At 52.9% G+C, this 66,640-nt stretch overlaps 2 protein-coding genes across 5 annotated transcripts; both read left to right on the top strand.

Moving 5' to 3' along the window:
• The first annotated feature begins 39,898 nt into the window (after nucleotides 1–39,898).
• On the top strand, nucleotides 39,899–54,651 carry CB3H15orf39 (chromosome B3 C15orf39 homolog). 4 transcript variants are annotated; one of them, XM_027067801.2, is made up of 3 exons: nucleotides 39,899–40,034; nucleotides 48,637–51,366; nucleotides 53,318–54,651. In XM_027067801.2, the coding sequence occupies exons 2-3, from the start codon at nucleotides 48,687–48,689 to the stop codon at nucleotides 53,683–53,685; spliced, it is 3,048 nt and encodes a 1,015-aa protein (XP_026923602.1). In that variant the 5' UTR covers nucleotides 39,899–40,034; nucleotides 48,637–48,686; the 3' UTR covers nucleotides 53,686–54,651. The 4 variants fall into 4 exon arrangements, with proteins under 4 accessions (XP_026923602.1, XP_026923601.1, XP_026923603.1 ...); XM_027067800.2 differs by lacking the exon at nucleotides 39,899–40,034 and adding an exon at nucleotides 45,199–45,337; XM_027067802.2 differs by lacking the exon at nucleotides 39,899–40,034 and adding an exon at nucleotides 45,199–45,337 and having other exon boundaries at nucleotides 48,637–51,418; nucleotides 53,318–53,456.
• Nucleotides 54,652–54,787: 136 nt separating this feature from the next.
• LOC113602039 (uncharacterized) lies at nucleotides 54,788–64,948 on the top strand. Its single transcript, XM_053223712.1, has 3 exons — nucleotides 54,788–59,439; nucleotides 61,432–61,640; nucleotides 62,777–64,948. The coding sequence occupies exon 1, from the start codon at nucleotides 57,290–57,292 to the stop codon at nucleotides 58,436–58,438; it is 1,149 nt and encodes a 382-aa protein (XP_053079687.1). The 5' UTR covers nucleotides 54,788–57,289; the 3' UTR covers nucleotides 58,439–59,439; nucleotides 61,432–61,640; nucleotides 62,777–64,948.
• Nucleotides 64,949–66,640: the final 1,692 nt, after the last annotated feature.

Below are 66,640 nucleotides of genomic sequence, written 5' to 3'. Positions count from 1 at the left end.
AGATTCTCTGCTGTCCTCTATACTGTTTTCAAGCCCAGAGATTAATTTTATGACTATTATTCTAAATTCACTTTCTGTTATATTATTTAAATCCTTTTTGATCAGCTCATTAGCTGTTGTTATTTCCTGGAGATTCTTCTGAGGGGAATTCTTCCGCTTGGTCATTTTGGATAGTCCCTGGCGTGGCGAGGACCTGCAGGGCACTTCCCCTGTGCTGTGGTGTATAACTGGAGTTGGTGGGCGGGGCCGCAGTCCGACCTGATGTCTGCCCCCAGCCCACCGCTGGGGCCACAGTCAGACTGGTGTGTGCCTTCTCTTCCCCTCTCCTAGGGGCGGGATTCACTGTGGGGTGGCATGGCCCGTCTGGGCTACTTGCACACTGCCAGGCTTGTGATGCTGGGGATCTGGCGTATTAGCTGGGGTGGGTCGGCAAGGTGCACGGGGGCAGGAGGGGCAGGCTTAGCTCGCTTCTCCTTAGGTGGTCCACTTCAGGAGGGGCCCTGTGGCAGCGGGAGGGAGTCAGATCCGCTGCCGGAGGTTTGGCTCCGCAGAAGCGCAAAGTTGGGTGTTTGCGTGGAGCGAGCAAGTTCCCTGGCAGGAACTGGTTCTCTTTGGGATTTTGGCTGGGGGATGGGCGGGGGAGATGGCGCTGGCGAGCGCCTTTGTTCCCCACCAAACTGAGCTCTGTCGTCCGGGGGCTCAGCAGCTCTCCCTCCCTTTGTCCTCCAGCCTTCCTGCTTTCCGAGCAGAGCTGTTAACTTATGACCTCCCAGACGCTAAGTCGCGCTTGCTGTCGGAACACAGTCCGTCAGGCCCCTCCGCTTTTGCCAGCCAGACTCGGGGGTTCTGCTTGGCCGGCGAGCCGCCCCTCCCTCCCAGCTCCCTCCCGCCAGTCCGTGGAGCGCGCACCGCCTTGCCGCCCTTCCTACCCTCTTCCGTGGGCCTCTCGTCTGCGCTTGGCTCCTGCGACTCCGTTCTGCTAATCCTCTGGCGGTTTTCTGGGTTATTTAGGCAGGTGTAGGTGGAATCTAAGTGATCAGCAGGACGCGCGGTGAGCCCTGCGTCCTCCTACGCCGCCATCTTCCGGAATCTCCAACAAATAAATTTTAAAGCACTGCTCTATGGATCCCAGCACCAAGGGTAAAGTATAAATGCCTTGGCATAAGATCCAAAGCCTGCATGATCTTGCCTTGAGAGCCCCCGGTGGATCCTTACCCAGTGTCAGAACAGCAGCCCCGCTAAGGGGGTTTCCATTCTCAGAATTCCCAGGCTGTACTGGCAGGTGCTGCTTTCCTCCCGTCCGTCTCTATTTTCTCTCAAACCTTCTTTAAGCCCTAGTGCCACCTTCATATCCCCTGACTCTCGCAATAAGGCTGGTGCCACAGTGCTTGGTGAATGGCTGATGCCCAAGTCAGGTAGGATGTGGTGCAAACAACCAAACGTCTTCCTGGGGCCTAGTCTGCCAAAGGACCTCTGGTGTCAGATCTGAAAATCTAGGCAGGGCAGTAGGGGCAGGTGCTGGGGAGGGGGAGGCCTGCCAGGAATTCAGGAGTGCACCACGTAGGAAGTCTACTCCTTTCTATTGCCAGGGTCCTGGCTCTCTCCATGCTTTAGTAGGGGGTGGTCCTCATGAGTGGTTCCTGGGGACCCTGGTGGGACAGGCCTAGGGCTGCCAGATAAATATAGACTGCCCAGTTAAAATGGAATTTCAGATAAAAATACATTCTTTTAGTATAAGGATATCCCAAATATTGCATGGGACATACTTATGCTAAAAAAAATTATTCAGGCTCCGTAGTTCAGGGGTTAGAGCACTGGTCCTGTAAAAAAAAAAAAAAATTCAATGTTTATTATAATTCAAAATTCAGTGGCAGTCCTGTATTTTTATTTGCTAAATTTGGCAACCCTAGGCAGACCATTACTATTTGGTGCCCCAAACAAGGTGAGCCCCTTTTCACACACCAAGTTACTTTGGTCTTTCCTGAACCTAGTCCTTGCTGGCCCAATAGGAAGCTTATACATCTTACTGAAATGAATTTTTCAGTCCCAAAGCTTCCTGGAACCAGGGGGGAGCAGAGACAAACTGGGGGCTTGGATAGATCCTAGGAGTAAGGCCATGGCTTTGGAGAACTCTCTCTTCCTGCAGAAGAGAGTTCTCCCTTACAGCCTGGGCCTTCTTGGGGTACCTATGGGGACACGACCATCTTCCTTAAGCCACATCTTCTCCCCAGTCCTCTCTCTAACCGCCCAGGCCTGGTGGCTGCAAACTGTCCCCCCACGGGACTGGCCACCACTCCCCACAGAGCACAGAAACCAGCTCTGCCCTCCCAGAAGCACCCCTAGGTGTCTGGGAGTCCCCAGGCGGGGCGTGGGGGGGGGGGCTCTGGTCTAAGGTTGGGGACGACAATGGGTCCTCCCTCCCTGCCAGTCGCTCTCAACCAGCCACAGCTGCCTCCAGCTTTCTCCTTTTAAGGACTCGAGGGCAAACTCTCCTCCCTGCTGGGAGGACTTTTTCCTTCCTAAGATCCCAGAATGGGAGTGTAGCCTCCAGCTTGCTTAAGGCCCTGATTTTCCTCAGATTAACATGACCTTGACCCTCATCCCTGTAGAGAGAACAGCCCCCACAAGGCACCCTCCCTCCTTCCAGGCTGGTCCCACGTCCCCACAGCAACTGAAACTGCCTCCTGCCAGCCTCTGATTGGATGGCGTGTACCGCCCTCTCCGGCGGCCCAGGGCTCCCTCTGAGAATGAGGCCACAGGCAGAGAGGTGTGGGAGAGGCAGCCCCAGTCCCTAGGAGAACCCTTGTGGATAGGTCTGAGACCTACAGAACTGCCCCAGGCTGTGACATCTGGATCGAGAGTCTCCCATTGTGGGCACTTGTTCGGGGGAATGGTGGCCATCAAACCAGCACAGGTTGCTTTCATGGAGACAAGGGTGATGTGTTCTCCTAGGGAAGGTGACAGGAATGCTAAGGCCTGTGTGAGCTCATGTGGTCACTGTGGCTGGGTATGGAGCAGTGGGGAGAGGTTTTAGGGCCAGCCTTCCAGCCCTGCCCGCCTGGTTCACGGAGTAAGAGTGAGTGAGGCCCAGAAGAGAGGCAAGTTGCCCAAGATTGCACAGTGGCTGAATCGGGTCTAGAACCCAGCGCTCCGGGCCCTCTGCAGGATAGGAGGCTGCATGGCCATATGGCAGATTCTCCCTTGGCTCCTGGAGGGGAAAGGACAGGGCTTACTGGTGAGTCTTATGTCAGAAAGAACTCTTGGGACTAATTCAAACATCCCTCCCCTCCAAGGCCCAAAAACTAGCTGATGCTGTGGGATTCCCTAGGTCATTGCTCGGAGACTGGTGCCTGACTAGGTGCCTTCTGGTTTAAGCAGAACGGTTTTGCACAGGTGTAGATGCCAAGATCCGAGGGAACTGGCTGGCACCAGACTTCCACCAGCCTTATAATTTGCAGGCCTGTGGGAGGAGTACCTACAGAGGCTCCCACCCGGGGCTGGCTCCCTTGGTCTTCTGTGGCACATTGCAAATTCCAACGTGGTCCCCACAATATACCCCAGTCCTTATACTCTTATTTTGTTGTTGTTGTTTATTTATTTTGAGAGAGGAAGAGAGCGCGTGCAAGTGGAAGAGGGCCAGAAAGAGAGGGAGAGAGAGAATCCCACATAGGCTCCACACTGTCAGTGAGGAGCCCAACACGGGGCTCAATCCCACGAACTGCGAGATCATGACCTGAGCCGAAATCAAGAGTCAGACACTCAACTGAGTGACCCAGGCGCCCCTTTATACCCTTCTTACAATGTACTTCAACACTTGTCCCATTGAGAGGTGGAGCCTATACGCCCTGCCCCCTCACTTGGGCAGCCTTATGACAACAGCAGAAACATTGCTATGACTTTGGCTCCTGGGTCACAAAAGGCAATACAGCTTCTGCCTGATTCTTTTTGAGACTCTTGCTTTTGGGCCCCAGCTGCCATGCTGTGAGGAAGCCCTGGCCTGTGCCTGCACAGGTGAACTTCTCTGACCATCCATCACGAGCATATGAGTGAGCCTTTCACCCAGCCACCACCTCAATGCCACCATGTGAACCTCCAAAATATCAAGTCCTCTGCCCATTTTTAAATCAGGTTGTTTGGTTTCTTGCCATTACACTGTGTATGTTTTTCATGTTTTTCATCACTCCTTATCAGATATATGATTTGCGAATATCTTCTCCCATTCAGTAGATTGCCTTTTCATTTGGTCAATGGTTTCCTTTACTGTGCAAAAGCTTTTTAGTTTGATATACTTCCGTTTGCTTATTTTAGCTCTTGTTGCCCTTGCCATCTGGAGACTGATCCAAAAAATATTGTTAAAATTGATGTCAGAGAGGGGCGCCTGGGTGGCTCAGTTGGCTGAGCGTCTGACCTCGGCTCAGGTCATGATCTCATGGTTTGTGGGTTCAAACCCCACATCGGGCATGCTGCTGTCAGCACAGAGCGCCAGTGAGCCCGCTTTGGATCTTCTGTTCCCTCCTCTCTCTGCCCCTTCCCCACTCAAGCTCTCTCTCAAAAATAAATCGAACATTAAAAAAACAAAACAAAACTGATGTCAGAGTGCTCACTGCCTATGGTTTCTTCTAGGAATGTTATGGTTTCCAGTCTTACAATCTAGTCTTTAATCTATTTTGAGTTATTTTTATGTATGGTGTAAGAAAGTCGTCCAGTTTCATTTTTTTTTTGCATGTAGCTGTCCAGTTTTCCCAACACCATTTTTTTGAAGAGACTGTCTTTTCCCCATAGTATATTCTTGCCTCCTTTGTCATAGATAAATTGACCGTGTATGGGTTTATCTCTAGGCTCTCTATTCTATTCCATTGATCTATATGTTTGTTTTCATGTCAATACCATATTGTTTTGATTTATATAGCTTTATAATATAGTTTGAAATCAGGGAACATGATACATCCAGATTTGTTCTCCTTTCTCAATATTGCTTTGGCTATTTGGGGTCTTTTATGGTTCCATACAAATTTTAGGATTCTTTGTTCTAGTTCTGTGAAATTCCATTAGTATTTTGATGGAAATTGCACTGAATCTGTAGATTGCTTTGCATGGACATCTCAACTATACTGATTCTTCTAATTTGTGAGCATGGTATGTCTTTCCATTTATTTGTGTTGTCATCAATTTCTTTCATCAATGTCTTCTAATTTTCAGAATACACTTTTCCAGAGAAGACATCCAGATGACCAAGAAGCACATGAAACGATGCTCAACATCATTAATCATAAGGAAAATGCAAATCAAAATCACAATGAGATTATCGTCTCGTACCTGTCAGGATGGCTAAAATCAAAAAGGCGAAAAATAGCGAGTGTTGGTGAGGATATGGAGAAAAGGGAACCCTTGTGCACTGTTGGTGGGGCAGTAAATTGGTGCAGCCACTGTGAACAACAGTTACAGAAGTTCTTCAAAAAATTATAAATAGAATTACCATATGATCCAGCAGTTCAACTCCTGGATATTTATCTGAAGAACATGAAAACACTAATTTGAAGAGCTAAGTGCACTCTATGTTCGCTGCATCATTATTTACAACAGCAAAGATATGGAAGCAACCTGAGGATCCACTGATAGATAAATGGATAAGAAGATGTGATAGATATAAATATTACTCAGCCATAAAAAAAGAATGAGATCTTGCCACTTATGACAAACTGGATGGATCTAGAGGGGATTATGCCAAGTAAAATAAGTCAGACAAAGACAAATACCATAGGATTTCACCTATCTATGGTATCTTAAAAAAAAATGAACAACAAAAAAAAAACAAAACAGAAAGAGACTCACAGATACAGGAAACAGTCTGGCGGCTGCTAGAGGGGAGTGGTTGCGGAGGGTGGACAAAATAGGTGAAGGACATCAAGAGGGACAAACTTCCAGGTATGAAATAAACAAGTCACGAGGGGGGTGCCTGGGTGGCTCAGCTGGTTAAGCGTTGGACTTCCGCTCAGGTCATGATCTCACAGTCCGTGAGTTTGAGCCCCGCATCAGGCTCTGTGCTGACAGCTCAGCACTTGGAGCCTGCTTCGGATTCTGTGTCTCCCTCTCTCTCTGGCCCTCCCCTGCTCATGCTCTGTCTCTCTCTGTCTCAAAAATAAATAAAAACATTAAAAAAACTATAAACAAGTCATGAGGATGTAATGTACAGCATAGGAAATATAATCAATGATATTGTAATAACTTTATATGACAGATGGTAATTACACTTATTGTGGGGATCATTTCATAATATATAAAAATATCAAGTCACTGTGATGTACACTCAAAGCTAATAAGATATTGTGTGTCAATTACACGTCAATTAAAAAAAAGAGAGAGCCCTAGGGTGCCAGGCTGGCTCTGTTGGAAGAGCATGCGACTCTTGACCTCAGGGTCGTGAGTTTGAGCCCCATGTTGGGTATAGAGATTACTTAAAAATAAATAAATAAACTTAGAGGGAAAGAGAGAGAGACCCCAAAACAGAACAGTCTAGCGGAGCTCAAACTCCAAAACCATGAGAGATGATAGTAAAATGATTGTTCTTGTTCTATGCCACTAAGTTTAGGGTGTTTTTTTTACACACTAGTGATTGGAACATATTCCCTCCAGGCTCCATCCTGCACGATGATGGAAGAGGGGTTCAAGTGTGCGGGCACCCCCAGAACTTCTGTCCACACTCTCCCTGTGTCCTCCTGTACAAACAGCCATGATTGGGCGCCTCCCGGGCTGATCTTTCTGCCCTCAGGAAGACAAGGTGGGGCAGAGGCCAGCTCAGGTCCAGAAAGCGGGTTTGGGCAGGAGACCCAGAGTATAGTCTAGAAGGGGGGTGTGGGCTCCAGCTGGGTTCTACCCTTGGTCCCAGTGGGGTGGGGAGCAGGCAGGGAAGGACCTCCGAAGTGCAGGGTCCAGGCAGAGGCCTGCTGCCATGGTTAGGACAGTACTGACCGAGTACTTTGTACACATCATCTCTTAATCTCCCCCTAGCCTTGCCCTTCTGGCTTCATTGTGTACATGAGAACACAGAGGCTTGCAGAGAGTAAGTCACAAGACAGGCACATCAACTGCAGCCAAGGTCAAGCCCTCTCCATTATACCACACTGCTTCCAAGGTCCTCTCTGGCTCAAAGACATTTGATTGAGCATTTCTTAGAAATATAGTTCTACTTATCTTTGCTTTAAAACAAAACAAAGCTGTAAAAGTTTTAGACTAAAGGGGGAGGCCCAGGGAACCTGAAAAAGGAGGACCCAGCCTTGACCCTAGAGGATGATGCCAGAACTCAGAGGGCTGGAGGCGTCCAGCTGCCATCCAGCTGGGAGCCCAGTCCGGTTGGAGGTCATCAATGCAGCTGGCACAGACTGATTTATCTCTTTAGCTCCCCACCAAGGGATCTCTTTATCGGCTACCCAGCCTTTAAACCTAACGTCCACCCCCAAAGAGTGTCTTTTTAAACTGTTTGGCCTTGAGAAAGGCGGTCTACTCCTTATCTCTCTGTTTTGTTCTGTGTTGGCTTCCTGGAGGGTTATCAGGGGAGGCTTTGGTTTCTGTCTCCTGTTATCTCCCTGCTGGGTTTCAAAGCTGCCCTCACAGCAGCCCTTGGCCTGAGCTGGAGCCTTACCCTGCAGAGAGGCCAGAGAGCCTCCTGAGATTCCAGCTCCTGGAACTGGCCTGTCCCTTGCCCACCTGAGCTCTCACCAAGGCTGGCTGGGTGTCATTTGTGGCTTCTCCAGGGAAATATGACACCAGGTGGACACTAGATTTGGGGAGTTCACAGAGCACCCACTTTTTTTTTAAGTAGAGAAACCCATGCAGGCTTTTCACTTCACTTTTGTATGTATGTCTATTTATTTGCCAAATACATTACAAAAAGCAACTTCTTTTATTTCTTAAGAAAAAAGGGACGTTTCAACTCCCATTGAGTGGGAAGGCTATAATGTCAGATTAAAATGATTGTGCTCCCCCCCCCACCCCCAACTTCCAGCCCCACTCCCTGCCGAGAAAGGACAGCTGGCATCCTCACTTGACCCCTGAGGCCTGGGAAAACTTTGTCCAGCTGCATCAGCCCCTGGGCGGGTATTAAGGCCCAGATCTGAGGACACAGGCTCTGGGAATTTCACAGAGCTGCCAGGGCCTCGCACACATTGCGCTGTTTCGTGGCCTCCACTATTGCTCAGGATGCTTCCCCTCACACGCTCACACTCATCCTTCAGACTCAGCTCAGGCGTGTCTTCTTTTAGGCAAGGCCAGCTTTGGGGAGTGTGAGATCTGTGCGGTCTACGCAGGGCCCAGGGCTGCGAAGGGCCCTGTGCTGGGTCGAGTGCTCTGCTATTGCCATCTTGAAATCTGAACAAGAGACCCTTCATTTTCATTTTGCACCGGGCCGTCCAAATTATGTAGCTGGTCCTGCCTCCTACAACATCTTTCTGATGTCACCTCCCACCCTAATTTGAGTCTGGTGCCTCCCCTGGGCTCACACCACCCCCATGCTCACTTCCTCCCTACCAACCCACCAAGAGCCCTTAGTCACTTATTTGTCTCCCCACTAGACTCTGAACCCCTTGAGGGATGGGGCAGAGTTTATATGTGTCCTACACTGTATTTAGCGCGTAGCAGGTGCTCAGTAAATGTGTGTTGAAGTGAATGATCCAGATGGTTGAAGGCCTGGCCCAGTTCCCTATATGATTCTGGCCAAAGCTGGGTTTCAACTCATTTCTCTTGCTTTGGGGCCAAGACAATTCTCCCTGTCCTCTTGCTCTCCTGACCAGTGGCCAAAAGCCAAAACCAACCCAGACCAAAGCCAAATATGAATTTGTTTTTCTGCCCTAGGACCCAAATTAATGTACTTCCTTCCCCCCCCCCCCCCCCCGAGCTACTCTACCATTTTCTAAAGCAGTTAAGTCCAACTAATCCAGAACATCAGAATATCCTCAACTATCCAGGATTGGGTGGGGTGGAGTTGGGGTGAGGACCAAAGTCCCACCCAAGGAGGACTAGGACCCCTGCTGGGTCATGAGGGATTCAAACTAGATCCCAGACATGAGGAACTGGGGAGCTCTGGGCAGTCCGCACTCTTAAATGTGGCCGGGAGGGGTGGCCTATGTTGAGGCTGGAATTTATAGCAGCAAGGAAAGGAGAAGTATGGCTCATACGTGGTCTGCCAAATTCACCACACAATCCCCTTACAGCCATTCATTCATTCATTCATACATCCATTCATCCATTCATCCACTCATGCAGTGGATGTGCTAGTAAGGGAGACTGACAGGTTCCAACTTTTTTGATGCTTAGGTTCCAATCTTCTTTGGAATAAGCCAGAGTCTATAAACAATAGGCGGGGTGGGGGGTGGGGGAAAACAAGTCATTGGTGCCCATCTGGCTGCCTGCACTGAACAGAGGCTCCACAGAAGCACCCTCTGGGCTTTTGTTATCTTCAATGGCAGCTCTCTCCTTGCTCTGGCACCCAGGCCCAAGTACAAAAGCTAGGTCAGGGCCAGTGGTTATCTAAGTGTGCAACAGGCAACACTGTGCTGTGCTCTGAACTTCCCCAGGAGGGCCCCAGGGTCCTTTTCTCTCCCTCAGCTGTGTTCTCAGCCAGCAGGCTCTGGGTCCCATCTGACCCAGACTAGTGAACAGACCCACAGCTACCACCAGGTCTCCTTTGCCCATCCTGGAGGCCTGAGAGGTAAAATGGGCCATGGCCACCAACAAATACTCGAACATCGTCTGGGTACCCAGCTCTGGCTGGGCTCAGTTACCCTGAAACGGGTATATGCAGCCCCAGAAGGGAAGGGCCCCTGGCCTGCCTTCTAGAGCTCTGGTCTCCATTGTGGGCACCTGAGAAAGAGTTATTAGAGGAATGAATGACCAGGCTGGGCAGACTTAACTTCTGGACAGTTTAAGCACAGATGATCAGTGCGTGGCTGGTCCATGGGGAGAAGTCAGAGCGAGCATGGGTGGGGAGGTGAAAATGAAAGGTTTTTATTTTCTAAATTCAAAAAAAGAAAAGATTTCTGGGCCCAAGTCCCCAACTGCGAACAAGTCACTACAGATCCCCGGTAAATCTAGCCCAACTAATCACAGACTGCCTTACCTGCGTGCCCCGAGAGCCAGCCAATCAGTGGCAGGCTCATTCCAGTGTCCACGTTTCTGAGGGTCAGCCAATGAGCAAGAGCCAGCGATAACCCTTCTGAAAGTCAGCCAATCCCTAAACTCCAAGGCTGAAAGTCAACCAATCTGCAAACAGACCAGCTTCTGAAAGTCAGCCAATTGCTGAGCAGCATGCTTTCCGTACTCTATATAAAGTCAACTCGGAGGGCTGTAATTCTGTGCTTTCTTGGTAATTAGGATGTTTGTTTGTTGGTTCTGCGAGTAATGAACTCAGAGCCAGTGTTTCACATATGTATGTGCCCGCGGCCCCTGAGGTGCTACTGCCCCCTCCGCCCCACCCCACACGCCCCAAGGCTGGGGCAGGCTCCCTGGGCTCCTGGCCATAGGTGACTGGCAGCTTCAGAGCCTCCCGGCCACTCTCTAAACTCCTGTCCTCTTCTTTCCTCAGCTGTGTCCTGAGAAGGAGGGTGAGGGAGGCTGTGGTTGACGAGGATGCAAGTAGGAGGGAGGTAAATCCACAAGGCATTCTGTGGGTTCCGGCAGGCAAAAGGAGGGGTTCAGCCTAAGGGGGAATCCACTGACAGGAGAGAAAGGCCTGCTCTCCCAGGGATGATCCGAGAGGGATACCGAGGGATGAGAGGACGTCCCGCACATCACATCTGATTGGCGTGACATGGTCTGAGAGGGGAGGCAGGAAACCTAAGAGCGCTCAGCAAAACCTCTCTAGAGCTCCCAGGCCACATCCAGTTAGGCTCCTCTTCCCTGTGCATACAATGAGGAGGGAAGGGGAGGCTAAGTCAAGAAAGGCTTCCTCTGGGAAGTGAGGTTGAGGGGGAGGTGGGGCGGACCCTAGCTGGCACTTCCGGCCAGGGAAAGGAAGAGGACGACATAGCTCACCCCTTTCTGCCTTCTCCCAACCCTGCCCCCCAGTATCCTGCAGGCTAAGTCTCTGGCGGTGTGAGCCCAGAGCAGGAGGTCCTTTCAGAAGAGAACTTCTGTGGGCTTCATGGAAGAGGAAGAAGGAGAGCCGGGTGGGGCGTTTGGAGTGGCCAGTGCAATAAGCAGAATGAGCCTGCTGTGAAGTTTCTGTATCCCTTTATCTGCTTGCCCGTCTCTCCTCCTCCCCACAGACACCTGTCTCCGTAGCTCCCCTTCACATCAGAGCATCAGTCTTCCTTCGTGCAGTGAGTGTAGCACCCACCCACCTCCCCTTCCTGCAGTCTGCTTAGTGGTGCGCTGCCTCTTGGCATCCCAGTCCCCACCCCATGCAAACCTCCAAGAGACTGATTTGCATAGCATTTTGCCTCTGTTTGCCTGGTGGCTTCCCTCTCTTTAAAAAAAAAAAAAAAGTTAATGTTTACTTATTTATTTTTGAGAGAGCGGGAGAGCACGAGCAGGGGAGGGGCAGAGTGAAAAAGGGAGACACAGAATCCAAAGCAGGCTCCAGGCTCTGAGCTGTCAGCCCAGAGCCTGACGTGGGCTTTGAGCCCATGATCCATGAGATCATGACCTGAGCCGAAGTCAGACACTTAACCAACTGAGCCACCCAGGCACTCCACTTCTCTCTCTTTCTGAAGCCAGCCAGGAACTCTGAGTTCTGGCCTCAAGGAGCTCTCCTCTGTGCCTGTCTGCCTCAGGAGGACAAGGTTCCTCAATCCTCCCTGGAGTCCAGGCTGGGACCAGAGTAAAGCCAGCAAGGTGCCTACAGTGCAAAAAAAAAAAAAAAAAAAAAAAAAAAAGGGGGGGGGGCACTCACTCCTTAGGTGCCAGTCTGCACTTGCAAGACCCTGAGGGTGAGTGCTTCGTCAAATTTTGCACCCTAGCTTCCTCGCTTGCCTTTCCCCAGCCGCTGTTGGAGGTGTTCTGGCCTCTGGAGTCTGAAATCAAATTTCATCAAATATGCCCTAAAAGCTGTTAGGTCCAGAGTCTGTCCTTGAGCTGGCCTAGGCACCCCCTTCCCTGGCCCCTGAATCCTCTTAGAGGGGCAGCTAAAAGATGTAGGAAGAAGGTTTGAAGTGTGTAGGACTCTATATGAGAAACAAGGATGAGGGGCCCCTGGGTGGCTCAGTCGGTTAAGCATCTGACTTCGGCTCAGGTCACAATCTCATGGTCCATGAGTTCGAGCTCCGCGTCGGGCTCTGTGCTGACAGCTCAGAGCCTGGAGCCTGCTTCGGATTCTGTGTCTCCTTCTCTCTCTCTGCTCCTCCCCCGTTCATGCTCTGTCTCTCTCTGTCTCGAAAATAAATGAACATTAAAAAAAAAAAAAAAGAAGGAGAAACAAGGATGGGAGGGGAGCCCCCACACCCCAGGAACTGAAAACCATGTGGAAGGAATGTCAGAGTGACCTGCCCACAGAAGGAACCAGGCTGGCCAGACTGTGATTGGGACCAAGTGCTGATGTGAAACCCAGACGTCTGAGTTGAATTTGACCCCAGAGGGATCTGAAGGACTCCGGGAAAGGCCAGGCTGATGCGGGGATGATTTAGATCCCAGATCTCTGATAGGAATTAGCTGTGAAAGGGGCTACTGTGGACCAGGAGAAACAAGGCAGTAAAGGACCCTGCCTATGTGCCTGTGGGCATGGAGGTTGGGGGGTGTCCCCCATTTGCATGCCTAGGCCTCAGTACCTGCACTGGGGCGACCTTCCCCCCTCTTGGTCCTGCCCGTTCTTCACTCTGCAGGTAGCTTTATCGTGCCTGATCCCTTGGGTGTCCCTCCTACTTTCCTGGGTGGCTCATTCGGTTGAGTGTCCAACTCTTGATTTCGGCTGAGGTCATGATCCCAGGGTCACAGGATTGAGCCCTGTGTTGGGCTCCACGCTGAGCATAGAGGCTGCTTAAGATTCTCTCTGCCCCTCTCCCTTCTCTCTCTCTCTCTCTCTCTCTCTCTCAAGTAAAAGCTAGGGGTGCCTGGGCGGTTCAGTCAGTTGAGTGTCAGACTTCAGCTCAGGTTATGATGTCATGGTTCATCAGTTTGAGCTTCACATTGGGCTCTCTGCTGTCAGTGCAGGGCCCACTTTGGATCCTCTGTTCTCCCCTGTCTCCTCCCTTCCCCATTTGTGTTCTCTCTCTGTGTCTCGAAATAAATAAAAAATTAAATTAAAATTAAATGGAATAAAATAAAATCTAAAAACTAAAAACAAAAACAAAGTGCATCTAGAGCCTGAAACCCATTCTGTGCCTGAGTTGCTATTTATGGTCTCAGGGAATGTTTTCTTTCTTTATTTCTCTTTTTTTGTGTTTGTTTTCTTTTAGAGAGAGAGAGCGGGCGAGTGAGAGAGAGAGGGGCAGAGGGAGGGAGAGAGAGAATATTAAATAGGCTCCACTCTCAGTGTGGACCCCAACACAGGGCTTGGTCCCAGCACCCTGGGATCATGACCTGAGCCGAAATCAGGAGTCGGATGTTCAACCGACTGAGCCACCCAGGTGCTCCACAGGAAGTGTTCTCTTGAGTCTAGTTGAAGGAGCGCGTGCCCTTGTTCACTGGCTTCTTCTAGTGATTGGGTGGCAGTGGTCTGTATGTCTGTGTGGTTGAAATGGAGTGGGCGGGTGAACCAAGAGAAGGGTGGGCTCCTTCCCTATCTGGGGAGGTGCTGAGCCAGTGCGCGCGCATATTGAGGTGCTCCTGGATTATTCCAGGGTGGGCCTTCTGCATTCTCTGCGTGTCTGGGAGGCCTGAGCTCACTAGACAAACACCACCCTGGCAGCTGGCCTGCAGGGTATTGTTTTCAGGAGGTGTTTCCTCACTTTGTTTGGGAAAGGTAAAAACAAAGAAAAAATGGCTGATGATTCTGAGCCTCGCCAACCAGGGTGTGAAGTGATCTCAAGTTCCCTGCCTCCCATATTTCTCCTCCGTGCTCCCTTAGGGCTGGGAAACTCCCAGGAGGATCTGGACCCAAGCTTCCACCTGACACTTACGAGACCTCTGGTTGGCAGGCTTGTGCCTAGTGTTGGCTTGTGTCCCTCCAGTGATGCAGAGTTCATTGTGCCCCAGAGAGTATGAGCTGCTAAAAACACAACAGACTTCGGAAAGAGGCTGAGAGGTGGTGGCCTGGAGGGGCTGGAGGGACGTGCTCATAAACCAGAACTGGTGGGGTAGACCCCACAGCACTGGCCCCGCAGCTTTGGCAGTAAAGGGGAACAGAATACGCCACCGTAGAATGTGCCACTTTGGTGTGTGGATTATTTGAAGCTGAAGACATTTTGGGCCCAGCAGACTCAGGAAGGGCTTTTTACCTCCTCCTTAACTGCCTAAAAGAATTAGATAGGGGGCCTGTACCAAGAAGAGAGCTATTACCAGAGATGACTTTTTACAACAAAAAGAATTATCTGCATGGCATGGAAAACATTTGTTTACCAAACATTTGCTCTTCCCATCTTCCTGTGAATTCTCTTCCTCCACTTTGAAGTCCCAGACCCCCTACCCCCTTCTTCTTAGCTCAGGATAGCAGATAAGCCTCAATTACCTGACTATCATTGGGGGTCTTCTATTTTTATGGGTTCCCTGTACACATGGAATGTGTTTTTCTCATGTCAATCTTTTTTTTTTCATGTTTATTGATTTATTTTTGAGAGAGAGAGAGAGAACAAGGGAGAAGCGGGGGGGGGGGGGTGGTGGTGCAGAGAGAATTCCAAGCAGGCTCTGTGCCATCAGTGCAGAGCCCGATTTGGGGCTTGAACCCACGAACCGCAAGATCATGACCTGAGCCGAAATCAAGAGTTGGCTACTGAACCAACTGAGCCACCCAGGCACCCCTCTTGTTAATCTGTTGTATGTCAAGTTAATTATTAGACCAGCCAAAGAACCTAGAAGGAAAGAAGGACAGTTTTCGGCCCCTGTAACAGTGTCTGGGGTCCACTGGCCAATGAGGTAAGTCCCAGGGAGAGGGATTCCAGCTCAAAAAGAAGAAAGACTTTCAGCAGAACTGGAGGCCAGTGATTTGGTTTTGGGGGAACTAATGAGTTTTCTGTCACCGAGGAGTACATAGAGAGTAGCCCGTAGGTGGGACTGCGAGAGCTTCCAGAAGGGCCCCCAGAGGGGCCCCTCCTGATGGGACAGGACCCTACCGACCCTACCGAGGCAGGCTAGGTCCAAGGACCCAGAGGGGGCCCTGCAGGATGAGCCAAGAAAGTTGGTTTCACACAGGATAGAAATCAAATGCGAACCAGGCGGAAGTGAGAGCAGAGTTTAACTGAATAGCGTAAGTGATGGCACACAGCTGAGGGAGTATCTGGGGGACTCAGAAAAGGAGGGAGTCTCTCCGCCACTTGGGGTTAGGGGTTTCTACTGGAAGGGGGTCCAGGATACACATTCCTTCAGGAATCCAGGGTAGGGTCTGATCAAAGGCGAGTGTCAGGTGAACAGTAGGTGTTTTTCCATAAACCACCAAAGGTAGGGGGGATTGATGCCAGTGTCGACCAAGGTTTGTTCAAAGCTACCGTCCTGGAACATGTTTGGGATCCAATTCTTCTTACATAGTATCAGGTGTTTGGGGGCCTGGGAAGAAACTTAGAGAATGATTAAGTTTCTTGTCTCCCCGTGGGGTGGGAACATAGCTTCTTTGGTTTACTCAGATGCAAAATATAGAGCATGAGCAAACAGGAGAGAAACAACCGAAATGGAGCCTTTCTAAAATGGAGTCCCTTCACTTTCTCTATCTCATTCCTTTGGGAAGATGGCCAGGAAGGGTATCTCCTCCCCAAATCTCCGCTGGCCCATCTGAGAGAGGGCTGGCAGGCTGGAGGGCTGGGGCGGTGGAGCCTGGGCATTGCCCAAATACCCTGCTCTCAGGACATGCCTCTCCTCTGGGCATCAGCAGTTGGACTTTGGCTTCCTCCCCAGTCCGGTTTCTATCCCAGCTCCTGTCACAACTCCACACATTCTCACAGCCAGGTGAAGGCAAGACTGCTAAGGAAAACCCCACTGCCCAGCATAGACCAGAGCACCGAAGTGCCCTCAGACTCCTCAGGGCTGGGCCTCACCTCCCTCTATGCCTCCTGGACCCAGGTGAGTGAGGGGCCTCCCCTCTCAAGGCCCAGACCTGCTGCTCCAGTGAAGCCTCTGGGGTCTGACCAATACACCTTGCCCCTCCTGTGCTGTGAGCCTCACCTCTCTCTGGGAGAACTCCTTCACAGCCAGATTCTGGAAGGGCAAGCCTGCTTCAGGGACAGGCACTGATAGGGAAGGGGGTTCTGGGACACTGCACAGGGGAGGTAGTGGGGGCCAGAGGGACCCTCCTTCAGCTGAGGGTCTTGCAGGTGGGCCTGCTCTGGGTGTGAGGCAGGGGGAACCCATTCAAATGAGATGTAAATTACCTACAGTGCCCCAGCCTGTCCCACAGCCATCCCTTCCTCTTCCTCCTGCCCCAGGGAGACCACGCTGGGTCTGAGCAGCCACCAAGGAGGCTCAGAGCTGGGTCAGCCTCTTCCCCTCAGCCCCTTTACCCTTAAGAGAGTTTTCTTTCCTCTGACAGCCTCAGTTTCCCCACACGAGCTATCTCCAAGAGCTTGTCTCAAGTGAACTGAGGCTGTCTGGCCAGACCTTAGGGTGAGGTGGCCTAGGGGGTGGGGGGACCTTGGAGGCCAGAGAAAGCAGGAGGCAGTCTCAGTCCTAGGGCCTGACATCCCAACAATGTGGCCAGCCAGCCTCTGGGTCCAAGGTGAAAGGTGATGGGCCTGGGGGTAGGGGTGGGCAAGAGGTGGGGACAGCTTGTGCTCTAGGTATTCAAAGATCAGGATGGTGGGGGCTGTGCACCCCAAGTGCAGGCAGTAAGAGGGTATCATACGCAGAGAATTTAAAAACAATAATAAAGTCTGTCTGCCTTTTATTTTCACCCTGTGCCGGCACTTTTAAACCAGGTCAGTGATAAAAGACTCCTCTCTGAAAGTCTTACTGATCAAAGTTCTAAACAATTGCTACAATTACTATTGAATTTTTATAATAAACAAAATAAGCTTCAGATTAGCACCTTTACTGCTTATTGAGGAATATTGTGTTCTACATAAACGTTCACTCAGAGAATTCCCTGTTACACACGCACGGACAAGCTGTAGGGTTCCCACTGCCCATTCCGGGCCATTCCTGTCTCCAGGACAGTCCTGGACAGGACATGGTCCTATGTGTAAACAGTGGATTCCAAATACACCAGGATAGTCCAATGATTGTAAAGATGAAGAAACAGAACTTGAGTGCCTTCAATTCTGCCACTCTGTGACAGCTTGGAGGTTTTATTTCTGTTTAAATTTAAGCTAGTTAGGGGTGCCTGAGTGGCTTAGTCCATTGAGCGTCCAACTTCAGCTCAGGTCATGACCTCAAGTTCTGGGAGTTCGAGCCCCACATCAGGCTCTGTGCTGACAGCTGAGCCTGCAGCCTGCTTCAGATTCTGTGTCTCCTTCTCTCTCTGCCTACTCCCTTGCTCATGTTCTGTCTCTCTCTGTCTCAAAAATAAATAAATGTTTAAAAAAATAATTAAAAAATAAAATTTAAACTAGTTAAATGGTGCAAAGTAAGAGAGGTAATAATTTTTGTCTGATAAATGCAAACTCTAGTTCATTATGAAATATATTCATTTCATTTCCTTATCATGTAGAGGAGAGAAGTATTAAAGAATGGTTCACTATGAGAGTCAGATATGCTTGATAGAGTCAAATTTCTTGAGCAGCTCTGCAGAAGGGAACCCAGCCACTTCTCCACCCTGGGGGACCTTGACCCCATGGGAGGGCAGGGAAGGTGTTCGGCCTCCCCAGACAGACAAACTGCCCTCGCTGACATTCCCAGTCCAGCAGTGGGCACCATCCCCCATTCCAGCTTCACCTGTGGGTGAGAATCCTCAGTGTAGCCTGAAGCCACCTCGTTGCACCAGGTCAGAGGGGCAGGGAATGGAATGACCCCAGCTTAGCTGTGAGGGAGCTCTGATGAGAAGCAGAGGCCCCAAGTGTTCCAACCTCAGCCAGGGAGGACAGCCTGGAAGACGTTTAGGAAACTGACAGGTGCTCTCCAGCTTCAGCCTGCAATCTCCCATCCTACCCCACTGTCTCCCCTGCATGATTGGAGGTGCATAAAATATGCCAGTGTGTCTTAAGCATTATTTTGAGCTGAAGACATTTGAGAATCAGCACATGCAGGAAGAGGTGCTTTTTTCTTAACTTCCCCTTATCTGCCTAAAATCAGAGCCTCCCAAAAGAATTCTAGCGTCATAGGGGGCGCCTGGGTGGCTCAGTAGGTTAAGAATTCCAGCGTCATAAACCCTCTCCCCAGGAGTTTTGCAACCAGAGAAGATTGACTCCTGTCACCTGTGACCAGGATAAGAAATCACCTAAACAGACATATCACAAAACGATCTTATCTCCCATCTATTGTAGAGGCCCATGTATCTTTCCTAAAAGTCATTTGTTTTCCCATAAAGTGTCATTTCTCCCCTCCCCCTTCCCTTATTGAGACGGGATCTAACATCTGACAAGGGGAAAATATATAGAGAACTCATGCAACTAAAGAGCAAAACAAAAAACAAACAATCCAACTAAAAATGGGCAAAAGAACCGAATAGAAATTTCTCCAAAGAAAACATCCAGATGGCCAACGGATACATCAAAAGATGCTCAACATCACTCATCATCAGGGAAATACAAATCAAAACCACAATGAGATATCACCTCACACCTGTTAGCATGACTGTCATCAAAAAAGACAAGAAATAATGAGTGTCGGCAAGGATGTGGAGGAAAGGGAACCCTGGTGCACCATTGGTAGAAATGCAAACTGGTGTAGCCACCGTGGAAAACAGTATGGAGGTTCCTCGAGAAATTAAAAAGAGCTGCCCTATGATTCAACAACCCCACTTCTAGGCATATATGTAAAGGAAAGGAAAACAGGATCTCAAGGACATGACTGTACTCCCGTGTTCATTGCAACATAATTCAGCACAGCCAAGACATGGAAAAGGGTAAGTGTCCATCGAGGGATAAATGGTACATATATGCAGTGGAATATTATTCAGCCACGAGGAAGAAGAAAATCTGCCATTTGCAACATGGATGGACCTTGACGGCATTATGCTGAGTGTCAGGCAGAGAAAGACAAATACTGTAATGTATCACTGGTATGTGATATGTGCAGAACTCATAGAAACAGAGAATACGGTGTTGGTTGCCAGGGGCTAGGAGGATGGGGGCAAGGGAGAGTTGTCAGTCCAACAGTACAAACTTTGAGTTATAAGATGAATAAGTTTTGGGGATCTAGTGTGTAGCATGGTAATTATAGTCGATAATACCACATTATATAGTTGAAAGTTGCCAAGAGAGTACATCTTGACTGTTATCACCATGAAAAATAAATACTCATTCTATGACATGATGGAGGTGTTAGCTAACCTATGATGGTAATCATTTTGCAATACATAACTGTATTAAATCAACACGTACTACTTAAACTTACACAATGTTGTATGTCAATTAAATCTCAAGAAAACTGGAAGACAAAATTGGGTGTAGGAGCCCCAAATTCTAACTGCTTCTTTGAGCACATTTTCCATGAGCTCCTGCATTAGTGCATGAATAAACTTTATCTTTTCTCCTATTAATTTTTTAATCTGTCAGTTTAATTCACAGGTCCTCAATCACTGGATCTAAGTAGGTAGAGGAAAAGTTTGTCCTCCCCAACATGATTAAAATCAAAATAGTACTAGGTAACATTCATTGATCATGTACTATATGCCAGGCCCTGTCCTAAACCTTTATATGTGTTATCTAATTTAATCCACCTAATATCCCTTTGAGGTGGATGCTGTTGTTAGCCCCATTTAATAAAAACAAAAATTGGGTACCTAGCTGACTCAGTCGGTGGAGCATGTGACTCTTGATCTTGGGGTCATGAGTTCAGGACCCACACTGGGCGTAGAGCTCACTAAGGAAAGAAAGAGGAAGGAAGGAAAGAAGCAAGGAAGGAAGGAGAGGGGGAAAGAGGGAGGGAGAAAGAAATATAAAAATAAAAACAAAACTTAAGGCATAAAGAGGTTAACTTGCCCAAGGCACAGAGAATAAGCAGTGGAGCTGGGATTTGAACCAGTCACACCCAGAGCTCAAGCCTAAGGAGCTGGGGCCAGGCCACAGGTGCTGTGGGTCCTGCTTCTGGCTCTGCCACCACTGGCTCTGTAACTTGGGACCTCAGTTTCCCTGTCTTCACAGTGGGGTAGTAATGTCCCTCCTAGCTCTGATAGTTCTCAGTCCGAAGACAGTGGGGCCAGCAAGGATGCCAGCTGGAGTGTGACCCATCTACATGGCCAGCAGAGATAATGTCGTACTACAGGAAGAAGCCATTGGCTGCAGAGGGAGGGGCTGGGCTGAAGCCCTAAGACTTGGGTGTTCTACCCACTTCTGCCACTGCCTTACCGTGGACCTTTAGACCAATTGCTTGTCCTTCTGAGTCTCAGTGCCTTCATATCTCATCTACTTGGTCTTTAGTCTTGAAGATCTGAAGACAGAGTGTAAACTATATAGAATATACTCAAAATGTAGAGTATCAGTGCATGAATTGTGAGTCCCAGTGATATGGTGACCGCACCTCAGCATCAACATATGAGGGTTGCCTAATTTGCATATTTATCAGACCTGCAGCCAGGTTTGAGGGGGTGGTGGAACCTGCATATGTGCCAGTCCAATCAAGAGCAACACCTCATTTAACTAATTTGCATGTAGCCAATCATAGTGAAGACATGAATGGCAACTCCCTTAGAGGAACTGTAGTATGATAAAAAAAATATTATATATGTAATTGGGGCTCCTGAGTGGCTCCTTTGGTTAAGTGTCTGACTCTTGATTCAGCTCTGGTCATGATCTCTCGGTTGGTAAGTTCAAGCCCTGCATCAGGCTCTGCACTGAGAGTGCGGAGCCTGCTTGGAATTCTCTCTCTCTCTCTCTCTCTCTCTCTCTCTCCCTGCCCCTGCCCCACTCTTGCTCTCTCTCTCTCTCTCTCTCTAAATAAATAAATAAATAAGTAAACTTTAGAATTTATGCTAATGAGGTGACTTAGGGTGGGTGGCCCCCAAGATAGTTTCAGGATGGGGGCTGATCACCAGAAACGCCAAATATGTGATTTCAGCTCTACACCCACCCTGACCTGGGAGGAGGGAGAGAGGGCTGACTATTGGATTATAAAAACTCTTTTACAACGAGATTCAGAGAGCCTCTGAGTTGGTAAATACATGAAGGAGCAGGGTGGGCAGGTACTGTAGCTGCAGAGGGAATGGAAGCTCCGTGCCTTATCCCCATGCCTTGCCCCATGCGTGTCTTCCATTTGACTGTTTGTTTGTATCTTTTATAATAAGCTGGTAAGTGTAAGTAAAGTGTTTTCCTGAGTTCATTCTAGCAAATGACTGAAACCGGGGGGTGGGGCGATTGTGGGAACCCCTGAGTTTATAGTCAGCCCAGCAGAAGTGTGCGTAGCCTAGGCACCCCATTTGCAGCTGGCGTCTGAAGTGGGGCTAGTCTTGTGGGACTGAGCCCTTTAAGTTGTAAGATCTGAGGCTAACTCCAGGTAGACAGTGTCAGAATTAAGTTGACTTGCTGGACACCCAGTTAGAGAATTGGCTGTTGGCGTGGAAAAAACTACACACAGGAAACACTTACAAAAACGGAGTTCTCCGCTACAGAGTGTAAGAGCCACACAGGGTGCATGCTGTCTCTCAGCAACATGCACAGAAAAGTTTGAAATAAAGGGCAAGTGTCCATCAGGAGGCTCTGCGTGCTGCCATGAAGAGCTTCAAACCAGAGCTGCTGCAGAATAACATTCGGGGAGCCAGCACTGTTGGCGAGAGAGCGCGTCTATACCAGTAAAGCAGACCATGACGGGCATCGCCTAGAGCCGTGGCCCGTTTACTTCTGCCCCAAAGCAATGCATATGATTCTATATTAGGATCTTTTGTAATATCTTTCTTTTCTTTTTTTAGTTTATTTTGAGAGACAGAGAGTGCTCGTGCGCATGAGCAAGCAGGGGAGAAGCAGAGAGAGAGAGAGAATCCCAACCAGGCTCCCCTTGTCAGCTCGGAGCCCCATGCGGGGCTGGAACTCACAAACTGAAACTGGGATTGTGACCTGAGCTGAAATCAAGAGCCGGTCGCCCAGGCGTCCCTGTTTTAGGATTTTTTATGTTGAATAATCATATAATAAGTGTGAATAATTTGGAAATGCTACCCATCTTATCCTGGGTCCTCTGAAAAACCGAGTTGGATGCAAGGACTAAGGACTAAGGTGCTAACACTTTATTTAGGAGAAGAAGGAAAGGGAGGGAGGCCAGGGGATGTGGAATGCACTGTGTGATGTGTGACCGAGCTGACGGTATCCTCACAGCAAGCAAGCATGTCCCTCTGCATGGGGATGTGGCCAGAGGGTTACAAGGAGGAATGGCACCTTGGAGCAGTCCCAGGGGAGACAAACGAGGCAGAATTTACCTGCCCAGCTGCTCCCCATCTCCTATTTCTTGTTGGCCAAGTTTCACCTCAGTTGGAGTGAAATCACCCATTCTTAGGGGTTCATCACCAAGTTCCTCGGTGGTGCGATCCGTGCCTTGTGATGTGGCATTTTCTCCTATTCTAAAAGCGGAGCGTCGCCCAGTGCTGGTGGTGTGCCAGACAAGAGGACTAAAGCCGATTGCTGAGTGAATCTGAGCAAATACTCAAGGTCTGCACCTGCAGATGCTCTTCTGTTTGGGATCCAAAGTTGCTTTGAAGCCTGGAGAATCAGTACAATGTGTTCACTGCATTGACACACTTTCTCCCTCTGTAAAATGAGGGAGCTGAGGATGACCTTCATGTCTCCCTACTCCAATTCTGGGGCGGGGGGGGGGGGTAGGAAGGCCACCGGGGGCCCAGCACAGCTCACTCACACCTCCGCCTTCGGCTGCCTGTGACCACACCCCCACAAGCCATCTCCCAGCACAGCCCAATAACAGAACTCACATTCCCCAGTAACCACTTACTGTACGCCAGGGACCCGTAAGTGAATCAGACCCCGTCTCTACGGTTTGATTGCTAATAATAGCCGCCCCTAATATCATCTTTTATTGTAGCAACAGCTTTGTGTCTGGCGTATAAGCATGAACATACACACATGCATCTTGTTTAATCCTGCCCACAACCTTGAAGTTATGCATCATTTCCCCATGTTACAGATGGAAAAACTAAGGCTTGCACTTGATCTTAGCCAAAAGGCCGAGAAGCGATGGAAAAACTAAGGCTTGGATAATGCTCTGGGATTTGCCCAAGACCATGAAGGAGTAGGAGGAGCCCGATGTAGACTTAACACATACTATAGTTTGAATATTATGGGGAAGTCAACTGAAGAACATACTAGAGGGATGCCCATTTTTCCTTAATCAGGCAGCTTTTCTCAATATACTATAAAGTTCTTTGTGGCCAATGCCCCTGCACACACTTCAGGCTAAGGGTCCTGGGTGGCCTCCTGTCTGGGTATGAGTGCGTGAGTGCTTACCCTCTTCCTCTCCTCAGTGCAGCACAGCCTGATAGCTAGAGGGCTGAGCTTCGGCCCCCATTATGGGTCATCATCCAAGCAGAGCTCAGGAGCACCCAACTCTTAGGCTGAACTTGTGTCATCAGGCTTTGGGGTCCTCTTGTCCTTTGCCCACACTTTGCAGCCCTCCTCCCTGGTGAGACGCTCCCTCCAGCAACTGGTCTGGAGCATCTGGCCACACCTGAGAAACAGAATCCAAATCACCCTGGTCTTGGGCTGGTGTTGTATGAAGAGTGCCTCTTCCAAACGCTATCAGGAAGTAGACACCTGGGGCACCACGGTCATTCCCCTCAAGGGAACAAACCGCCATGCTTAATAAGTGGAAATATTTTTTAAGCCAGGAAGCCTGCTGCTCTAAATTTGCTAAAACTGGGTCAATATTTGGCTTCAATCCCGAGGACAAATATCAGTATGGAGAAAAGTTTTATAGTTGTCAGTGTTCTACAGACCAATGAATGTGGCCAATTACACGTTGTACAGATGGGCAGTGAACTGGGTGTTTGAAAATGTTACCTTTCATTTGTGTAGAAGCAAAAGACACATTTTTAGAAAGTATTTTCAAAAAGAGAAAAGTGGCACACTATAAAAATAAAATGGAAGAGATGAGCCTGATAGTTGGCGATCAACGTTCCATAACAAAACCGCGTCTTGTTTGTTGAACAAGTTTTTGCCCACTTGCAATGCTCTGTGAGTGCTTTCCCCAAGTGGGGGTTCTCACTGAGGAGGGAGGGAGGGTTTGGGAATCTCTTTGGTCTCTCCTCTCCTTCCCCCCCAGGATCCCCCACCAATGTGAGGTCTGGTGCACTGGCCCACCTGGCCTCCTGTTCCTCCCCACCCACCCCACTGGCCATCCTTCCCGGGACAGGCAGTGATATGATGCATTCAGCACAGTGACTTGCCCAGGGCAAGCCTCTCTCCCACTTCCATTTCTTTTTGGTTTTTTAAGCTTTTCAATGTTTGTTTATTTTTGAGAGAGAGAGAGAGACAGAGACAGAGTGCAAGTGGGGTAGGGGCAGGGAGAGAGGGAGACATAGAATTCGAAGCAGGCCCCAGGCTCTGAGCTGTCAGTACAGAGCCCGACGCGGGCCTCGAACCCAAGGACTGCAAGATCATGACCTGAGCTGAAGTCGGATGCTTAACCGACTGAGCCACCCAGTCACCCCTCTCCCAACCCCATTTGGGTGCCTAGTGTATCCTGGCTTGAAGGTTGGGACCCGGGTCTAGACTGAAGGCCTCTGGGAAGGGAAGATGCTTGACTTGACTTTGTGGGTCATCTCTCTGGATCGGAAGAGGATCCATCTGGCCGGAGGAGCAACCTGGTAGTTGGTGGGTCCCATAAATAGGTGCCAAGTCTTGGGGCTCATCCACCTCCACCTCCCCATTGGCAGTTCTGCACTTGCCCTGTGAGTATCCCCATACTGGAAGGAGGGGATTTATTTATTAAATAAATAAAAAGAACATTATAATGGTTGAGATGGTTGAGAGAGAAATCGCGGAGAAAAGGAAAAAGCCTTCCTTTCTGCTTTTTGAACAGGAACGCTATAATTTCCCTTTGCACTTGGCCTGGCAAATTATGTAACCAATCGTGGATGCAGGTTGTGCTGGAGCCAGCTCTCACTGGCTCCCAACTCCATGTTCAGTGACATCATGTTAGAAGCTTAAAAGGGCCATGGTGGTAATAGTACAGAAATCAGGCAAATGCTGCAAAACAGGACTTTTTTTTTTTTTTTTTTTTTTTTTTTTTTTTTAAGAGCTGATTGTTAAACATTTACCAGCACACCATTACAGAGCATTAAATAACACTGGAAACTTCCTACTCTTGTACTGACTAAACCCAAAGGCCCAAACTTCTATGGAGACAGTGTGGAGCCCTGGAAGGAAGGCCAGGGAAGAAAGCCAGGGACTGACCCAAACCACTTCACCACTGTTATCAGGATGAGGAAACAAGCTCAGAGAGGTAATGGGACTCACCCACGACCACACAGCAGGACAACTGCTGAGCTTACATTTGGATCCAAAGTCCTGGCTCTTCGGAGAGGCTCTTTAGAGCTGCATGTCTCCTGTCCCTGCACAGCACCTAGCGCAGGGTCTGAACTTCAGGAATAACTAGGACCAAAGTGCTCGGGAGGAGCAGGCAGGAGGGGAGCTGGGGGAAGGACCCAGAAGTCCCAACCCTGCAGTTTTGTCCTCTTCCAGGACCTTCACAGCCTGAGGCAGAGGCCTGTACAAATGAGCAGCAGGACAGAACGTTCCAGCAGCCAGTGACTACATCAGAGGCACAAATATTTGCTAAGCCCAGGGGCCTCCCAGACATTCTGGCAGGATTGGGGAAAGCAAGTGTATGGAGCCTCTCCCTGTGGGGCCAGGAAATCCAGAGAAGGTAAGAGCCCCTTGAAGAGGTGTCCCCTGACCCCATTCTCTGTGTCACATTTGTATACTAGGCTCTCACACCCGTAAGTATGTAAAGTCCTATCACAAAGCACCTTCTCAGCCGTGAGCAGAACAGAGAGCTGACCCCCCTTTTACAGATGAGGAAAGCCAGGCCCACACAGGGAACAGACTGTGTGAAAGGGCTGGGAAATGGGAGAGCCTGAAGTGGAGACAGGACCAGAAAGCTAACACCCAGCACCAACAGTCTCCCATCCTGCACTGGGTCTGCTGCTCCCTTCCTCAAGAACTTCCCTTAAGCCTTGGACTAGTCGGATCCTTAAGCTTGGACTAGTTGGTAGTCCCTGACCGACTGCCAGACCATCTTCTCTGGTCAGACCTCCCGTACCCTTGTTTCTTCTTCTCTCTTCTTACCTCCCAGCTCAGGGAGCCTTTGCAGCCCCACACTCTCCCCCAGTCTTGCCCTTCCTGCCTTGCCTAGCTCAGACCTCCAGTCCGGGAAGCTGTCCGGGACTGTTCCTGCCCACAGGGCTCTTGCCCTCACAGGAGTGGGAGCATGAAGGACTGGAAGCAAGGGTCTGGATCCTAGGTGCAGCTCTGTCACCAACTTGCGGGGTGACCTGGGGCTACCTTGCGAGTCTCAGATTGCTCATCTGGACTCAGCTCTCCTGCCTCACCAGGGAACGGAGAGTCTGGGTGGGAAAATCCTGGCAGTGGACACAGGCCACAGCTGCTGGGGTTCTTGTTGGCATCAGCATTGTCCAAACTTTAGGCTCCATTCAGATCCATTGTCATCCAGCCACACCTTGTATTGTCCTCTGCCTCTGGGGAGGGCAAGGGGCTAGGGGAGGCCAGCGTGTGGCCTGAGAGCTCAGCTGGGCTGGGTGCTGTGGGCCCAGCAGCCCCTGCTCCTCTCCACTGGCTCCAGTAAGCCAGACCTGGGTGTGGGGCTTGGGGGGCCTGCAGCAAGAGGTTTGGAGGCCACCCTGAGTCCCAGCCCCTAGGCAGCTGGGTCCTTCAAACCCCCAGGGTGTTAACAACTTTTCCCAGTTAAGAGCAAATTCCCTCTCCATGCCAACAAGATTAGAAAAGGCCCCTGGGAAGTGCTGGAGTCTTCCCTCCCCCCACCCCACCACCAACCCTCACAGACTCTTGAAGGGCCACAATGCATAGAATCAGAGACTGTCACAGCAATGCACCGTAATTGTACAGATGAGAAAACTAAGACCTAAAGAGAGACGGGGACTCGCCACCACCGCGTGGAGACGCTAGTGTGTTCAGAGGGAGGGCCCTTGTCTTGAGGCTTCGTGGGCCTTCCAAGCGCCAGCTTTTTATTCAGTTGTAATGTTATTTTGAGTTGCTTTGGGGGATTAGGCCCTTTCGGAGTCACCCATTGGCGCCGCCACTGCTCCGGGTCTTGGACGTCTGAGGTTTTTGGAAACGAGACCAATTCCCACGGGCGCCGAGCGACCTCCTGGAGCGGGTTCCGAGGTCCTGGACTTTCGGATGTCCCAGGACTCGGCTGGGCTCGAGGGAGCGGGGCGGACTCTGGGGGCGGGGCTCCGGGGGCGGGGCCAGTGACTGTGACCCCGCCCCCCCGGCCTGAACCCACTCCGTAAACAGGCGGCCGCGGCGCCTGGGGGCTTCTGCTGCAAGCCGGGCGCCGAGTTACATCACGGTTCCCGGGAGCTTCCTGCCCCGACGGCCAGGTCCCCGTGGCCCTCGCCTGCCCGCCTGACGCCGGTGTCCGAGGAGCAGAGGGTGGCGAGGCGCCCGCCTGCCCTGGCCTGCTGGCCTGCGCTCTCCCCGCAGGCCCGTGGGGCTTTCGTGGAGATCTGGCTCGGCTGGAGGGTGGGGCCTCTGCCTCAGCCGCGCAGAATCTGCGTCTCAGTTTCCCCATCTCTGAAACCAGGGGCTGCGTTAGGAGTGGGTGTCTCCCAGTTGGGGGACGAGGAGATGCTCCTTGAGCCTCGGGCGAAGGGCGGCCCTAGGAGGGGCAGTGACTCTGACTTGGCTTTCGACTTTAGCCAAGTGGTGGCTGCTCACAAAGCCACCTGACTCAGAAGGCAGTCGCGGCCCCCGAGGGCCTTAGGGACCACTCAGCCTCGCAGAAGAAGGATGACTTTGTAGTATCCTAGCCTACCCCTCTCCCCACTTGTTGCGGACACAGACCCTCTGGGTAAAATGAAAAACTTGGTCTCAGGCTACCACTCTCCCAGAGCTTTGGAAAAGATACTCGGTTGCACAACCTGGAGGGAGATTTCTGCGCAACAACAGCTTCCCCCTTGGGGCCTGAGAGAAACAGGCTGCCTGAGGAGGCAGGGGGCACCTTGCGCTTGGGAGACACCCAAGCAAATGTGGGCCAGAGCTGGTGAGGGAGGCAGTAGAAAGGATGCTTGCTGAGATCTCCGGGGGCTGCCCAGTCCTGGGACTTGACTATTTGGTGATTCTGCACCTACGCTGTCCAAAAAGAAAAGCATTAGCCACATGTAGCTGTTGAGCACTTGAAATATGGTGTGGGGACCCACTCAGAACCCCAGAGCTGGCATGAAGATTATCTTAAGACATTTGAGATTCAACCAATGCAGGAAAAAGGCTTCCTCAGAGCTTCCCTTATCTGACTAAGAGCATCAACTTCTGGGAAGTGAGGCTACCATAAATCCTGTCTTCAAAAGAGCTTTATGGCCCAGAAGAAGATGAGAGACCATCCATACCCGTATAGATAAATATTATCACAAACTCTCTTATCTTATGTTCTCCTAAAAGTCCATTTGTCTTTGCTAAAGAAATCTATTTGTTTTTCCCATTGAACCACTTCCCTCCACTCACTTTTCCCTACTAAGGTCTGTAAACCTTTACCTGTAATAGTTTAAGGAGACTCCTACTTCCTTTGTTCCTTTGTTGGCTCCTGTATGCCTACCAATACCCCTTTTCTCCTGTTAATTTGCCTTTTGTCAATGGAGTCCCAGCAACTGCACCTAGGAGGGTAGGGGAAACTTTGTTTCCCTCCCCTACAGTCACTAGTCCACATTGATAAGTGCAAGAAGTGTAAAATACACACAGGATTTCAAAGATAGCATGAGATAAAAGAATGCAAAATAGGGGCGCCGGGTTGGCTCAGTCGTTTGAGCTTCCGACTTAAGCTCAGGTCATGATCTCGCGGTTCGTGGGTACGAGCCCCACATTGGATTCTGTGCTGACAGCTCAGAGCCTGGAGCCTGCTTTAGATTCTGTGTCTCCCTCTCTCTCTGCCCTTCCCCCACTCACGTGCTGTCTCTGTCTCAAAAATAAATAAACATTAAAAAAAAGAATGTAAAATGTATCACTAATAACTCCAAGTATTGATTACATGTGAAATCATACTTTGGATAAGTTGGGTTAAATAAAATATATTATTAAAATTAATTTCACCTGGTTTTTTTTTTTACTCTTTTCATGTCTACTAGAGAAACTTTAAAAAAAACATATGCGGCTGGCATTATGTCCCTATTGGACAGAACTACTAAATGTCAGGTAACCTTGTATCTTTGGGTTTGCTTTTACCAGACAACATCACCGGGCTTTATTAACTGAATGCTCTGCATCAGGTCCTGAACAGCTTCGGCGGGGGGCGGGTGGAGACGGGGGAGATACTGCGCCAGCCTTCAGGGAAGCTGCCAAGCCCCTCTTGGCTCTCAGCTCAGCCTGGCTGAGTCCTCCTGCAGTTCTGCCTCCACAGGACACTCAGGCCAGCAGAAGGCTGGGCAGAGGGCTCTGAGGACTGCCAAGGCTCTGGGAACTTAGGGAAGGAGCTTCATGCAGGGCAAGGGTTCAGAAGACAGTGTAGCCCATGGCCAGGAACCATGGTTGGCCCTTGAGAGCTGTTCCCATGGCCAGGACCACAGACAGGCCTTTCAGCTGCCCCAGTCCCAGGCCTCACTGCCCAGCACCTCCTGGCCGTCTCTTAGTGGCAACAGAGCCTTCCACCAGCCTTGCCAGCACCACCTGGCTGTGATGGAACAGGCTTCTCTGCTCTCTCATTCTCTTTGCCACCTCCCGGCCCCCAGGCTCTGCTTGATTAAAAGATATTTCTGATAGTCATTCAGGGGTACAGGTGGCAGTTTGGGGGAAAAAATATCCCAGGCTCAAAAAAGACAACTACAGCTGGTGTTTCTGATTAACAGCCCACACCTAGCAATTTGGAGGGATGGTCCTGCTTGGTATGACCCAGGTTTAACCCATGCAGCTGATACAAATGTGACAGCTTTACAGCCATGTAAAGCTAACCAGACCTGTACATAGTTAAACAACCTTATCTAACGTTCCTGTTTCTTCTCCTCTGTAAACGTGCTCATAATAATAATAGCCGACGCTCTTATCGTGCTTATTGTGTGTCAGGCACTGTGCTAGTAGCTTACATTGATGAATTCATTTAATTTGAATCCAACTAGATTTTAGGCACAAACAACAACCCTATGAGATAAGCACTATTATTTATTTTTATTTTTTACTTATTTTTATTTTATTTTATTTTTTTGATTTACATCCAAATTAGTTAGCGTATAGTACAACGATGATTTCAGGAGTAGATTCCTTAGTGCCCCTTACCCATTTAGCCCATCCCCCCTCCCACAACCCCTCCAGCAACCCTCTGTTCTCCATATTTACGAGTCTCTTGTGCTTTGTCCCCCTCCTTGTTTTTAGATTCTTTTTGTTCCCCTTCCCTTATGTTCATCTGTTTTGCCTCTTAAAGTCCTCGTATGAGTGAAGTCATATGATATTTGTCTTTCTCTGACTAATTTCACTGAGCAAAACACCCTCCAGTTCCATCCATGTAGTTGCAAATGGCAAGATTTCATTCTTTTTGACTGCTGAGTAATACTCCATTGTGTATATATATATATATATATATATATATATATATACACATACCACATCTTCTGTATCCATTCATCCATCGAGGGACATTTGGGCTCTTTCCATACGTTGGCTATTGTCAATAGTGCTGCTATAAACATGGGGGTGCATGTGTCCCTTCGAAAGAGCACACCTGTGTCCCTTGGATAAATACCTAGTAGTGCAATTGCTGGGTCGTAGGATAGTTCTATTTTTACTTTTTTGAGGAACCTCCATACTGTTTTCCCGAGTGGCTGCACCGGCTTGCATTCCCAGAGATAAGTACTATTATTATCCATTGTCCATGGGTGAAGAAACTGAGGCACAGAGAAGATTTTTTGTTTGTTTGTTTGTTTGTTTGAGAGGGACAATGACAGTGTGAGTGGGAGAGGGGCAGGGAGAGAGGGAGACAGAATCCCAAGCAGGCTCCACGCTGCCAGTTCAGAGCCCGATGTGGGGCTTGAACCCACGAAACCGTGAGGTCATAACCTGAGCTAAAACCAAGAGTCGGACGCTTACCTGATTGAACTGCCCAGGCACCCTGAGGCACAGAGAAGTTAAATAAACTTGCTCAAGGTCACACAGTTAGAAAGGTGCAAAAGTGGTACTGAAACCCGGCAGTCTGGCTTTAGTGTTTGTACTCCAAACCACTGCATTACACAGCTTCTCCCAGGATGCTGGAGGAATCTAGTGTGTTTTGTTTTCCTTGACTGGTTCATTTGCTAAGCAGTTTATGATAAACCTGTGGCATGTGCTCACAATCTAAAAACTGTCTGCGATTGGCTTTAACAGATTAAAAATGATGAGATGTGACTGGGACCAAACTTGTGGGGAAGAAGAAATTCCTGAAAGAAAAAGATCGTTCTATCCTTCTTTGTCTGTTTCTCTACATGAGTGGGCAAGGGCACCCCGACTGAGAATGAGTGCAGCTTGTGAGAAGACAGACCCGCAGCCAAAGGTTGTTGTGGCCCGGGGTTGAAAGGTACCCCCAACTTAGCAAACGGCCTGGGCGGGCTTAGAAACGTGGAGCCATAGCTGGTCTGCACGTATGGGGGGGGGGGGGGTTGGAGGGCTAAATCGCTTTGAATGAGGACAGGAGAACAAGGGGGGAAAGGGGGAAGGGGGACCTGAAAAGAAGATGCCAGCTGTGACCTGAGTGGGGTGTGGCAGAACAGGAAATAGCTGATGGGTTTGAAAACAAGATGGCCACTGCTTGTCTACCTTGCTTGTTCTGAGTTGGGATGTTCATCTTCCTCATCCTCCTGACCTTTGGTCAAAGTCTAATACCAACGCTGCTTTGTGCCAGTGGGTGCTGAGGGGCTGGAGGGAGAGGGTCCGGCTTGGGGAGCAGTGGGCCTAGAGGCCACGGGCACACGGGGAGCTGCTGGGTGGGAAGTCTGCCTGGAGAAATCTAAGTTGCTGCTATCCTCAGAGTTACTGGGGGGTCACAGGGTTCCTGCCAGTTGCAGGTTGGGCAGTACACAAGGGTGTCCAGCCGAAATGGTGTCTAGCCCCTGAAATCCATGCTCTTGCCCCCAGTCAGGTATCCTGGCACAGGGCTCCATCTGCCCAGAGGGGTTCCTTTTCCGGGTCCATGTGGGCTTGGCAGCTGCCCTGTGGGGAGCCTCTGCTGATGGCCGAGGAATGGAGGAGGCCCCTCAGGTAGCAGCCTCTTGGGTCCCACACATAGTGTGGGTCCTGGGCTGCTGTTCTAGACCCTCCAAAGTAAGAGAAAGCCTCATTGGGCCTCCCAGGCCTTCCTTATCCTGACTCCTGACTCAGCCTCCCACTTTTTTCTGAGGCCTCCCTAGGCCAGTCTCCCCTGAGCAGTCTGTCTCTACAAGGGTATCCTGTCAGCGGCACCTCAAAGACACAGAGATGGGGCCCACGATGGGAATCCCTAGCAATATACTAGTATCAGAATTTGCTAACTAGAGTTTTGGCATTGTTTTAAGAAGTTAGGGGCGCCTGGGTGGCTCGGTTGGTTAAGCATCTGATTCATGATCTCAGCTCAGGTCACGATCTCACAGTTTCATGGGTTCGTGCCCTGCGTTGGGCTCTGTGCTGACAGCATGAAGGAGTCTGCTTGGGATGCTCTCTCTCCCTCTCTCTGCCCCTCCCCTGCTCAAGCACGTGCGCGCGCTCTCTCTCAAAATAAATAAACATTTTAAAAAAATTTTTTTAAGTTAGAGCAGACTCACGATTATGTTCCTTTATCTATCCATTTATTCCTATCATTTATATTAACCTATATACATTGCTTTTCTAATTTAGTGTCACAACATATCTTTAGGTATTTTTATTCCCAGATTACCAATGAGGAAACTGAGCTGGTAGTCAATGCCTGTCTGGATTGTACCAGTCTTCCAGCTCAGTAGGGGTGGGCCTGGGGCAGCCTGGGCTTTGGACCTTGAACTGAAGAAGGGGATGAGGGGAGCTGGGTGTGCCTGTGGGCCACAGACCCACATAAGAGCCACACTGAGCAAAGAGGGGCTTGTGAAAGGAATGCAGGTGGACCCCGCACAAAGATAGAAAATAGGGAGGGAGGGAGGGTGCTCCCAGGGCCTTGTGGAAGCAGGTGGAGGCTAGAGGGATGGGAAGCTGGTGGGTGCCCAGTGGAACTCGCCCTGCAGAGGTCTCCTGGCATAAAGTGATGGGGACTACCTTGAGGGTGGGGTGGGTTGCCCATGCCTGCTCCTCTGAGGTGAGCAGGAGGGAGGATTCCAGCTGGGTGAGCTGGGCCTTCACCCACCCCCAGGTGCTGTCTAGGGCAGCTGTCTGGAGGGGAACCAGCTCCATCCCTGGCAGGTGGGAGAGGATGAGCTACCGATCACAGCCCATGGTGCTTTTCATTCAAGACTTCCTACCTCCCTCCCCTCCACAATAAGAACATAAGAAAGGTTGGGGTGCCTGGGTGGTGCAGTCAGTTAAGCATCCAACTCTTGGTTTCGTCTCCGGTCATGATCTCACATTCGTGAGTTCCACGTCGGGCTCTGCGCTTGACAGCTCAGAGCCTGTGAGAGATTCTCTCTCCCTCTCTCTCTGCTCCTCCCCTGCTCTCTCTCCCTGTATCTCAAAATAAATAAATAAACTTAAAGAAAAATCTTAAAAAAAAAAAAAACATAAGAAAGGCATAAGCCTCATTTTAGAGATGAGAAAGCAGGCCAACCATGTCCAGTGATGTGCCTGAGGTCACAGAGTTAGGCTGGGGTGCAGCCAGGATGCAAACTTGCCTTTGCTGTTCTGGTGGAGGAACTTGATGCAAACCCCAGAGCAGTGCGTGCCAGGAATGGGGTGCTGGGAGCAAAGCTGGAGAGGGGGGAGTGGGTGATTGAATACCCCCACCCCAAAACCCACCTTCCCAGCCCCTCCTTATTCGGAGCCAGGAAGGAGAGGTTAGTGGCCCTTTAGGGCTGTGACTAGTGGCTCCTGTGACCACACACAGAGGTCATACACACCCTGACCTAACAGGCCTGGCAGGGTGCAGCACACTGAGAAAGAAAGCAGATGAATGAATGAATGAATGCAGGAAAGAATGCATGAAAAGCCACGTCTGGAGGTCTGTCTGTGCACAGGGGTGCTCATGGGTGGACGTGACATCCTTCTCATCTGTCGCAGCTCCTGTGAGTCCCGCCTTGCCAGAAGGCCTCCATTCCGGGTGACAGAGCACAGTGTTGGGAGTGAGGAACCCTAGGCTTGCTTGACTCCTGGATCTGCTGCTTCCTGGTGGTGAGACTTTGAGTAAGTCACTTCACCTCGGCTTCCTCCTTTGCACAACAGGCCTATGAACCCGTAGCTCGGGAGATGGTTGTGCATGCCAGCCCACTAAGCTTCATGAGCTGTAAGTCTCTGCACTGGTATTATTTTCATTACAAGAGGAGTCAACAGCCCTGGACAGAGTCCACGGGCGGAGGGGTGGGGAGGAGAGAGGACAGGAAATGGGGAAGGGAGGAAGATAGAGGAGGGAAGGCTGAGTAGGGCTGGGGAGCAGTGCACACCCCGGGCAAGCCTGTGCTAGAAGAAGGGGTGCTCTTGCCTGTCCCTGGCCAGACAGTCCCCTGATGTGCATGTGCGCCGCTGGCTGCACAGCCCGGCTTGGGTCCCCCCGACCCCTCAGGTTGACTTCCTCCAGGAGTATTGCCCTGTGCCAGCTCAGGCTGCAGCATGTTCACAGCCTCACTTAGTCTGCCTGGCTGTCCCACGTCGGTAGGTGACAGTTATCCCAATTTTCTGCCGGTGTAAACTGTGCTTCAGGAAGGTGAAGTGACTTGCCTAAGGCAACACGGCTAAGGAGCAGCAGAGGCCGAATGTGAGCTAAGGACGGGCACCAATCTTCCCTGGCCACTCGAGCACAGCACGAGCACAGAGTGCGGGCCCCCTTCCCTCCAGTCCCCTGGCCCCAGGAGCACATTCCTGAGATCATTCTGCTCTGTGAGGCCTGTCTTGACTTGTCACGGGGTGGGGAGCCTGGCATCCTGGTGGAAGCATATCAGGTCACAGTGACAGTCCCGGCCCCCAGGGATTGGCTCCTGGGGGCGGGGGTAGTGCTGTACCCACTGAACCCACTGAACCTGAGCATGGGGTCAGCCAATCAGGGAGCCCCTCAAAGTTCAAAGGGATGCTGGCCACCTGAGGGGCTGAAGGAGGTGGCTTGGTTCTGGGCAGGCCCTGCTGAGAGCAGTTCATGGAGAAAGCTGTGGTTGGGTAGGCCCTGGGGGCCGTGTGGGCCTTTGGTGTCCAAGCCCAGCCCCATGTCTTGGGTTCATCTCCCACAGCCCTCGCAGCCTGGCTGAGCAGTGGACAAAGTCTCCCCAGTTCCCCCAAATGCCTTCTGGAACTCTTTGCCCTCAAGGGTTTCATGCTTCCACTTCTGGGTACAAACAGGCCAGCTGCCCACCAGACACAAGGAAACATGGAGGCTTCCCCTTAACTGAACAGGGCCACTGCAGGCCTTTGTCCCTATTAGGATTTTCCTGGTGTGTTTACTGGCTGTTGCCTCAGAATTGGGATAGGAATGAGGCCAGAGCTGGGACTGGGAGCCAGATGGGGGTGAAGATGGGCTGGGATGGGGGCAGAATCTTAGGCTGAGAGCCAGAATCTTAAAAGCAGGAGATTTTACTGGCAATGAGCCTCTGCAGGGTGTGTGCCTCTCCTGCTGCTGGAGGCGAGTTTCATGACTGACCACAGCGGGCCATCAGCCCCAGGTTGCCTCGATCTGCAGGCCTCCTCTTGTGGTGGGGCTGACTTCCTGTCTCTCTGGGTCCCCTGTGCCTTTCACACTCGTTACTCAGGCCCAGTGTGCACTCCTTCCCCCAAGGCTGAGCGATGGGACGCCCACTCCTAGGGCCACTGCTGTTCTGAGTCTGGGAGAGGGAGATGAGATGTGGTTTCCCTGGCTGCTCACTCCTACACCGTGGCCTGGGTGCCAATGCCACCTGCATCCTACCCCCATAGCACTATTGCCCATCCCACACCCTGCCTCTCGAATCCTCTCTAGACCCTGGGGGTTGTTACTCTCATTGTCCCTATGTTAGAGATGGAGGAACTGAGCTTAGTCAGGGGACATCTCTGCCTGCCTCTGCCCCCGGAGCCACTCCATTGTGCTGTGACCCCACACACGCTGACAGCACCTCACGACTTAGCACCTACTTTTGTCTCTTGCAGGAGGCCTTCTCTGACCCCACCAGCCACAGGCCATCCTACCCTCAGCCCCCTGATATTACCCCAACTGGTTTTGCCTTCTTCCCTAGGGGACCTTGGGGACTTGGCTATCCTCCTACCCTTCCCCACTGCCCTGCCCATATCCCAATATCCTAACCAGCCAGGGGTTCCTGAGTAAGCAGAGCTGGTGAGGAGGTTTGTGTGGGTGCAGTGCATGGCCCTGGGGATTGCTTCGAGAAGCTGTGTCCTGCCTGAGGCTCCATCACTTCTCAGCTGCCCTACTCCAATCTCAGAGGGATTCTTCAGTTGGGTCCACTGCCCTATGCTGGGAAACCCATACTAGCAAGTGCTAGGGGGCATGTGTGAATGCAGGGAGGCCTGCTAGGACTTGCCATAGCCCTGGGCCCCTGAGGTCAGGGAGACCTCCTGAAACCCCTTCCCAGGAGAGCTATTCAAAGGTAGACAGGCCTGATGAGGTGCTAATTACTGAGCTAATTGGAGCCTGTGTGAGCTACAGATGGCCTAGTTGACAGGACTTGAGGCCTGCAGGAGGGGAAGGGGCTGCCAGCAGAGGATGAGGAGAGAGGCCCAGGTCCAGAGGGCCGTGTTTGTTCAGGAATTGTTGACTCACTAGCGCTGACCAGCTGCTTTGAAATGCAGCCCGGTCGCCTCTATACCTTGGCCCTGGCTTTCCCTCCACCAAAGGACTTGTCTTCTGAGGCCCTATTTGTTGGAAGGGTCCACTGAGCATTTTGCAGGGGCAGACTGCTCTGCTGTGGGGACCCCTCAAGGAGAAGGGAGCCCCCCCCCCCCCTGTCCTGGGGCCTCCAGGCTTGCTGCAGCCCAGGCAGACACCGGGCTGGGTGCTGTTGGAGGCTGCCTGTGAAAATAGAAGTGACATCATTGAGCTGGGTCATCTTTGAGGGGTCTGGTCTCACCCATGGCAGGCCCTGACTCTTTCTGGAACTTGGCCTGGGCCCTGTCCCGAGAACAGGCCTGTGTGGCTTCCTGAGGGGGCTGGAGAGCCGGAGGAGATGAACTCATGCCCCGTGACCACAGAGACCTCCCAGATTGGGGATGACACTGGCCTCAGACAGAGGGCAGGGGAGTCAGTAAGACCACTTGGCTGCAACCAGAAAGGCAACAAGTAGCACCCGCCTCCCTCGCCCAGATCTCAAATTCCCTGCTTCACAGCCCACCTGCAGAGTGCAGGTGTTCTCAGCACCCTGGAGCTAGGGGGCACTCTGGCCTCAGCAGGGCAGTGTGTGGCTGTCACTCACGTTGGCCTAGGTATCTCAGCAGACCACAGCTCTGGCCCTGGCTCCCCATGGCTCCTGAACACATTCTGCATTCTCTCTGGTCTCCAGGCCTTTATTTGGGTTGTTCACCCCACCAAGCACCCCCCTCTTCTCCTCGCTGCCTAGTGAGGTCCTCCCCACTCCGCAGGCTCTGGCTCCCTCTGCATCCCAACTGCTGTGTGACCTCCTGCTTGACCCGCACCCACAGCCCCTGCTCCTCCACATCCCTCCCCAGGCCCAGGACCCACACTCAGGTAATCAGGAGAGACAGCTAGGAGGCCAATGCCCCAGAACTAAACAAGAAGATGGGTACGAAAGGCCTTTGGTATAATATTGGTCTAATAACATGATAATAATTGCTCTGATTTTATGAGTCCCTACTTCTGGGCCAGGCATTGTGCTTGGAACTTTCTGTACATACTTTCTCACAGCAACCCCCAGGAGATCTCTTATTATCTCCACTTTCCAGTGAGGAAATGGAGGCTCAGAGAGGCCATGCAACTTACCCAAAGTCATACAGCAACTTAGTGATAGTCTGGCAACTCCCGTCATTCCCCTCACAACGAGAGGGGGCTTGTTGTTGTTGTTATTCTTATTCTTATTCTTATTATTTTTGCCAACCTGTTTCCTTCCCTCTTTCCCCTCCCTCCCTGCCTGTTATCCTCTATCTGGTGAGTTTGCATCATTACTAGAGCCTGTGGGTCCAATTAGGGGACCTCCCCAAGGGAGCTGACTGAGGCAATCCCTGCCCCGAGGGGGCCTCCCTGAGCCAAAGTTTTAATTAGCCGTCACTGCTCTTCCTGAAACTCTGACCTGCCCACGGCTACACCAGCCCAGCCTGGCGTTGTGGAAAGAGGCGGGACTGGCATCTAACCCAGCGGCCGGGTGAAGCCACGCCAGCATGGCAAGGAGGTGTGCCTGGGCCCCTGTCCCACACAGCTCTCCAGGTCTACCTCAGCATTACCTCATTTAATCCATTAAATGGATTAATAAAATAAACGGATTAAGTGACTTAATCCATTAAATGGATTAAATAAATTAAATGCATTAATATTTGTAAAGCTCTTAAACCAGTGCCCTGCTACATAGTAAAGGGCTATATGAGTATTACATTGAAAAAACAAGGCAGGAGGGACAGGGGGAGCAAGGGGCAGGGTGAGGGCACAAGGCTATTCTTGGACTTGAGGATGGCATGTCCCTGGGTCACCTGGCAATGCTGGGTGGCCGGTGTGTGGGCTGTCAGCATCTGTAATGCTTGTCCCCCGTAACATGGGAGGCTTGGGGTTCAGAGGAAGGGAATGAACAGGTATGGAGAGGAGGCTACGTGACAGGCGCTGCTTTGAGCATTTTACATACTGCACGCTGCCTTATAAGACAGGGGTTAGCATCCCATTCTACAGACGAGGCAACCTAGGCTCAGACAAGGAATTAACATGCCCAGGGCCACACAACCATTAAGAGGCAGGGCAGGATTTATGAGGAACCTGGGTGGCTCTGTCGATTAAGCATCCAACTTCGGCTCGGGTCATGATCTCGCGGTTGGTGGGGTTGAGCCCCATGTCGGGCTCTCAAATATAAATGAACATTAAAAAAATGTTTAATAAAAAAAAAGGCAGGGCAGGATTTAAACTCAGGTCTAAGCCCTGTACACTGGGAAATCTGACTCCTCTTGTCCCCCACTTCAGGCCACAGGGTGGTGGTCAATAAGCCCAACACGGCTATACAGCCAGTCCCTCTCTGCTCCCACTCAGCCTCCCCTCAAGCTCCCAGAAACTCTGAGTATGAGTGTTTGTGTGGAGGACCATGGAGGGCCTTGGAGACCCCTTTCCTGGGGCTGGGCTGTGAGTCTAGGCTGAGACAATGACAGGAGTTCTGAGGTTGCAGAGCTGAGGCCCCACCCCCACCCCTCCCAGGAGCAAGAGGCCTCCTGACCGTGACCCTGGCCTGGCTGCACGCCTCCCCCTCAGCAGCAGCGGCTGTGCCAGCCTCAGCCAGAGCCAGCCCTCCCGACGCGGTTGCCTGGTAACCAGCCCTAAGTGACGGAAACCCCAGCAGGCCACTAACGAGGGGGCAGCACCAACCACCTGGCCCAGACCCCACTGCCCCAGCGGCTAAAGCTAAGGGAAGGTTTCGATGGACAGTCCCCCAGCCTGGCCTGCCCACGGTAGGAAGGGATGTGCTCTAGCACTGGGGGAGGGGCCCTGGGCAGGGCCAGGAGGAGCTGTGTTGGCAGCCCCCCAAGACCTTTGAACTGGGGAGCTGCGGGAAGGTAATTCCCTACGGAGGCCGAAGCGAGACAGACACTGGGCAGGAGTCAGGGCTGTGGGTACAGCCCGCCCAGGCCCAAACCACCATCCTGGAAACAGCTGTGCTGCTCTGCCCAGGGCACAGAGGTGGGGGAGGGGATCCCCAGAGAGAGGCCCTGGATGGGAAAGGAAAGGAGGTGATTAGGGAGGCTGGCAGAAGTCCAGGCTCCGGGTAGGTTGCAGCCTCCTGCAACACTGAGGGGGAAATGCATCAGCCTCTCTCCTTTTCACTGGTCCTCCCCCTCCTCTTCTCACACCCCCAGCTCCAGGCTAGGGGCCTCCAAGGAGGGGGCTGCAGGCAGCCCAAAGCTCAGGTGGAGCTCAGCCAGGTGTTTTTCCATCCTGGGTCTGGGGATGGAGAGGGAGGCGGTGGGGGGGGGGGGGGGAGGCCGCGTCAAAACAAGAAGGAAGCTGGTGTGCAGATGGACAGGCTTTCAGGAGACCTAGGTTCAAGGCCTGCCCACCCCAGACCCTGGGCATGTGGCTGCCCCTCTCTGGGCCTCAGTGTTTCCTTGTTGAAGTGGGCTTGGCAGCAGGCTGTTGCTGGTCTGAGGTTTGGTGTCATGGGTCCCGGGAGGCTGAGAGGGGTTTTAGGGGAGCTTTCGGCTGTAGGGGCTCCCTTCAGGCCCTCATCTCTGGGCCCAAGGAAGTTTTTCTGCTTTTCTTCCCTTTCAGATGAGCAGAGCCCTGCTTTACCATTAGACCTCCACTCCCTAACCATGGCCAGACTCCACCCGCTGCTGGGCACTAGAGTATCAGCATTCAGGCAGACTCAGGCCCTGCCCTGGAAGAGATCCCTGCCCAGTCTAGCAGGGAAGCCAGGCTTATAACCAGGCCGTGGTAGCATAGGGAACTGAGGCTAGGCTAGGGCGGAGTGGAGTTTGCAATGCTGTGAGGCTTCAGAAGAAGCCCAGCCTAGAGTTCTGGAAGGCTTCCCATAGGAGAGGGCCTGAGCTGTCCTGAAGACCAGTGGGAATTAGCAAAGAAAGAGCTGGACAAGCAGCAGAGGCCAGTGCTCTCAGCCCAGGAGAGCGTATTCTAAAGCATAGAGGTATGTCCCAGCGAGGCCCTGAGGCTGGCTCTGGGGGCTCTAGTGGTAGGCTGGTTGGAGGGGGCCAGTTAGGAAGCAGGCAGAAGCCAGAGTGAGAAACTGGATCCTGAGGGTACTGGGGAGCCATGGGAAGCTCCAAGCTGGGGGGTGACGGGGTCAGATGTGGGCATTAGAAAGACCTCTCTAGAGGTAGGAAGGTAATGTTTCCTACTGCTTACAAAACCAAGCCAGACCCCCTTGTCCCCCCGCCCCCCCCGCCCCGCCCCCGTGGGCTCTGGCACAACCAGAATGGGGGACCCTACACAGTACCCTATTCTTCAGGCCTCTCTTGGGCAGCCCATCCCTACACAAACACACGTCACACTGAAATGCCACAGTCTGTTTCACATCTGTCTCTCTCAGTGCACTGGGAAACAGCACTGGAAGGAAGGATGGGAAGGATGGTTAATCCACCCTGGCTGTTAATTAATCAAAGTGCTCCCCCCTCCCCTGCAGTAAGGTCCCAAAATTACTGTGTGTGGGCTTTTTCTGTGTAGCCAGTAGGCTGGCAGGCACAGTCCTCCAGAGGGGCCCAGTGAAAGCCCATCTCCCTTTCCTGGTCTTTGGGATTCCCCTCTGAGAGACTGATTTCCTCGGGAGGTGGAGTGGGGCTCCTCTGGAATTTGGGGGCTTCCCACTCCCTGCTCACCTGGTAGGACAGCAGGTTACTGCCTCCCCAGCGGAAGGAAGCTCTGGCTTGCCAGCATACCCATGGGAGGGGCTGAGCTCACTTTGATGAGATGCCTTGACCCTGCCCCTCACCCCAGGTCCTATCCAACCCAGACTCCCTAAGATGGTGTGAGTCCACACTGATGGCTGCTGGGTCAGCGCAGCCCTCAGGCTTTGTGTGGGTGGGTGGCAGAGAGTTCCTGACCACCAACTGTACCTGAGCCTTTGCTCAGAATGGTTTGGGGTCACAGTTCTGCGTGGGGAGTCCCAGCTCCTCCATTTCTTGGCTCTGTGGGCAAGCCACTTCCCCCTCCTCCTCTAGTGCTACCACTGGTTAAGGTCTTACCATAAAGCAAGCTGTGAACTCATTGGATTTGCATGAGCCCTGTGACATGTTCTCATTATACCCATTTGATGAGCAAACTGAGAGGTTAAGGGGCTGCCTTAAGGTCACACAGCTCGGTAAGTCAAACCTGTTTGCCTGTTTTTCAGACCCCGGCTTCATATGGTTGTTGTAAGAATTAAATGAGATGCGTATTAAGTGACCAGCACAGGGCATGTGTCAAGTAGGAGCGCCTTGTCTAGCCCACCCACCAACACTGAAATATTCCTCTGCTAAGTGGGAGTAGGAAAGGGATGAGGAAGCAGAAAGGGCAGACAGGGCTGCAGCAGCAGTCCAAGGGCCTTCCTGGAGGAGGCAATGTGTATAGTTGGGTCCGAAAGGATTGGAGAGAGCACTGCTGTGTGTCTCAGGGAAAGATGCCATACTTCTCTGTTTCTCTGCCTGTAGAGTGGCTGCGGGCGCCACATCTCCCTCCTCTGGGGTGAGAAGAAGCTCCTCGGAGGAAGGAAAGAGATTTGTAAATAGCAAATGTGGCCTCATTAGAGGGAACAACATTATTAATAACTGTAGGTACAGCTGCGGTTCGGGGAGGTGACCTTTTACCTCACCTTCCCAGAGAGCCAAGGGGGAGTAATCAGGGGTGGGGTACAGGAGGAGTGTGTGCCTGTAGAGCCTGTGCAGACCTGGTGGGGGGAGGGGGGGAAGCTGGGGGAGTGTGAAACCTCCCTTCCAGACTTTTCTATGCTACTTTTCTTTGTTTACCCCACCCGAGAAGCCCACAGAAAGACAGGCTGCTCCCTTCTCTGCTTTTGTTAACACTGTCCCTTCCAGCCACAACACCATTTCTCCTCTCCACGACCACAGCCTAATAAACACGTAGAGGCTCCCAAGGCAGTCACCTTGTGTTGATTACCTTCCTTCATCCATGAGACACATGATAGCGGCTTTTCTTCACAGTCTGCACATACATGACCCCTGGGGTAGAGAAGAAAAGGACAAGGTTGGGGCCTTCAGGAGTTCACAGCTGATACCCTATAGAGCTTTTTACCATTTATAGGCAATTTCCCACACTGATTTTGTTCAACACTCACCTCAGTCTGTGAGGCAGATCTCAAGGTTCCCATTTTGCTGATGAGGAAATTGAGGCTCAGAAAGTAACAACAAAGTGGCTCCCAAGTTCCCTACCGTGTCCTTGCTTTTGTAGTGCAAGGTATTTAACTGATGCTGAAAAGGAAGGGGCGAGATACTGATTAAGGGGGCTGCTGTCTTTGTGGATTAAGGCAAGACTCAGTGGGGCTGCAGAATCTTAACTGGCCCCTAGGGTCTCACCAGGCTCATCCCGGCCTGGGTGGGTCCCACTCGGGCTCAGAGAGATTGGAGAGAACATCGGGTGAACTGAGCACACAACCTGAGAGTCCTAGCTCCTAAGAACTGAACCTCCTCCCACCCCTTAGCCGCAGGGCAGAGGTGAGAGAACCGGGTGTTGGGCTAAAGAACGGGGAGGGGAGTGCAGAGGTGGTGAGGAGCAAGAGTGGGGACGAACAGCCTGTTAACGGGGGCCTGGCCAATACCCCCAGTTGTCACACACAGGTGCACCTTCCTGATGCCAAGGTGCAGGAGCCAGGAGATCTGAGTTTTTATCCCAACCTGCTGTGGACCCTCGGGAGAGCCCCAAACCTCTCTGATTGTCTGCTCCCCAGTTCTCTCCAAACTATTTCTAAGGACCCTCCAGCTCTCAACGAAGTGATACTCTCTCCCCCTCCCTGCCACCCAGGTGACCTCCACTTCCTCTTCCCTTTCTACCTCTAGTGTCCAGCCCCTCCTCCTCAGCTCCAGCTGCTTCCTGACTCTTGGAACCTATGGCCTCAGGCCTGCTTTGCCCTCTGACTCAGGCAGCCCTGACCTTTGGGATCCAAGCAGGTGGCCTGGGTGGTTTTGCCCCATGAACTTGCTCTGACCTTTGGCATGTCCACCTGCCTCCCCACTCCTCCACTGCACACACCTGTCCCCAGTCCTTGGACAGCCCAGGAACTGTGAGGGACCAGGTTTCTTTCGAAAAGGTAGCAGCACTGAGAGGCTTCACATCCAAAATCAGATGGTTCAGAGAGTCAGGGCAAATGGAGACAGCCGGTGGGCCTCTCCAGCCCCTCTCTCAGCAACATATCATTCCTGTCTGGGAATGCTCCACCCCATCCCACCTCGTAGGCTTCACATGCTCAGACCTGTCTTACTGAGGGAGATTTGCCAAAAAGGTTCAGAGGTGCCCACTGAGGCCACTTTGTAACCCCCAGCACCCTCACTCCTGGCTCATTACAGTGATGGGGAAATCACCTCTTCCTCAGATGCATGTGGTGCCCTAACAGGGATTGACATATGTTGGTCTGGAATTTGCTCTCACTGGCTGCACTGAGATTGAGGGACAGACTAAGGAACCCTTCTCCAGCTCTCTAACGCAACTAGTTAGTACTGGCCAAGGGAACCGGAGCACCTACTGTGTGCCAGATATCTTAATACAACCTCTTCTAAGCCTTTACAGCACCACCACTATGATATAATTCGTTTTACTAAAATAAGGAAACTGACGCCCAAAGAGGTCAAGTGGCATGCACGAGGCCACGTAGCTAGAAAGTGGCAATGAATGAACGATCTCACGGAGTGACTGCATGAAGGTGTGTGCTGGGCGCGCTGGGCAGCGGTTCGCGGAGTGCGGTGGATACAGACGGTGCACGGCACGCGAGGCCGGGGCCGGGTAGGGCTGGCCGCCGGAGGCCCTCCGCACCCCGGGCCCAGGGGAACGTGGGCTCCCAGAGGCGCTGCCGGGCTCAGCCTCCACCACGCGGGCCGCCCCGCCCCCGCTCCGCCCCCAGCCCGCCCCGCCCGGGACCGCAGACGGCGCCCAGCGGCGGCGCGAACGGCCGCGAGGAGGGTGGCTCCGAGCTCGGTGCTCACCGCGACTTCCCGCTCAGGGCCTGGCCCGACAAGGACCCGCGGCCTCCGCGGCGCTGGACGATGCGGTCGCGGCCCCGGTCAGCAGCGGCGGGAAGCCTGGCGCCCTGCAGGTACGAGCTCGCCCGCTCCGGCGCGGAAAGTTGGGCCGAGTTTGCGGGCGGCGCGTGGGGAAGGGGCGGGTGGCGCTGCCCTAGGGCGCCCCTACCGGCCGGCCGGCGCATGGAGCGCCCCAGGCCTGGGCAGAGGTGCGGCGGCTCCGGGCTGCGGCGGGCCCGGGGCTGGCGGGCTGAGGGGCAGGGGGCGGGCGGCTGCTCCGACTTTCCCCGAACTTCGAGGCTCCCGGGGCCCGGGAGCGCCCCGCAGCTCTGGCAGGGCTCTGGCGCCAGATCCGGCGAGGGGCCGGTGAGGAGCAGCTCCGGCAGGAGCCCTCGGGCCTCCCTCGGGGCCCCGCTCACGTGGACTGCCCGGGCGGAGATGAGGGGGCGGCGGGGGACTGGGCCTGGGGGGCGGCGGGCGCGGAGGCGCCGCAGGGCCCTGGACGCGCCCTGCTGGGACGGGACGGCCCTGCGGTTTCCTCGCTACGGCTTGACTCACCCTCTGGCCGCAGCCCAGGCTGGCGGGATCGCCCCGAGGCGGTGGCTGCCCGAACTCTGCGGCCAGGCCGCCCCCTGCGCCTGACCTCCCGCCAGTCTTTGGGTGTAGGTCCGTGGGCATGGGTGCACGGGCCTTCTTGGGGTGCACACGTGTGCCGGGCCCCAGCGAGGGGAGAACGCAGTTCTGAAGGGGCGTGTGTGCAGATGTGGGCCGTGCACGTACTTGCAAGCACGGGTTTGCATGCGTGGCTGCGGCCTGTGTAACAGCCTGCTGGGGTGCACGTGCGCCCCAGCGCCAACGGGCAGAGCATGGGGACACGCGGAAGCCGCGGGGTCAGGCGCGGCGGCAGCCCCAAAGCCAGGTTGGCCGAGGGCCCCTGGCACCACGGTTATGGGCGGGGCAGGTAGAAGAAAGGTGGTGGAGGCTGATCCTGCGACCCTTCCCCCTCCCCTGGAGCCTGGGCCGCCCCAGGTTCATTGGTTCACGTCAGCAGGGCCCAGAGTCTCAGCTGGGGGAGGTGTGAGAACCCCGGGAAGGGCCTGGTTCAGCCCTCTAGGGGAGGCCAGACGCTGGTCATAGCCAGGCAGGATCGCTGTCTTATTCCTGGTCTTTCCCACCGTCCACGGGCCTTCCGGAGAGCAGCTAGGAGATGGAAGAGGGAATTGCGCTCAAGATTCTGTTTGCCTCCCCTGATGCTTGGTCGGGGGGGGGGGGGGGGGGGGGAAGTCCTTTTCCCTGTCCCTGCCCTAGGCCCTGGCCGAGGTTGATCCTCCCAGCCCAACTCTAACCTCAGTCAGCAGACAGCTTGGTGGCCCAAAAGATGATGTGACCCTGCTCCTTGTGGTCCTGCCCTTCTCCAAACAATCGCTTGCCTCCTCAGTATGTGTGTGTGTGTGTCAGGGAAGAAGGCACCTACATTTTGGCTACTGTCTTGAGTGGGGAGGGGCCTTCTACTGGCAGGAGGTCAGGTCAGCCCCATACCCTTCATAGTCCTCCACTGACTCCCCAGAACCCCCTCATCTCTCCCCTAAAGACTCCCGAGGGTCCCCGGGGGGCTTTGCCTCTATTGGCTGAGTCCCAGGGTAGAGGGGAGGCTGTCTCAGGAAATCTCCAGGGCAAAGGGCATGCAATGGGCAGAGCCCAGGAGAGAAGGACTCCTGGGATTGGGGTGGGTGTGCAGCAGGCCCCAAGGGGCATGTGGGGGTGGTGAGACCAGAGCCAGCACTTAATCAATCCAGAGCTATCCTTGGGCGGGGAACGGAGCCTTAACACCCCCAACATGGTACAACTCCTTGTAAGGTTGCCGTGCAGCTGGTTGGGGTTTTCTCTCTGGGATGCAGATCTCTGTCATAGGGCATTGCTCTCAGTACCGTTGCCCTGACGCCCCTTCCTGTCTCCTAGGCTGGCCTGAGGTGTTGGGATTCTGGCCAGGAGATGAGTCAACTTTGTGAGAGTCCTGCCTGGCTTCCTTGGTGCAATTAAGCTAGGATAGGAGTGAGCATTGGCCCTCACACTACCCTTGGCTTTTCTTGCCCCCAAAATGTGCTGGTCTCACTCTGGGCCTGTGGCTGTCATTGGCCACTAGCCAGAAGGGAGGAGAGGGCTGGGAGAGAGGGCTGGCTTGGCTTGTTAGTGATAGAAACCTGTGGCACCTGAACCATGGCCTAATCATAACAAGAGTGAGCTGATTCATCCTTTCTAAGCCACCTGAGTGTTTCGGAGACCAGGGTACTAGGAGAGGTAGAGGCAGGGCAATGTGGCCTTAGAAGACTGACCTTAGATGACCCTTCACGGATCACTGCGTACCTGCTGCCTTGATGCCTGACCTCTCTGGGCCCGGCTCCCAATCCTTGCTTGGCCTTGCTTCAGGACTTTAGTCTTGTTCTGGCATTCAGTTTTTCCATCCGTACAGTGGGGGTAGTTGCCAGCTAGCACTCTGTGGCCCCTGGGGACTCCTTCCCTGGACAGTCACACCCTCCCACCTCCCTACCTGCTTGTTCCTGGTGCTGTGCTGCCCTCGTGTGCCTTGGAATACCCAACTGCAGCTTAGGGGCTGGGATGCACACAAGGCTGTCCTTCTGGACACTTTTGGGACCTTCCTGCTGGTGTCACAGCACCATCTACTGGACAGCCTTGGCTCTCCAGCTGGGGGCAGGGCCTGTACAAAGCTGTGCACCCCACTGCCTCTCCTGGGGGAATAGCCCTACCCTGTGAAACCAGGCCCAGTGTCTGTGTCACTCTGGGCTGAGGGACCTGGGTTCCAGGCTTAGCTCTGACATTTTTGATAAGACTGGCAGGTCAGAGAGTGAGAGCTGAAGAGTGTCTCAGGAAGTCTGAATTCACAGACAATGTCCAATTCCGCATCTTGGCTGCGGTGGGCACCTTGAGAACCCTATAGCATCTGCAGTGAGAGCTATAGTGGGAGGTAGGAAGCCTACCTCTTGTCCCATCTCCTTTATCAGTGACGTTGGGATGAATGCGTTTCATCCCAATATGGGGAACGGGGGTAGCCAAGTGAGCTGATCCTCAGACTGTGCTCTGTAAAGTCTGAAACCCCAAGAAAGGGGTCTTGGGAGTCATGTGGAGAGAAGCTGAACAGAAGGAGGCTCCTGGGATGGGGGTGGGGAGTATACATTGGAAATCTCTGTGTTGTATGACTCATGCGTTCATTCATTCATAGTCTTTATCGAGCATCTACTAAGTGCCAAGTTCTTAGGTGTGGCAACAAGCCAGTGAGAGCAGCAGTCCTCCGTTGCTTGTCTGGAACCCGTTCTGACAGCCCCTCCCTTTCTGTCTTTCTCTCTCTCTCCCCCAGGTCAGCAGTTGAGTAGCTGGGGCCCCTGAGGGCTTGAAGCCTTCACAGTGATGGCGGAGAAGCGGCCACTGGGGACCCTGGGGCCTGTGGTATATGGCAAGCTCCCCCGCCTAGAGGCAGACTCCGGACCCGGGCACAGCCTGCCCCCCTCTGCTGGTAACCAGGACCCCTGCAGCTACAAGGGTGCCTACTTTTCCTGCCCTATGGGGGGTGCTCCCAAGGCAGGGTCTGAGCGGTTGGCATCCTGGACCCCATACCCACCCTTGTACCCTACCAGCGTGGCAGGACCCCCTCTTCGGACAGACAACCTATTGACCAGCTGCCTGCTCTACCGCCCACCAGCAGAAAGCTCTGAGAAGGTGCAGGACTCTGGCCCTGTTGAGCTCCTGCCCTTCGGTCCCCAGTCTCATTCCTACCCAGGCCCACCGTTGGCGGCCCCCAAACCTGTTTACCGCAGCCCTCTGTGTTACGGGCTCTCGACTTGCCTGGGCGAAGGGGCGGTGAAGAGGCCACTGGATGTTGATTGGACAATGGTGACTGGACCCCTGTTACCCCCGGCTGACCCGCCTTGTTCACTGACCCCAACTCCTGGCAAGAGCCAGTCTCTGGATGGCACCTTCTTGCGTGGGGTGCCGGCTGGGGGATCCGGCAAAAACTCCGTGGGCTTCTCCCCGTGTCAGGCATTCCTGGAGAAGTATCGGACCATCCACGGCACAGGCTTCCTAGCCTCCAAGTATGCGGGTCCTTACTCTGGGGACCCCAAGCAGGCATTGTCTGAGGGACCCCCAAGTCCTTGGACCCAGCTGGCCCAACCCTTGGGGCCAGCCTGCCAGGATACAGTGCCCACCCACTACCCGCTCCCTCACCCTCACCCTCCACAGGCCCTGCCTTGCCCACCAGCCTGTCGCCACCCAGACAAGCAGGGCAGCTACAGCTCAGTGCTCCCACTGCAGCCTCTGGGAGCCCACAAAGGGACTGGGTACCCAGCTGGCGGGCTGAGCAGCCCCTACCTGAGGCAGCAGGCAGCCCAGACACCCTATATGCCCCCAGTGGGCCTGGACACTTTTTCCTACCCCTCTGCCCCGCTCCCAGCACCCTCACCAGGCCTCAAGCTGGAGCCGCCTCTTGCTCCCCGGTGCCCGCTGGATTTTGCTCCCCAGACACTGGGCTTTCCTTATGCCCGGGATGACCTCTCTCTCTATGGGGCATCCCCAGGGCTCGGAGGGACGCCACCTTCCCAAAACAGTGTGCAGGCTGTGCCACAGCCCGGTGCCTTCCAGCGAGGATGCCAGCCTCTCCCTGCCAGCCAGCCATGCCCAGAGCCCGGAAGGCCTGCAGAGAAGCCGGTGCGGGAAGCCGAGGAGAAGATGTGGCTGCCCAGCTGCAGGAAAGAGCAGCTCCAGCCCCAGCTTGATGAACACCCTGGAGCGCCTATTGTCATCGAAGATAGTCCGGGCCCTCGCACCCCGCCGGCACTCCCAGCCTGTGCCCAGGAGCGCCAGTCTCTTCCACAGAATCAGGGTACGCTGCCACCCAGCTCTCCACCCATGCCTGTTATTGACAATGTCTTCAGCCTGGCCCCCTACCGTGACTATCTGGATGTGCAGGCACCTGAGGACGCGGCCGAGCCTGACTCAGCCCCTGCCCCCAGGGAGAGCCCTGCCAAAGGCTGTGGGGAGCCCCTGCCAGCCCGGGAGACCCCTTCGAAGGCACGATGCTCGCTTCGAGAGGAGGTGGCACTGGACTTAAGTGTGAAGAAGCCCATGGCAGAGGCTCCAGTCAGGGTTCCTAGTCCTGCAGCGCATGCCAAGCCCCCGGCCCTGGATGCCCCCGGTGTGGGAAACACGGTCTCGGGTCTGCCTGACCTGGAAAAGGTAGTCCCAGAGGCACCCGGGGCGCCAGCGACTACAGAGGCCACCCCTAGGACCAACTTCCATAGCTCCGTGGCCTTCATGTTCCGAAAATTCAAGATCCTCCGGCCGGCACCCTTGCCTGCAGCCGTGGTCCCATCTGCGCCTACCCCGGCCCCTGCGTCTGCCCAGCCTGTACCCACGCCCACATCTGTGCCCCTTGGTCTACAGATTCTCAGCCAGCCCTTGCCCGTGGCCTGCTTCAACCTGGCGCTGCCCAGTCCTCCAGCTGTAGCCATGACGTCCCCGACCCCAGCCCCTGCTCCGGCTCCATCGCCGGCCCAGGCCCAGGCCCCGACTCCGGCTTCTACCCCCGCCACGGCGGACTCCCCAGAGCAACACTTTACAGGACTGCATGCGTCCCTGTGCGATGCCATCTCGGGCTCAGTGGCCCATTCCCCACCCGAGAAGCTGCGCGAGTGGCTCGAGATGGCCGGGCCGTGGGGCCGGGCGGCATGGCAGGACTGCCAGGGTGTGCAGGGGCTGCTGGGCAAGCTGCTGTCACAGCTGCAGAGCTTCGTGTGCACCCAGCAGTGCCCCTTCCCCCACGTGGTGCGGGCCGGTGCCATCTTCGTGCCCATCCACCTGGTGAAGGAGCGGCTCTTCCCACGGTTGCCCCCCGCTTCCGTGGACCATGTGTTGCAGGAGCACCGTGTGGAGCTGCGGCCCACCACGCTGTCAGAGGAGCGGGCACTGCGCGAGCGGGCCCTGCATGGCTGTACCTCGCGTATGCTCAAGCTGCTGGCGCTGCGCCAGCTGCCCGACATCTACCCTGACCTGCTGGGCCTGCAGTGGCGTGACTGTGTGCGCCGCCAGCTGGGTGAGCATGGGGCAGCCCCAGTAGCCACCGGAGCTGTGTGAGCGAGTGACAGGTGTGTGGGCTGTGTGAATGGTCACGGCTAGGGGCTGAGGGATGCCTGGACCTTGGAAAGGGCAGGGAGGCCCAAGAACTCATGCTGGGGAGGGGGCTGGCCATCCAGGGTAGGCTCTGTGGACCCCCCATCCCCACCCCCCCCTCGCCCCAGCACCGAGAGCCTTCACAGCCTCCTCTGTAAGCCTCTGAGCATGCCAACCGCTCTGTCCCTATGGAAACTTTCTCGGCCTTCCCCGGTGCAGCACCTTCCCAGATTCCCTCCTCCTCCTCTGCTGTGCCTTCTCTGGCTTTGGCGCAGGCTTCTCCTTTGGGTTCTAGGGCTCTGACCAGGCTGTGTTCTCTATCTGACGTCTTTCCCCACTGTGTCTGTGTCCCGCCCGGCTTCCCTTCTGGGCTTGGGCCGCAAAGAACTGAATGCATGTTGGCCTGTTGCACCTGATGTCTGTCTGACCCTTAACTCCTCCCAGACCCACGCTCCTGAGCTTCCCCCTAAGTCCTCTGTCCCCCGCCTTCTCCATCTCAGTGAATGGCACCTCATCCCCGAAAGTGGGCAGGAATCCTCCATCCCCTCCAAAACACTGTTGCCTTTTGAATGTGTAGTGTTTCAGTCCTCCCGCGTATTTATGGGTAGTGCACCCATAAGTCGGAGCAGTGTTTTGTGGTTTGCTTTTCCCCTACTAAATGATGCCTTGTACATACTGTTCTTCAGCTCACTCTTTTTGTGTCCTGGAGCATCATGTGCATTGGTGTGGGTAGCTTGGCCCCGCTCTCAGGAGCTGCTGTGGTGTTTCATGGTGTGTACACTCACTTCTTCAGCCAGGACTTTGGTGATGGTACCAGGCGGTGTCCATCGTGGCCTCTCCTGCATGTGGCATAATGAAGCCTGAGGCCTGTGACCCTCTCGGTAGTCTTTCTTCCCTTGCTGCTCTGCCATCCCTGCCACCAAGCCTGTGTCTGGGCTGTGTCTCCACAGGAACTGTTTCTTGTCCCCTTGCCATGATGGCAACCTTGGCCTGGGCCCTTACCTTGTCCAAGTTTCAGGTCAGGGTGGAGAAGACCCTGAGGCAATGAGGCACAAATGTGGAGCTTGGGGTCTGGGTGACAAGCATTGCTGTCCCCTGAGCACTTAAACAGTTGGGACATTTGCCCTAATGGGTGCAAAGACCGTCTTGTTTCTGTACAATTGGGCTGTTAGGCCTAGAGAGGACAGGGCCGTATTTCCTGGACAGCTTGCTGGGCAATGGGGCCCAGGCACTTCATAGTCCCCTCCTGCTCTGACTGAGCCTGCTGGAATCTGGGGCAGAGCGCAGAGTTGACTGGGACCCAGCTTCCTGCCTCTGGCTGGATTTGGCATCCCAGTCCCCACTCCCTCCCTGGGCTGTGGGTCCTCCCCCGATCCTTGGGGGGGTCCACCCTTCTGTGGGTGTCCTTAGTGTTACCCTGACAGCCTCCCTTACTAGTAGGTGTGTTCTTGGTCAGAAGCCCCCCCCCTTCTGTCCCCTCTGCTGCTTCCTCCACTCCAAGCTCTGGGGTGGTATGATGGAAAGATGATGGTGCTGATGTATAGCAGGGCCCTCTCTCATACCTCAGTTTCCCTGCCTGTACAGGCCAGTGGTTCCTGGCCTGTTGGCCCCTTTCTTTTTGTTCTTGCACCAGACACTTCTCCTGAGCAGTACCCTCATCAGACAGAGCTCTGGTATCACCAGGGGAGAATCACACCCTTTGGTTTGGTGGTCTGGCCTCCAGCATGTGTGGGGAAGGGTCATGATGTCTGTGACCCTGCTGGGGCCACCCAGGCCCGAGCAGAGCGGAACCACTGGTTTAGGTGGCTGGGAGGCCAGGAGATGGGACCTAAGGGTGTTGGGGTCTGCAGCCTGACTGTGTGTTCATTTTCCAGGTGACTTGGACACTGAGGCTGGATCTGTGCCCTCCTCAGAACCCACCATGGCCAGAGATGAGCCAGAAAGCCCAACCCTGGCCTGGAAGTCACCTGCCCCCAAGGCCAGGAAGCCGGGGAGGAAGCCACCAACCCCTGGCCCGGAGGAAGGAGAGGCAAATGCTGGGGAAGGGTCCCGCAGTGCCTCACCTACCCCTGCCACCAGCGCCAGCCCACCTGGCCCCACACTAAGGGCTCGCTTCCGCAACCTGCTGGAAACTGCCTGGCTCAATGGCCTAGCACTGCCCACTTGGGGCCACAAGGCCTCAGGGCCGGATCGGCCCGTGCCCCACCCACAGGTGTTGGGTGGCCAGAGCCATCACCTGTAGCACTGGTTGCTGTTTGGACAGCTGCTGTGTGGGGGTCACTCTGTACCCTTATCTTGTAGGCCAGCGGCCCAGGGCCATCAGTGGATACACCGTTGGAGCTTCTCCAGCTCTTGCTGCCCCCACTGGGCTGGAGACCCCGCTTTTAACTTGAGGGCCTTCGTTAGAAAGAACTACTTCCTGTTTTTTTCCTTAGAGAAAATGTGTGGGCTTTGGAGCTCAACAGACTTGGGCTTGAATCCTGGCTCCTGTGTTCCTTGCTGTGTAACCAGGCAAGTCACTTCCTTCCTTGAGCTCCCAATTCTCCATTTGTAAGATAGGACAACGCAGCCTACCTCACAGGGTTGTTGTGGGGTGATGCCTGACACACACCCATTAGGGTTTGCTCTCTGCTCCCTTCCCAGGACCGGGGCCTAAATCCCAGCCGGGGCCTGGAGTAGGAGGCTAAGGCAAGCAGAACCTTCTTCTAGAAAGTCTTTGTGTGTCATGAGACTTGGTTATTGTACAGTGTGTATGACTTACACTTTCTAGAGTCATCCCCAGGAAAGCCTGGGGCTATACCCCCTCACGTGGTGTTGGGCCCTGACCCCCCAGCCTGGAGCACTCTGGGGAAGCCTGCTTCTTCCCTCCTGCACTACAGGGAGTGCAGGGATACAGCCTGGGGCTGACATCCTGTGTGTTTTCCCAAGAAGTTGTGTTTGCTAGAAGTCATGCAGCTGCAGGGACTAGAACAGACAGGCTGAATGACAGCTCGGTCCTGGGAGGTCTCTGAAGATATGGACTGGGGCCCCTGGCACTCCCAAGCTAGAGCCCCATCCGTCATGCCTGCTATGAGTTACCTCCTTGCAGAGTGCTAACCTGAGCCAGAGGCTGGCAGGCTGGGCCTTTGGCCTGGCTAAGGTTTGTCATAAGGCTGTGGGCCCTGGAGGCAGGCCATTAAACATTAAAAGCAATTGGGTTGTTTTTGGACCTGGGGCCTGGCTGTGTGTTTGGCGGGGCGTCCACAGGTTTAATAGGCCATCATCAGGTGCCTAGTCCTTAGTAGTTCTCCCTGTTCCCAGCCCAGAAGGTGCCAAGGCTCTCTGGCACCACTGTGCTGGCTTGCTCTGGCCATGTGGGTCCTTGTCACACCCACGGGGCAGCCACTTCCTTGCTTGGGGAAAGCCCGTCCCCTTGTGGGTCCTGGTGGCTTTCGGTCTATAGCACACCACCCGGTGAGAAATGCTAGTCACCACACACCCCAGCACCAAGGACATGCCCACCAAGGTGTACTTCATCCTTCACACGTGAGCTGGTGTGGGGAGACCCAGCACGCCCTCCAGAGACCCTGCCTCTGCTGGGCTCTTCCTGCAGAGGTTCGTCCTCGGGGCTGCTGTGGTGGTGTCTCACTCCATCTAGACCGGAGGCTGGTCTACTAGGGCTGGTCAGACCTGCCAGTGTCAGTCCTAGTGTTGGTGAGTCTTTCCTGAGCCCAGCTACAGGATCCCTCCTGGCTCTGCTTTGTGCCAATGGCTGAGCCCAGGCCTGTTTGGTTAGGCTTCTCTCTGACTCGGGTGGCCTCACTAGGCAAGACGCTGGGTGCGTCTCTGGCCTCAGTTAATAAAAGGAAGATGGCACTCAGGTGAGCCTCCAGCTTGAGTGAGGCCCTGCCTCCTGGCTGCCCCACTTGGGGCTCTAACCCAGTACAAAAGGCTGAGGAGCCCGACCCACTAGCTTTGCCACCAGGAGTTAAGCCTTCAAGGTAAGTGACGGGGCAGCTTTGTCTCAGAGCCGGTGTTTTGGAAGGAAGAGAGCAGAGCTATGCCTGCCAAGGGGATTATGAAGAACCCCCCCTTGGTAATCAGGTGCTTCCTGCTCTGCCTTGTTCTCACTACAGGGGAGATGGAGCAAGGCCCAACCCTCCTGCCTGAATGTGCCTCTTCTGACCCCACAGTCCCCCTCCTAGAGTAGTGTCTCCAGCCCATGGGCTACCCCCTAACCCGGCCCGCTGCCCCTTCAGGCCCAGCCGCAGCTGAGGAAGGCTATAGGGACATCCCAGCCAGTGAGCACCAAGCCCTGCTGCAGGCTGATCTCTGCACTCCAGACCTCTTCCCAGGCAGTTCCTTCAGCCCCCAGCCCAGCCTAGTGCAGCCCTTCCAGGCCCCAAGTCAGGGGAAGGTCCTGCAGACCCCCTCCTATCTCTAGCAAGACAAGCCCCTGGACTGAGGCTGGCAGGGAGGTGGGCTCTTCAGGGACATTGTTGCCTCCATAGGGACCCTGGCCCTGGGTGGTCTAGCTGCTGCCCCTCGGAGGTGTCTACCTCTGTAGAGCGATCCATCCCATTTAACACTCCCATCCCAAACCCCCTGCCTCTGTCCCAGAGGGACCCACCTCCCAGGCTCTGTGTCTTCTTGAGGCAGTGAAAGCCTGGGCTCCTGGGAAGAGGGTGCTGGCTCCCTTGGAAGAACCTTGAGAGGCCCCTCCTATGATTACTATGACTGGCAGGGGGTCCCTTGCTTCTTTCTCCACTAGCCACCAGATCAAATCCTCTGTAGACCTCTTCTCAGATGGGGGTGATGGGGCCAGAGAACGCTCCACTCCTGCCTCTAGTTTAGAGCCTGGGACTCCAAGCTTGGCAACTGCTTCTCAGACCCTATAAACCTCCCAGACCCAAGCATCCTGTCAGAAGAGCCGAAGCTTCAGCTCAGCACAGAAGCTAGAGGCTTCTGTCAGCCTCTGCCCTTCCATTGAAGTGTCCTTGGGTTTGGGCTTGCTTGCATCCACTCTGAGTGGGCAAGAGATCCTGAAGAAAGCCCCTACTCAGAGAGGCCTGGGTCCCCTGACAGACTTGGGCCCTGCCTGCCTCCTCTGTCCCTGGTGTGAGAGAGCCAGGGTCGCCCTCTCCAGCCTTCACTGCCACCCCTCCACTTGCCACCTGCTGGCCCTGAGGACACACTAGGTGTTCCCAGCCCTGTCCACTACCAACCTACCACCCTTGGCATCACCAAGTCAGCAGGTGGCAAGGGTGTCCAACTGAAGGACTGGTCCTTACCAGATCTGCCTGGCACTTCCCCAACACTGCCTTGCAACTCAGGGGCATCCTAGGACCCCAGCTTCTGGTAGCCTGGTCCTTTCCAGTTGTCAGCTTGGAGCCACCCTCTGGACCTGTGAATGCTGTTGCATCTGGAGTTAGCTTAGATCCCCCTCCTGGCAGCCTGGTCTCCCAGCTTTCCTCAGGAAAGCTCTCAGGAGGCCTCTCCTGGCTCAGCTGATGCCATGCTCTGTACACCAGACTTGCTTTCCACGTAGTCCCAGCAGGTAGCCCTTTTCCCATGTGGCCCCTGCCATGTAGACCCTAAACCTCCAGCTGGGCCCACCCTTGCAGAGGAGGTACCCACGGCTTCTGTAACAGTTTCATGCTGGGCTCCATCCCAGGGACCTCTCGGGGGTCTGGTGCCATGGACCTGACACAGTCCAGGCCCCCTTCCTCCTCACACATCAGGGGCTCTGTGTCCACCGAGGCTCCTGACTGCTGCGAGACCCACACAAAGGCCTCAGAACCACAGGCCCCTTTCTGACTGATGGTCCTTCCACAGCCTGGATATTCAAGCCTCTGGGCAGAGGTTTAATGACCCCCAGCACATTCTTCTCAACCAGAGAAGCTACTTGGCACCAGGCCTTGGCTCTCTGGGCTGAGCTGGGTAGTAGTGGGAGTGTCTCTGAGGCCACCTGGGCAGAGGGGCTCAGTCCTAAGCAACCAGCACTCACAACTCCCGCCGTGTTCCTGTCAGCTCTCCTACCTTGGCTGCTGGGTTGCTATCCCAATTCAGCCACTGGTCATGGAGAGACCACCTCAGGAACCCACAGCCAGCTGGGAGGGTTTCTGCACCCCTTTATATGGTGCCTACTTGGGTGGGAGGGGCTTTGGGATCTGTTGGGGGGCGTGGGCTACAGGTCCTCTCTTCTCCACCCCAGCTCAGAAGTCTGCCCCAGAGGATGGGACTGCCCCCCTCGCAGAGGTGATCTGAATCAGCCAGTCCCAGCCCTGCCTTCAAGCAGAGCCCGTCCAGGTTTGTTTTTCCAGCTGGCCAGCAGACCCAAATTCCCAGTGATGTCTGGGTGGCCTATGTCCTATCCCACTGTGTCCCTTGCCCCTGGAGAGGAGTCTGGCTCCAGTCCTGGCCTGGAAATCGGATACCTTTGGGTTGGAGGCCACATCTGGCAGGTTCCAGTACAGCCTGCCATGGCCAGGGCAGGTACCATGTCTGAAGCCCCAGGCTTGCCTGCCAAGGCTCCCATGCTCCTCTCCACTTCCATGCACATCATCTATGCACCACTCCTGATGAATCCAGGCTCTGTATGTGTTCACCAGCTCAGCTGGGAAGTTGCATTGACAGTAAGGAGAATAGTACCATCCAAGTTGTTGACCAAGAAGGGAGAAGCCTGGTTTGGAGATGGGTGGAAGAGGGGCTGTGGCACAATGTCTGCGAGCTCTTCTCTGCTTAGCTTCCTTTTTCCTTGGCCCTCAAAGAAAGCAGTTTTCTCCATGTCTCCTACCCTGCCCCAAGCACACAACACTGCCCCTGGTCTTTCTTTCCCTAGAATGTCTCCTCCACCTCCCTGTGGGACTGACAGCTTTGTGTTGCCCTGGGATCCAGTGAGATGTGGTTATCCCTGCTTTCCTCAACAAAGAGGGCCAACTGAGGCAGAGAGGTGGAAGTCCCCACCCCCCATGGCCCCAGCCCTTCTCTGGGTGGTCATGCCTAGTGGGTGCTAAGCTTAGAGGCCTCCCTCTTACCAGCCTTCTCTTAGCTCAGGCACATGCTGTCCTCACACCCAGCTTCCTAAAAGAGTCTGTTTCTAGTAAGTCTTGGCTCCATGAGGCTGGATGAGGCTCTAAGCCTGGGGTTAGGGCCCTGCCCTGTCTGCCTCTCAAGCCCCTTCCAGGCTACGGAGAGACCTGGGCCCTCCATTGCTACTGATACCCACTAGCTGTGCCCTGTTCATGTCCGCTCCCTGCAGCGAGAGGTCAGTCTGGGTGCAGAGTCGGGTGGAGGCCTAGGGGTACTTTGTGCCCACTAGCTCATATCCGTGCCCTGTGGTAGCCAACATGTGCCAGCTCGTGGGCCTGGGCTCACTCAGCCCCAGTGGTGAATGGAAGGATGCTCACTATCTTCTAGAACATGCCCACCACACCTTTGTGCCTCCTGGATTCCTTGGCAGACCTGTTACCTACCCCTCTGACTGCCCTGAGGTCCAGCTGAAACCTTCCCTGCCCACAAAAACTTTTACCTGAAAGGACATCCCCACCCCTACACCCCCTCACTTCAGAGCTTTTGGTGGGAGTTCATGTTAGGGGTTGGATATTAGGGGGTAACATTTAAGAGTGGAGAGTAGGACCCAGATAGCTGTAATTCCCACAGGGCCAGGCTCTCATCTGCCGTGGCCTCTCCTTCCAGGACAGCTCAATGCCCTGCTTCCTTTGGTCTGGGGCTGGCTGGGAGCTATGGTTACCCTTGCTCAATTTGACTTCCAAGGCGGTACTGACATCCCTGTGAGACAGAGGGGAAGGCTGGCCTAGTAGGGGTTGTCAGGGGCACCACAGTCAAACAGGCCTTGGGTCTTGGCACAAGGTGGCCTAACACCCTTCTAGTTTTGTGCCCTGTAGGGTGTACCTGGAGCACCTGGAGCCCAAGAAGCTGCCCATCACCTTGGTGGTCCTGAGATCAACGCTCTGCCCATGATGAAGGCTGAACCTGCTGAGCAACCCAAAAACAGGTGCTGTCCCTGCACCTTCCACAGCCCTTGTGTTGGGAGGGTGTTGTTCCTAGAGGCTTAGGGGATGGGAGCAGATCACAGATCGAGAGGACAGGGTATCTCCATAAGCTGTCATCTGGGCTCCTGGGTGGGACCTCTGAACCTGACCCTTCCCCTGTGAATCACATGGCTAAAAAAAAAAAAAAAAAAAAAAAAGAGGAATTGTCCAAGGTTTACCCGCAGTGAGGGGCAGAGTGGGACCTTGGCTCTTCCTTACTCAGATACAGCTTTCTCACCCCTCTGCAGCCAACAGAGAAGATGGGTGGGCATGTCCAGCGAAGACTTCACCTTCATTTATATCTGGAAAGGGTAGGAGGGAATAGGGGGCTGGGGCTCTGCCTTCACTGCCACCTCTTCTTCCATTTGAGCACAGATGGCATCTGGGCAGTAGCTTGAGTGGCTTAGACCAGACAAGGCATCCCCCAGGTCCACAACCTGGCCTTGGGCAGAGTGCTTTTTTCTGTGTCTTGATCCAGAAGCCCAGGACTTTGAGTCTGTCTCACTAAAGGTCCTCAGTCCCCCAGACCCTGGGCATTCTCCTCTCCCAGCCCTGGAGGATCCCGGGGCATTGCCACCCCCATGGCTGCCACACCAAGACAGGCTTTGGCCACTGAAGTTTCCCCCTGGAGCCTCAAGCCATTGCCCTGCCATCTTCCAGCCCCTGGAGGGACACTCAGCCTGTAGCTCCTGGGCCCTGGACCAGACCTGAGGCTACTTCTGTCTTGTATGACTCATCTTGGCAGATTCAACACAGCATTGCCAGATGTGCTAGGCTGGGCTTGACCCCTTCCCCACTGCAGTGGCATCTATTTGTAGAGGTTCAAGCAGGCTGTATTCTGAGGGTGGGGGTAGGGTCTGACTTAAATGGACAAGATGTCCCAGGACATCTGCTTAAGTTCTTGGCCCCTGTGGCCTCTTTTGGGCATGATGCCTTGTCATGTGTGGGTTCCTGCATATGGCCACAGGAGCCTCCCCTACCACCCTCCCTACCTCAGGCCAGTGTCAGGGCCCCTGTGCTTCTAGGCAGAAGCCCAAGTGCAGAGCCAGGCCTGGTGAATGGTCCCCAGGTGCTGACAGTGCTGACCAACCAGCCACGGGCCTGAGCTCTCTCACTGTGGCTGGTGAGTGACACCCCCTCTTTCCCCACCCTGCTGTTCCTCCAAGGCCAGGTGTGGGCCCACCTGGCCTTTGTCTGCTTCTGGCCTCTCCTTTGCCTACCAGGCTCTCAGCTGAATGCAACAGTCTTGCCTATTCCCTTGACTGTCCTCAATAGGAACCTTATAGAGCTACTCAGACATTATGTCTGTTGTCTGCCAGGCCCTTACAAGAGACATGGCCACCCTGGTAGGCCTAGGGCCAGCTTGAGGTACCCAGAGGTCATGCTCTCCTTCTGGGACCTAGCTCCAGTGGCTCCCAGAGACCCTTCCCCATCTGAGCAATGGCCTAGTGGGCAGCTACCACTTCTCCCATGCAGGGCACCTTGCAGGAGCAGGAGACAGGGGAGGAAGGTCAGGCAAGAGCTCTGTCCCTGCCTCCACCACTTAAGGTTCATTGCAGGTGAGGTGTCCATTCCTGCCTGCCTCCAGGCTCCCTGAGTTACAGGTTTCATCTTGAGGTTCCCAGTGAGTGTCAGGGGTGGGAGGGAGGTGAGCCTCAGCACTCCTCCCTGATCTTCAGGGCCTGGGCAACCACTGGCCCAAGAGAGCCTTGGTCAGCTGGTTTCCCCACTGCCATCTCCCAATACCTGGGGCTGCATGCTCTGTCCTCTGGGTGGGCAGAAGGAAGAAGCAGTATTCCTACCTTCCACGTTCAGGTCCTAGTAAAGCCCCTGCCATGGGGATGTGGTGGTCAAAAATGCAGGCTCTGGAGTCATTCACACAGCTGGGGTTTGAGCCCAGCCCTGTTACTTTGTGACTTTAATTTTTTTTTTAACGTTTATTCGTTTTTTGATAGAGATAGAGCGTGAGTGGAGGAGGGACAGAGAGAGAGGGAGACACAGAATCTGAAGCAGGCTCCAGGCTCTGAGCTGTCAGCACAGAGCCTGACGCAGGGCTCGAACTCACGGACCGTGAGATCATGACCTGAGCTGAAGTTGGACGCCTTAACCGACTGAGCCACCCAGGCGCCCCACACTTTGTGACTTTAGACAAGTCACTTAACTCGTAAGCCTCCCTTTCTTCAGATGTTATATGGGGACAATAGCACCTGTTTCACAGGTACTTGATGAGCACCCGGTTGTTGGCAGGAATGGAGTCCAGAGGTGGTGACAGGCGGGGTGATTGAGGCCAGATTGCATGTCCGTCTCTCTGAACCTCTTATTCATCTGGAATAAGATGCGTGGCGCTAGGGTTGCTGCGAGAATGGTCTGTGTGCTGCTTGTCACAGGCCCTGGGAAGTGATCCTGAAGCCCCATCCTGCCCACAGGAAAGACCTGCTTAGGAAAGACTCACTCATCTGTATGGGGGAGCGGGTATTCCCGGCCCAGGCCAGACCCCTCCACCATCCTGCTGACCCTGGTGGTGACTGTCCAGCCTGACGGCCATCTGGCTGACTCACCTCCCCGGGTGGACCCTTTCTCCTTCCATGTTGCAGGTTTATCTATCACCTCCAAAGAGGTCATGCCAGGCATGAGGGTTCTCCTCTTGTGCCCCCACCGAGGGTGTGTACTGTCTGAACTATATCTTCACGCAAGGCCTCACATGAGGCTTGACACAGCCTGTTTTGTAGAGGGCCAGAAAACAAAGCCCAAAGAGGGGAGGGGCTCAGCTCACCCTCAGGCTCTGTCCCTGTCCATCCCACTGCTTTGCTCCCAGGTCGCCTACAAGGATTCCTATGGTAATGGAGGTGACTCAAGAGAACAGGGCTGCATAATCCTCCCTCCCTAGGACAAACCCTAATGGGGAAGTTTTAGATATCCTAACAGTCGGGGGAGTATTTCCCAGGGTACCCTCTTATACCCTGGCCTGCCCCGGCCCTTTTAGTCAAAAGTTGTGGGTACGTGGAGAGTGGAGACTGACTGAGGGTATGTGCATGTATCAGGCTGGTCTTTGAGGGGCTGGGGTAGAACCTTGGGGGGCAGGGGCCCCTCAGGGGTATGAATGAAGGACAGAAGAACATGTCACCGACTGTAGTCAACCCGTATATGGTGACCTTCTTGCTGACCCTCTCTGGCATCTTGGTGTTGGCTGTCATCTTTGTCTAGGTCCTGGGCTCCTGGGGCACCTCATGGGGCCTGTTGGCTCTTCTGTAGGTGGGGAGCCTAAAGTAGGACTACACCTGAGTCTCTGTTTCCTTCCAGGTCACAAGTTCCGAGACCATCCCCCCTCTGCTGCCAAATCTCTCTCGTGTCCCAGTGGGCCCAGGAGCTGTTGGAGTTTTGTGAATCAAGGCCTTTTCCCACCTGGATGTCACCCAGGAGGTCACCAAACCTGCCTGCAGAGGGCATGATGCTATACATAGGAAACCCTGAAGACTCCATCAAAAAACTATTAGAATAAATGCATTCAGTAAAGTTGTAGGATACAAAATTAATATACAGACATCGGTTGCATTTCTATACGCCAATAGTGAGGTAGCAGAAAGAGAAATTAAGGAAACAATTTATGATTACACCAAAAAGAATAAAAGACCTGGGAATGAACTTAACCCAGGAGAGGAAAGACCCATACTCCAAAAACCATAAAACACTGATGAAAGAAATGGAGGATGACACAAGTAGGAAATAGTCCATGCTCATGTACTGGAAAGACATTAGTCAAATACAGTTAAAGTGTCCATACTACCCAAAGCAATCTACAGATTCAGTGTAATCCCTAGAAAAATACCAATAGCACTTTTCACAGAGCTAGAACAAATACTTCTAACATTTGTATAGAACCACAAAAGGGCTTGAATAGCCAACGCAGTCCTGAGAAAGAACAAAGTGAGAGGTATCACAATTCCAGATTGTAAGATATACTACAAAGCTATAATAATCAAAGAGGTATGGTGCTGGCACAAAAATGGACGCAAACATCAATGAAACAGAATAAAGAGCCCAGAAAGAAACCCACAATTCTATGGCCAGTTAATCTCTTACAAAGATGGTAAGAATATACAACAGAGAAAGGACAGTTTCTTTAATAAGAGGTGCTGGGAAAACTGGACTGCTTTCTCACACCATACACAAAAATAAAATAAGTATCTAAATGTGAGACCTAAAACATAAAACTCTCGGAAGAGTGTTTGTCTTAGCAACAAAACATTGGTCTTAGCAACATTTTTCTAGATGTGGTTCCTCAGGCAAGGGAAACAAAAGCACAAATAAACTATTGGGACTAAAATGAAAACCTTGCACAGTGAAGGAAACCATTAACAAAACAAAAAGGCAAGTTACTGAACGGGAGTAGATATTTGTCAATGATATATCTAAAAAGGAGTTAATGTCTAAAATATATACAAACCTTCTACAACTTAAAACCAAAAAAACACAAACAAAAACAAGCAAAACCAGTTAAATTTTTAAAAACAGGGAGGTGGGGAGGTGGGGCACCTGGGTGGCTCAGTTGGTTGGGCCACCGACTTCAGCTCAGGTCATGATCTCACAGTTTGTGAGTTCGAGCCCCGCATCCGGCTCTGTGCTGACAGCTCGGAGACTGGGGCCTGCTTCAGATTCTGTGTCTCTCCCTCTCTCTACCCCTCTCCTGCTCATGCTTTGTGTCTCTCTGTCTCTCAGTAATAAATAAACGTTAAAAAATTAAAAAAAAAAAACAAGGAGGGGACCTGAATAAACATTTTTCCAAAGAAGACATACAGATAACAACAGACCCATGAAAAGATATTCAGGTCTCAGTCAATTGAGCACCCCACTCTTGATTTCAGCTCAGGTCATGATCCTGGGGTCTTGGGATTAAGTCCCATGTCGGGATCTGTGATGAACGTACAGCCTGTTTACAATTCTCTCTCTCCCTCTCTCTCTTGCTGCCCCTCTCCCCCACTTGTGCCTCTTTTTCTCTAAAATAAAAAAAAAAATTAAAGATATTTAACATCATGAATCATTGGGGAAGTGTAAATCAAAACCACAATGAGATATCGCCTCACAACAGAACGGCTAGTATCAAAAAGCAAGAGATAACAAGGGTTGGTGAGGATGTGGAGAAAAAGGAACCCTCATGCACCACCATTCTTGGGAATGTAAATTGGTGCAGCCATGTGGAGTGGAGGTTCCTCAAAGATTTAAAAATAGAGATATCATATGATCCCCTTATTCCACTACTGGTTATTTACCCAAAGAAAATGGAAACACTAATTTGAAAAGATATATGCACCCATGTGTTTATTGCAGCACTATTTACAATAGCCAAGGGGCACCTGGGTGGCTCCGTCGGTTAAGTGTCTGACTTCAGCTCAGGTCATGATCTCATGGTCCGTGAGTTCGAGCCCTGCATCGGGCTCTGTGCTGACAGCTCAGAGCCTGGAGCCTGCTTCGGATTCTGTGTCCCCCTCTCTCTCTGCTCCTCCCCCCATTCATGCTCTGTCTTTGTCTCAAAAGTAAATAAACATTAAAAAAATAAAAAAAAATAATAAATAAAACACAATATTACAATAGCTAAGATATGGAAGCAACGTAAGTGTACGTTGATAGATGAATGGATAAATATACATGATATATGTGTGATATAAATGTGATATATATGCATACATACACACAATGGAATATTAGCCATAAGAAGGATGAGATAATCCCATTTGTAACAACATGGATGGACCTAGAAGGCATTATAATAAGCAAAATAAGTCAGAGGAAGACAAAACTATATGACTTCACTTGTGTGTGGAATGTGAAAAACCAAACAAAGAAAGCAGAAACTGGCCCAGAAATACAGAAAACAGCTGGCAGTTGCCAGATGGGATGGGTTGGGGGCATGAGCAAAATGGGCACAGGAGAGTGGGAGATACAAGCTTCTGGTTGGGGAATGTGAAAGTCATGGGGAGGAAAGGTACAGCGTAACGAATACAGTCAATGACACTGTGATCGTGTTGTATGGTGACATGTGGCAGCTACACTTGCCGGGGGGCATAGCATAATATACAGTTGTGGATTTACTATGTTGTACACCTGAATCTAATGTAACATTGTGTGTCAATTGTAATTTTAAAAAAGTTTCTGTGAATGCGGTCTCCCTGTCTCTTTTGTACTATACTCACCCTTCTTGTGATGATATGAAATGATGAAATGCCTACATAATGACATGAAGTGAGGTGATTGACGTAGGCACTGCGACGTAGCATTAGGCTGCTTGTGACCTTCTGACATATGGCAGGATCATCTGCTTCCAGACTATGACTGATGACAGGTAACTAAAACCACAGGAAGTGAAACCACAGATGGGGGTGGAAAACCGCTGTATACATATATAAACCCACGAACATCCATCTAAATGAGACTTTTACCTCCTTTTTATGGAAAGTTTCTATCTATATGGAGGTAAAGAAAAAAACAATCCCATCACTCACTTACAATAATTATCAAATACAGATAATCTTGCTTCCTCTATGCTCTCCAAACTCTGCTTACACTGGATTAGCTGAAGCAAATCCCAAACTTCATATAACATCAGCTATAAATTCTTCAGTATGTATATCTTCAAGATAATGATTCTGTATTTTGGGGGCACCTGGGTGGCTCAGTCGGTTAAGCGTTCGACTTCAGCTCAGGTCATGATCTTACAGTTCATGAGTTCGAGCCCCATGTCGGGCTCTGTGCTGACAGCTCAGAGCCTGGAGCCTGCTTTGGATGCTGTGTCTCCCTCTCTCTGCCCCTCCCCTGCTAGCGCTCTGTCTCTGTCTCTGTCTCTGTCTCTCAAAAATAAACAAACATTTAAAAAAAGTAAGTAAAATAGTATAGTGGACCTAATGGGAGATGGGGTAGGTAAAAGGGCTCTGTCCTCTATATACTGGGGATCTGTGCTTTGATTGCTGATGGCTGCATTTGACTACAGAGGTGCAGACAGAGAGGAGGGCAGCCTTTGTTGTGGCACCTTCCCCACTGTAGCAAGCCCCTTCCCTTTGACTGAAGTGACTTCCAGGAAATTTAGAGTGCTGGAGCTGTTTGCTTGTTTTTCATTGTTGGCTTTTCCCTTTCCAGAACCAGACATTCAAAAGCAGCTAGAAGATAGGGACG

The sequence above is a fragment of the Acinonyx jubatus genome, chromosome B3 (assembly GCF_027475565.1).
Source record: "Acinonyx jubatus isolate Ajub_Pintada_27869175 chromosome B3, VMU_Ajub_asm_v1.0, whole genome shotgun sequence".
In the NCBI taxonomy this organism is placed as follows: domain Eukaryota; kingdom Metazoa; phylum Chordata; class Mammalia; order Carnivora; family Felidae; genus Acinonyx; species Acinonyx jubatus.
This window is presented reverse-complemented; position numbering and strand designations above follow the sequence as displayed.

What these genes read in the sequence shown, in the direction of transcription:
- LOC113602039 (XM_053223712.1), top strand. Translation starts at nt 57,290, where the DNA reads ATGACCCCCAGCACATTCTTCTCAACCAGAGAAGCTACTTGGCACCAG.
- CB3H15orf39 (XM_027067801.2), top strand. Translation starts at nt 48,687, where the DNA reads ATGGCGGAGAAGCGGCCACTGGGGACCCTGGGGCCTGTGGTATATGGC. An exon ending in CTGTGTGCGCCGCCAGCTGG is followed by an intron (nt 51,367 to 53,317) that starts GTGAGCATGGGG and finishes TTCATTTTCCAG; the next exon opens with GTGACTTGGACACTGAGGCT.